Source organism: Venturia canescens, chromosome 1, assembly GCF_019457755.1.
Source record: "Venturia canescens isolate UGA chromosome 1, ASM1945775v1, whole genome shotgun sequence".
Lineage (NCBI taxonomy): Eukaryota > Metazoa > Arthropoda > Insecta > Hymenoptera > Ichneumonidae > Venturia > Venturia canescens.
In genome coordinates this window covers 6990998-7061946 of record NC_057421.1, presented here as the reverse complement: position 1 = coordinate 7061946, position 70949 = coordinate 6990998, and the positions used below count along the sequence as shown (strand labels likewise).

The following is a 70949-nucleotide window of genomic DNA, read 5'->3' as shown; positions in this document are numbered from 1 at the left end:
CCTACATCGCCCATTTTGGAGACTTTTACCAAAAACATTCCAATATTTCCGAGTAAATCCCGAATAAAAACTTTTAAACTGCGTATCTTGCTCTGACGAAGGTTTAAACTGTGCTTTTTTTTTCCTACGTACTTCACCGAGGAAACATTATAAAATTTATGTTGACTCGATGATGAGCTGCAAAGTACAATTATTAATGCCATTTTGCAATGGTCAGTGCTGTTTTCACGATCGAAATTAACAGTTGAACACAGTAAAATTTGAGGAGCTCGAACACGAGCATCGATGATCTGCCAAAGTGTTTAGAAATTTACTATCGAACATAGCATTTCTCGCTTCACAAAAAAACGACAACGTATGTTGGTGAGATTTAATAAATATTACGATATAGAACCCTGCTGCTATGGCACCACAGTAATTTGTACTGGAATTTTCTTTCCTTGTACAATTTTTCGTACGTAAACTAAAAACTTGGCAGCCGATTGGAGTAGCGAGAATGAAAAATTAAATTGATGGTTGAAAACGTTGAAAAAAAGTCAACGAAAATAGAAAAAATTGTAAAAAATATAAAGCATTGAAGGAAACATTTGATTTTTCGAGGAAAAAAAAATTACGATTGTTCCACGAGACCGAGGACGCCTGAAAACGAATTCGATCGTGAGCGCTCGTTAAATTTTCTTTTTTCAACGACCGCGCTCCCGTCCCCGGAAAAGTCTGAAAATAAATAGCCTGCTGTTTTGGTAGATTGAATTTGTAAATAGTATAAAAAGAAAAATAGCTCGTGCGTGCTCTCTCGTTCGTTCAACTACAGCGTCGTGGCAAAGTATGCAGATCACGAAGTAGAAATATACGAAGCAGAAATATTCCGAATCATTGGGGATGGGACGAGGGAAAAAAACGAATACGAATGTATCCACTCGCGCAATCTCCGAGTACATATTCTGTGGGGATGATATCCGGTCTTTCTCCGTCACCGGAAGTCGCCTTAGGAAAGGATACCAATAAGAGTCAACGGCGAGAAACCCGAAGCCGTTGGAAATGGCCTATCAGCGAAGGAGAAACGCGCAGCATGTTTCGAAGAAGCCGACCGCGCTCCCCCGCGGAGGAATAGACTCGCTGTAACAATGAACGAAGAATCGAAACTCAAGCGAAAAGCTCCGCGAGTGTGTTCGGCGTGAAGATAACCGATGAGATTGCACAAAAATGTAACACGGCGAACTTAACGCCCGGAAATTTGGGTTGAAACGTATCAAAAGACTGGCAACTTCGAAAACAAATCACCCGTGAATGTGACAAGAGCGTGAAACTTCCACTGCTGCTGTGCCACGCGTCATTGACCCGAGCGACGTGGCATTAATCGTGACAAGGAGAAACTCCGGAAGGCAAAGCTCGCTGCAGGACTCCCCAAGGAATCACCATTTGGGACGACATTTTTCTTCAATTCCTTGTCAAATAAACACCTTTCGAATGTAGCCGACTGAGCCGATGTACAAGGACGCAAATGATATTTATTTTGTGAGTGGAATCGTATCGATTGCGCCCTCCTGTGCGCCCACTTCTACAGAGTGTACCAAAATCCGTGGCTACAAATTCCAGTTTCCAATAAATCGAGGCATTTTTAAGAGACTCTCTCCTCAGGAGCTCGCCCATTTTTCTCCCGCTCTCTCTCTCTCTCTCGCCCTGCTAATTTGATGGACACGTCCTTAATGCTGTATCGAGAAGGAAGATCGCGGAGGACTTTTGTCCCCGAAACACGACGAGCTGAGAGTCGTGAAAATATGAAAAGTAACCTTTCGAGCACTTCGTGCACGAAGATGGGGCTCGAGGTCCCAGGGACGTCTGCAATAACCCCGAATCGCCGAGCAGCTCTTCTCGTCGCGACCCTCGCACAGAGCATGTAATGGACGACACAGAGTTCGCGTCACTCCTGGCACTCTGCCAGAGCCAGCTAACCACCCCCGACAAGCTGCCCTCTCGCGTCTCCGTGTCCAAGAGCTTTCCCTCGTGCCCCCTGGATCGTGAAACGAACCGGAGTAACGTAAAAAAGGGACGATCAAACAGCCGACCGCGGATTCAATTCCACAGACAAGAACACAGATAGAGAAGAACGATTTTTTAAAAAATTGTTCAAAACAATGTTTTGCGTTTATCATTCCACGAATACGCCAATCTACGGGGCCAATAAACTTCACCGTCATTCTCAATTATTTCGGCTTTTATCCCGCCTGGTAAACGACTGCTCCTCGCATCCATTTCAATTTTTCGAATATCCTATTTTTACGAACAAATAATCGGTCAAAATTACCTTACCGATTCCCAGCCCACCGTTCTGCTTTCCGTAACGGTACGTATACTCCCTGGGACTTACCTGAAAAACAAAAAAATTCAAAATCAAGCACGTGGGGTGGGGATAAAATGTTAGATTATAACTTCGAACAGCTACAATCTCGAGTTTATGAACTTCGAATGATAATATGGAGACTGATCAATTAGAGTAGAGCTTTGGATGTCGAAAATAAATGAAGTAGAAACTTCAAGGTTCGAAGCACGTTTACGTCGAAAATAACGAAGTAACAATCGCCCATAGAACGACAACTAAAGTATAAATTTTTCGAAAATTCGACTATCACTCTGCTTTCGGTTCATAAACTACTACAATCAGCAATACTGTGAATATTCACAATTACGAAAATATAATAACGAAAGACTTAACGAACGGTTAAAGTGGCGAAACGTTAGAAAGTCGACCGATCAAAATAAAGAAACGCAGCGGAGCTGAAAATACACGCGTCTCATTCACTTACACTCAGACTGGTGATCTCCAATTTCAAACATCGCCATTTTCGCCTTTTCGGGCCATCGCTATTCTGCATGTCCAAGTTTTATGGGCTCGAAAAATTCACTTTCGATTTTTTGCTACTCTATTTTCTGGTCGGTCTCCATTTTGATTTCGAAAATATGAACTTTTGACATTCGCGTATGGTCTGTTAAAATTGCATTCGAAATGAAAGCTATCGAAATATATATTTTCGAGTAAATACGAATCCGAAGAAGAAATATTCGATTAAACACGTAATCTGCTAAATAGTCGATCGCGGAGATAAGAATTTCGAATTACTTATTTTTCTCCAATCCGATATAACAGCTTTAAAAATTTCGAAATATTATCGACCGTTCTATAATTCGGTTATTTGCATATGAAACCCTATCCGAAATATTGATGCAATATCTTATTTTATAATAAATCCAAAATTCTCGATTCATTGTTACAAAACGAATCATACGAGTAGCTCCAAAATCGCATCTCCCTAAACTCTGTCTTCGTCACTCTTATCGGCCGAAAGAAAATCATCACAATATACCTCTGAAGAATGTAACATGCCGAACCCCTCAACGCAATTCTGTAGTTTTCGAACGAATGATAAACTATTGAGCAAAAGTGTCGCTAGCTCGAATATAAGAGTCGGTTGTTTGCGTGAGTAATAATTTGCTGACTGAAAGAGAGAGAACATACAACAACCAGTCAACAAACATATCGATACGAAGTAGTTTTCGAGGCTCGCCCGAGGATCGAAAGGGTCTTGAGAAACCTATGACGAAGGGAGCGAGTCTGCCGAGGGTTCGACGTTGTTACTATCTCTGTTCGTATGTACAGATACGAGGGAGGAAGCATTATGCACGAGAAATGTTCTCGCAGTTCCCCAATATCGGGCATTTCTGGCTCTCTCTCTCGCTCTGCAGAGTGGCTTCCGAAACAGCTGACACTCAAAACGTCTCAATCGAGAACATTTGCCTCGTCACATTATACCGATCGCGCCCTTTTCTTTGTTACAGCATTGAGACAACTACGAGTTCTCACTTTGCATGATCGAGTTGCGGTTACTTGTATACATGCGTGTACCTATCGAGATCGAAGCTAATGCGGTCTCTATAAACCACTTCTCTTCGACATGGCACGTTGCACTTGCTCCCCATTCGACTGGCAAGCTGCTGAGCGCTTGAAATGACTTTTTCGACGATCCTCCCTCCTTCATATTTTTCTCGTGATTTCCTTTCTTTCTTCTCGCTGTATCGTTGTACGGGACGAAGGAAAAAATGGTTTGATCCAAACAAAAAATCGTTCGTCTCAGCCGAAATATTTCGTTCGACGTGGACAACGAAATATCGCTGAGACGAGGCGCGAGATCATTTTTAACTCGTAGATATACCAGACTCGCTTCGGGGTCACACAATCACCACACTGCTGCAAACTTGCACTTCGACTTTTCAGCATTTTTTATTTTATCGATTAAAGTATGAAATGAATGTTGTAACGAGACTTTCTAGGGGTGACAATTCTTTAGTAATCGATTACAATGATTTAAAAAATTGAAAAATCGAGTTTTATTATAGAAAATGGACAAACTTGCATAAATGCTAAAAAATATCATCCAGATGAACTGGTTTGGTGAATTTTATTCATCGAAGCAATTAAAAAATGAGTCCAAATTGAATAACGTCAGTTTATGAAACAAAATTTTTCGGTTTCGTCGTCTTGGTTGCCTAATTTATACAAAAATTTCGTGTTTTAGTTCAACGAAGCCAATTATTCGCCATTCGACAAAAAAACAATCGTCGATTCTACGAATTTCAGGGCCAACAAAGTTGATTTAGTTTATTTACCAACATTTTTTCCTTACTGGAAATGGAGAAATGCGAGAGCTTCGATTCCTCGAAGCTCTTACACACTCTCGTTCGAATCCGTCACAAATGAATTTGCCGATTGGATAGATTCCGAGTATGGCTCATCGCGCGCGAAATATCAAGTGCCTTCTGTCATTTGCCTCGACGAACATTGCGCGAGGTCGATCCCGCTCTGTGGCTCTTTACAGAGCATCGAAAAACGAAGAATTTTCAATGGGGAGTCCGCGAAATGGACTCGTTGCTTAGAGTCGTTGGAGATTTGATTTCCTCGGGTACCTCGATGGTCTCGGTCTCGCCCTGAGCGCAAGTGTAACGAAATATTTGGGAAGCTCCTCGCACCAGCTCTCAAAGGGAACTTCGCGTGTCATTCCCCATTTCCCTCGCGCCCCCTTTTATCAGCGTAAAGTACAGATCACTCAACGAGCACTTGGGTTTCTCAGGGCACACACATCTCTCGCTCTTGATGCGAGGAAAAAATGAATGCGGAAAATCCCGTCGAGCTTTGCCACGAAAATATGCCAACGTCGCTCGAGCATTGAGTGCGCACGTGCATTTTTAAAATGCAAAAGGTTGTTGCAGCTCTATCGAAAGTGCGGTTCAACTCAAGGCTGCTAACTCGCGAGCAGTTCGACGAGCGTTCTATTTTTAAGTGTTCGAAAAGAATCCGTCGATCGCGAGCAATACCGCGGTGGAAAAGACGTTCGAAAAAAGCCATTTTTTGTCCGAGAGACCGAGCAATGTTCACCCGGATTGGCACTCCCCTGAGGTCGCGCACTCTCGAGGCTTTTCGCTGTGCGACCTGGATTACCGAAGGGAATCCCCGCGGATTAAGAGCACGGATAGGACCTCGACGCGACACGAGAAAACAACTTGCGGTAGCCTGCGAAAGAGAGTGAAAAAATCCACGTACGATACGACTCCACGTTGCAGTGTCTCAAAATTAGAGAAAAGGAGGACGAAAAGTTGATGTTGAAGGAAAATTGGGCGGAGAATTAACGCGTTGATAATTAATGCAAATCGCAGGGTAGGAAAGCTCGGCGAGTATGAGGCGAGTTCTCAGGGTCGCCCTTTTCTCTCACCTTCAAGATGCCTGGAGGAGTTCGCGGTGAAAAGTCAGTTCCGAGCGAAACGAAGAGTGTGAAAAACAGATTCCGATCACGTTTCGAGTGGCGAAGACGATAAGACGAATTTCCCCCTTTTTTCGCCAGCTCGCTCCGCATAGCTTCTTTTATTTCGTCTTGTTAGACACTTCGAAAAGTAAAAGTATAAAAATGTCCCCTCAAGGGTTCGAGAGTCTAGTCGCGTGAAAAGCCATATACAACAAAATAACCAGCAGCCGAGACTTTGCGCGCGTTCCCTGAGGGTTACATCCGAGCTGTCCTAATCCCGTGTCGATCCAACGAAATAAGAAAAAACCGTTGACAACATTTTTGTTTTCGATTGTAAGTGCGTGTCTCGGTAAGATATAAAACTAAAAACGAATCAAATCTCGAGACGAGGTAAACGATTTTGCGGCCGGGAGAGCCACGAATGGGGGATGAAAAATATAATGGAAAAGTCCTGAATGAAAGTCCTGAAAGCCGAGAAAAACCAGCAGATTGTCACGTGGCTAAAAAGGCTCTTCGACGAGTCTTTAAACGTGCAAATACACCGTTCAATCTTCGACCACAACCGACATTACAAATTCGTTAATAACACGAAACTTTGCGTGAGTTATTGCCAAAATGGGTTTATTAAACGGTAAGCTCCAGTGTAAATTTTACTTTTTATTCCCTTTGCTCTCGTTTACCGCCCGATTCAGTAATGATTAATCAGACTCGCTTCAGGTTTTTTTTCGTCGCCGCACGATCATCATCAACGACACATTCGTGTCTACAATGCGACTGTTACGCTTTTAAGCTCCCTCCCCCGTTTTTCTATCTCTGTTCATACACACGACACGCGATAGTCCGTCGATAAAAAAAGAACGAAAAAAACTTTACCCCCATTTTTATCGGAGCTGTTCGTTGGAAATATTGCGATACTTGATCAAATCTCTCCTATCGTAACTGCGTACGCGACTAAAGGGAGGTGAAAAAAATTGACGAAGAATATCCCCCACGTTCGTTCGTACCTCGAGCGAAATATACGTAAATGAAAGTATATATAAAAATCTTTATACATGTAAATGAGCATTGGGCAGCCACGAAAGTTCCGTAGTTTCTTCATTTTCGTTATTCCCTTTCTTTAATCTCGCTTTTTCTCGGTCTCTCCTCCTGCTTTTTCTCAACTGTTCGCTCTACGGGACTTTTTCCGTCGCGGCATTGCTGATAAACTCAAAGGTCACAGGGTCTTACCATTTATAGTCACGACATTAGATCATAGTCGGTGATACAAGTTACAACGACCGGCTTACATCCTCGATAAGTATTAAGACTAAAAATAGTATCCTCGTTGCCGTTAATATCAGCGCGATCCGGGAGGGGGCGCCCTTTAATGAATTACGAAGCGTTGAAGCTAACGATAAAATATTCGCGATAACAAATTTCCAGACGTCGTTTTTTAGGGGACGAGAAAAATAACTTTTGTTGAATAACCAACTGTGTACAATTCACATTTATTTAGTGAATAAACGTTTTTCTCGTAAAGCTCGCGCAATGTGGAAGAACGTGTAGACTAGGGGAACAAGTTTTTGGAACAACACGAAACGTGACATTACGGGGTGCCAATGAAATATGTTATCATCGCGAGATTAAACATTATTAAGGCCTTACGTACGTCCAGAATTTTCGGAACATCGATTTTTTTTATAGATTATTAATCTCTATAGTTTCAGGCGTATTTCTGTGAAAGTCGATTGTAAAAATGGCTTATAGATCGAAAGTTATTATATGTTTTATTATGTTTTTTTTTTTAACATTCGAAATTGTTTTCTCCACAGTCTGTCGAGTCGGATTTTTCATGTTGTGATTAAAAAATGTTATAAACATTATTAAAGAAATGACACGAAATGCACACTTTTTTTTAAACTCCCGTAAATTGCTGAATTTTTCGAATTTCATAAATCCGGCTCGACAGACTATAACTGCAACTTTATTTTGCAAAAATTTTTTTTACGTTCCGCAGATCTATCAACATTTCAAGAAGAAATGATACAGACCGTGGAGCGCAACTTTTCCTTCGCAGTGCTTCGGAAAACGTGATTTTTGTGTTGTAATTTTTGAAAAAAAAATGAAACAAATTTTTTTACAAAGTTTAAATACTAATAAACAATGCGTAAGAATGATTTTTATTCTTTTCTACTGCTATCTCTTCTAAAATCAGTTTTTCTTCTCTGCTGGACGCGTGCAAGGCGCTAAACGAACAAAATGGTTTCGGATCAAACTGCAGATTCATTATCTCCGAAAACATTGCAGTTAAATGCAGAAACTCTTTCCATAACATCAATTGCTATTGAATCAAGCATTTTTTTTCTCAGTGTTCTTTGCTCGCGCTGTAATGACTTGGTGCCAAACAACAGAAGCAATTTTATAAAGAAATGAAACGACAAGGAGCGACAAATTGTATTTCCCTACCCTGCACGTGTTTTTGTTCTTTTTCTTATAATTTTTTTCAAACGTCAATTATTAAATAGACTCCACGAAAATCGTCAGCATTGATAAAATGAATTACTTCGTTTTGTTGACGTGTGATTGTTCCAGCGTGAATTGAATTCAGCTGCAGCAGCGCCTCGTTGGTTCGACCAATAGCTAATTTTTAGCATCTATCAGGACGAGTGGAACGCTGATGTAGACTGAGAATCTCTCGGTCCCAAGCTTCTGACGGGTGTAAAAAATTATTAAAATTTTTTACGTTCCCATTGTTGCTGCGTCCGGCTTCCCGCACTCTGCGAATCTTCTTAAAAGTTGGCGAGCTTTTTGAGAGAATCGAAATTTCGGACGAAAGCAATTGCAGATTCTTCCATGCCAAAGTCTCCCCCGAGAACAGAAATCGGAAGAATCCTTTGACTCACTCGCGCGTCTACGAGCGAGGGTTTCGCCCAAGTTGTAGAAAAATTAGAAACTTTTCCTCGGAGCATTGTATCAGGCGATACATTAACGAGATTAAACAACGAGAGTGTGCAAGTCATGAAGTCTGTTGGAATGGTAAAACAGAAGAGAAACTTGTGTTATTCGATAACAAGTTGCCGCACGAGTATGTGCCCCGACGTCGGTTAGTTTGCCCGGTGAATTTTCAGATCGCGTATTCGTGTTGAGGCATCAAACGAAAATATTGATTCGCACGAGTCGAGGGCAGACCGTACACGTTTGTACGGGGTGTGAAGAGAACAAGCCTATCAATAACGAGGCGATTAAAAAGACCCTCGAAAACGATTTCGGTAGAACGCAACGTGAATAGTAACCGCTTCTTTTTCCACGTATTTTTTGCGCCTACTTTTGCGAAAGAATATGGCGCAGAGGGTGTAACGCGATGGGAATAAATGTCGGGGAAAGAGGGTCGACGTCATTGACATAGTTTTGCGACTCAAATCGCGCACTTTGTCTTCTTTCGTTTGACGCCAAAGGTTCTACACACGAATGATAAACAATCCATAGCCGTTCTCGAGTTTCTTGCCCCGTCGTACCTCTCGCTGCCTCAGTTCGCTCACCCTTTACGCCGCGTCTGCTTTCCTCGTACCCGCGCGTACTTTAACCTCGGAGCCTCATTTCTCGTCGTTCGAGACCGCGCCGCGACGAGAACTTTATCGATTACGCAGCCAAAAGCCAGGGAATCGAATCCCGGTGAGGCTCAAATTGGCGAGACTGAGCGAAGATAAATGGCAAGAAAAGATGCCGATTAGCTGAGCTGTTTCACGACTTGTTTTCATCCAACTTCCGGTCACGTACGACGCTCAACCCTTTTCATATCCTCCCCGCCGCCTCGCGTCTCGCTTTCTCCGCGTCGACAATTCCCTCGCCAAGAAATAAGAGAGCGATGACGACCTCAGCAGGTGAGACGAGAGAAATTACTGCCACGTGGAAATCCTCTTGACACGAGACTACCGGAGGCCTGAAAGGTCGGGGCCTCGACCAAGATGTGGAAAGGAACGGAAGCTTGGCGCACGGTCGCCGCAGAGTTGCGAGAACCCGGCGAGGCGAGCCGTTAAAAGATGGAGAAAAGGAGGCAAAGGGGCGGCCAAGAAAGGAAACGAAAAGGGAAGAAAAGGACGTCGCTGGACCCCGGCATTTTGGAGGACATCGAGCTTCCTCCGAGGGTAAGAAACTTGAGGGATTGTGAAGATGACCCGAATCACTTTCTGGCAACGATTCCGTCATCCAGCTCATTTCTCCCCTCGCCACCTCCCCCCCATTATATTCATTATGCGGGGAGATGAAGGAGCCTATGACCGGAGAGTCGAAAAGCCTGGATCGTTTCTAACTGCATTCAATTAACGAGGACATTGATAACGATTTTTTCTGCTCTTCAATCTTACTGGCATTGAGAGAGAGTCTTTTTCAGACCTCAAAAGAGCGACTGGAAGACACAAAAAAACGAGAATTAAAGACCTTTTGAAAGATCCTAATTGAGCTCGAGTTTAATGAACAATTTCGATGTTAAAAATACACTTTTCATTCGCGGTGCAAGCTCCGGAGGTAAAGTTAATTCATTGAAGAGAGTTAAAATAAAAGCGTGCGCGTCGTTCGAGCAATTTGATACGAGGGAGTCACTTCTGATTGTAAGAAATGGGTCGGCTTGCTTCTGTCTGGCTTCGTCTTTTCCCCACCCTTGTAACGTCCCTACAGATACGTTGTGTCTCCGTACAGACACGTGGGAGCTTGAAATGTATGTACAAGGATCTCACGTGGAGCAGGTGACACGTGAAATGTAGCAGGTGTCGTGGTGGAATCGGGTTCAACTACCTTCGGAATAAAAAAGCGAGACGAGATCGCGTCGCGAAAGAAACTTTTTTCGCAGCTTTTCCTTTGTTCTCTTTTTCCCCCTCTGTCTCTTATTTTCCTTTCTGCCGCTCTTTTTCAGTGTCTAACTCGTCGTTAACGCGCAAGGAGCCTGAAAATCCTCGTGTCAAAAATACTTTGGCACGCTATAAACTTTCGTGCTTTGGAAGCAACAACGAGAAAACTCGTGCACAAGCTTTCGGCTCAGACTCCAATTTATCTGCTCCGAAACAACGAACCCTCGTCGCATTAATTGGGGGTCGAACGCACGAGGTTAAGTGGGTCAAGGTCCGCCATCTTTTCACTCCGAACGTGACTCGGAAAGCTTTCACCGAGCTTTCCTTCACATTCGCTATTCGATCGCTAATTATCCGCGAAAGGTGAGGGGACGAGGATGCAAAAAGAGGAAAATTCGCTATCGCATTCCTTTGGGAGCCGATGATTCACTGCCGGAGTGCTAATTTCCTTCGGCGACGCCTCTGCCCATGCTATGCAGACACACTGAGACCGGGCAATCAAAGCGTCATCTTCAATCCACCCGGTCCACGCTCCACTGACTCTTCGAGACTTGAGAATGGAAAGCGAAACGGAAGATGGAACGGAGAGCAAGGGAAGCGGGAGATTCGCCAAAGCTTTGCTCAATCTCAATTATTATTGTTATCTGCTGCTCCATGCTTCCGCAAAATTCGATAGAACCACCATTTAAATGACCGCGGTAGCTCCAATTTAATCTCCGATCAATAATCTCCTCCAATTGGATTTTGAGTGTAGAAAACAACGTCGCGCGTAATGAAGCGCGAGTTTTTTTTGCCCATTTTCGGGGAGAAAAAATAATAAGAATTACCAAGCCGCCACAGTGTTGGGGTTCTATAGGGATCGTGCAGATTCGATAGAGGGCAGGTCGAAAGTACTCGGAGCGCCTCTAATGTCATAAATTATAAGGTTTTGGGGTAGCACTTTCAATACTTTGATTGAAATATAATCATAATAATTAAATATATAGGAGAGACCGAGGCAAAACGGGATACCTAAGGAAATATTGAACTTTTCAGAAGTTTGGGAAGCTCTGTCTATTTTTTATTCCCAAAAACTAAGAAATGTACTGAAATTCTGTTTAATTAAGAAAAAAAAAAAAAATTCCGAGGCAAACGGGGTACCCCTCAAAGACTCATGAAATTTTTTTTTACTATGATTTTAATTGAATGCACCTTGGGTGCATTTCGCACCTGTAACCGAGTGCTTCCGACTTACCACTGTAAGCGTTGAAAGCGATCTCGGCGCTTGCCCTCTGTAATTCAGTTTAAAATTAATGATATGAATAATAACGAAGATTGCCAATGTTTATTTTGTAAAAATTTGTATTCTTTATCCACTGAAAAAAAAAGACAAAAAATTTCTCTCATTTTTCGAGTATCCCGTTTTGCCCCGGTCTCCCCTATATAATAATACAATAATGATAAAAGATCCCCAAAAACTTTCACTTTTTCATCACAAGTGGCGGGGTAGTCTACTTGCACCATCCCTATATCGCCCATTTTGGAGGTTTTTACCAAAAACATTCCAATTTCCGAGTAAATCCCGAATAAAAACTTTTAAACTGCGTATCTTGCTCTGACGAAGGTTTAAACTGTGCTATTTTTTTCCTACGCACTTCACCGAGGAAACATTATAAAATTTATGGTGACTCGATGATGAGCTGCAAAGTAGAATTATTAATGCCATTTTGCTATGGTCAGTGCTGTTTTCACGATCGAAATTAACAGTTGAACACAGTAAAGTTTGAGGAGCTCGAACACGAGCATCGATGATCCTCCAAAGTGTTTAGAAATTTACTATCGTACATAGCAGAATTTTATTCGCGCTTGTAAGACAATATATCGGTGCACGTGTCTCCCGATACATTTGCTTTGGCATCAGACATCAATTTTCATCGAGTTCTCGCGTCACAAAAAATGACTACGTATGTTCGTAAGAATTAATAAATATTACGATATAGAACCCTGCTGCTATGGCATAGTAACTTTAACTGGAATTTTATCTCCGTGCCGACGAAAAGAATAAATATAGTTGGATGCAGCAATTGCAAAGAAGTGAATTTAGTTTGTTAAAAAATGATTTTTCTCAGTACGTTTTCATTGCTCGTGAGATATTTTCATCCGGTGTCACGATCGGGGTCCATTCCGGCCAGATTACATCATTTGTACCGGTAGGAAGTTACTTTTTTTCGTAGATCCTTCTCGTTAACAAGATTAAGCCCGTGAGCCAAAGCCTGGCATCTATTGCCGGCTAATATATCAAGCGTTCTCCAAATTCTGTGGATATATGTGTGTGCGGACCCATGATTAATCTGGAGTGCGGCGTAGAGCTCGGAGTTTAACAAATAGCTGATGGTACGTCGAGCAGTCGATGCCAGAATCGTACAGTTATAAATAAAGTCGTGAGAGCAATAGATTTGAAAAACTCAACCGATGAGGAGGCTGTAATTGACAGAAAAAATTGTCCGCTCCCTTCTTTCTATAAGCATTGAGCGATGAAAATAAATGAGCTTCAATCCGTCAACTTGACACTCGACAAAAAGGGTTTAGAAAAAAAACTTTTTCTTTGTCTATATCCGCATCTGTGATACGATTCACTGGTACCAGCAGCTCGAATAATGACAAATGATTTATGCGAGGATAATGGGAATGGCTATAATTGTGAGGAAAAACATCTGGACAGCCGACGCCCTGACCCTGCATTACAAATCGCCGATTGATTGACGCCCCACAATTTGATCACGTATTGAGTAATAATTTATTTGATCAGATAAATGCATTATTCACAGACTGCGATGAATGGACGCTCGATGCATGGCTGCATCGTCCCCCTCGAGTTTAGCAGCCTTGTGGTCGAGGTCATTAGTCGGATGGGTGACCGTCTCTCCGTGCAGCAGCTCACGCATCTGATCAAATCGAAACTTGATGGTTCGAGGGATGACTCGGGCTCGAGAAACCTTGAAAGGGCATTAGCGAGGACGATGGAAATAAATGAAATGAAAAACAGAAACTCCCGTTCGATTTGGCAAGTTTTTGTCTCCGATTGAAAAATGAAATTGGAAGGGGAATAATTTGTTTGGGTTCGTTGAAACTTGAGGATGCGTTCACAAATATTTGAAAAATAAATGCAGCAAGTGATTTTGGGCCGCAATAAAGCGGCGATTAAGGGCCTCCGTTAATTAATAATCCGTCTGCGACGTCCGCCCCACACCGGGGACAAAGTCGATGCGATGAAACTCGGTGATAACACGCTCGGAATATTACTCTGAGGGAGATAAAGTGTGAAATTTCACAAACCTCGCGCGCGCGGTCTCTGCCGAGCCGCTGTCGCGTCTCGTTCGCCTATATTTTCTCGTCGAGCTGGATAATAGTTAAAGAGCACCTTTTATCGTCTCCTTTGATCAGAATATTCAGATCAATTAACTCCCTCCTCATTTCTCCGTCCTAACTTTTCACGAGAATCAAATCTCTTGCACTGCTATTATTTACGAGTCGCCCAAATGAAGTTCGACTCCATTCTTAGAAATTTTATTCGAAGCTAGTCGTCAAATCGCTTCACCAGTATTTTCAGTAGATTTTCCTTTTTTTTACATCGTGCAATCGGACACTGGAAATTTGACTAAAATCGATTGCTCAGCACGTCCATATTGCTCGGACCAACATTTTTCGCACTTTTTTCCAAGCGTAATAGGGATGCACTGAAAACAACTTGAAATTTCGACGTTAGTTACCGTGTAGTTTAGCAGCAAATTGATCATTGAATATCGACTTTTCTCTGATATAGTTATCACTCCGGCATATGAAAGCCGTACACACATGCATCAAAAGTTATTGAATTTTTTCGTTAGTTATATCCAAGATTTCGCAAAAAAAAAATCGATCGTTGTATTTCGTGGATATTCAAGAATACATGAGTATTTTAGCTTTTAAACCTTACCATTGAAAATCGGCTGAAATATGAAAAAATATCTGATAAGAAATCATTCGGATTACACGACAAATGGATCAGTAACGTTTGACAACGCTGCGTTCAATACACGTTCGCACGTGACGTCAGTTCGACCTTTTTAGTCATATTTTGTCGTTCGTTAGCTTCGCCACGTTTTTTTTGTAAATTTTTACAAAACGACGACTTTTATCCCGGTAAACTTTTTGATCGTTCATTTTTTCATTTTCTTCCACTGCAATACCACTTTGGACAGTAAACTCACTTCATAACCTATATAAAATTTGTAAACAAAAGTGACAGCGTGACATCAACAGCAGCGGCAGCTAGTGCACCACGCTAGTCAAAATGAACTCTTGAAACGTTTTTTTAATAATAAAATTGTATAAAAATGTTGGTTCTTTACCAATTATATTTCTAAAATAATAAAATTATTGTTTTCAAGCAAGTTTCGTCTTTTGAAATTTTCGAAAAATATAGTTGCTGCAAAAATCACGTAGCAGTCACCCATCAGCCTTCGGTAAATTCAGGTCACTTTTCAAACAGTTCTTAGCCAAATTAACGCCACGACGTTCGTTTAATTTTACTTCAATTGTGAATTACGTGATGCTCGAAATAAAAACGAATTGAAAAAAAATCGAAAAAGTTTACCAGTCCAATAAGATTCTTTGAAAATTCTTCACTGGTATCAAATTTGTTTTACAAACAGAACGATATGCTAATCGCAGCAAAGTCGATTACTCGTGCAGAAATTGTGTCGAAACGATCATTTCTCTAGCATCGCACCCCTCAACGTTTTATTATACGGTTTGAATTATTGCATTTTTCTTTCGTGACGAATCGTTACGAAGCTATAGAGAAAGTTTGAACGACGCGTGTGTCCCAGAACGGAATTGAGTGAACAGAAATATGCAAATGGGGGAATTCATCATTTTTATTCCTCCCCTTTATATTCTCAAGCTGTAATACCATCTAAAATATCAAATTTCGACAAACTTCAAAGTGCACACGTTGCAGAGCTCGAATCCACGATCTATTTGAGTCCCTTCTACGCGTCTGATTCAGCAGGAAATACGAGAGTGCTTTACGAAATGCGTGAGATGACATTTTTCGAGTTTGACGAACTAGCGAAAGCAGATTGAAAAATGTGATCGCAGTGAAGTCACAAAACCACGAAAGTCTTAGACCAGTGACGATGCTTCGCTGAATACAATATTTGCATTTGCTTCACTCTCGAAACAGGGATGCAAACGAGGCGCAAAACTTAAAAAATTTTTTAAAAAATCGCAACGAATCCACACATTTGAATAATCGAAGATAGAATAGCATCGATCCAAATCGATTCGACCGAAAAATCCAATTAGCATGAAGATAAATGAAACATTCGACAGAGCGGATTCCCACGTATGAAAACCGCTGCAGAAGTCCCGTAGAGAGTGAAATCTCTCAGCTTTTCGGAAAGATTAATCAGCGCATGAGCCAAAGTGTGGTCTGAACAGATTCACTGACCGCGACGAATAGTTGAAAGCATAGGATCAACGAGAAGATTCAAAGACTGACCTGAGCCGCCGATTCTCGATCGAGCCTCGAAAACTGTCGTCTTTCTCAATCCCCAAATCGAGCCGCTTCTCCAAAAGTAGCACTGTCGATCGTCGAATTAGTATTCACTGCGCGTCAACCACGAGAATCGGACAAACCGAAAAGAAAACCCGAAATGCCGTGGTTCGCGAGGCCAGAAATCCCGAGACGATTGTAGCCTCGAAAGAAAAAGTGAAAAAATAAAAAACCGTCGAAACTCCCCAAAAGACTACCACGTGGTAGCTCGAATCTTCACTACAAAGATCGTCCGCAATAGTTGTCGCGAAATGTCACAGGAAAAATAGATGGAGGCAGAAAAAAGGCTTTGTCGAGATAAATATTGAGGAGAACCGAGGCCTATAGGAACGCCGGATGTTTTCGTTAAGACTGACTGCGGCCGACCGCGTGGTAGAGCACCTGACACAGGGTGGTACGTACCCCCACCCCAAACACGCGCAGTCAGCCGCGTCCACCCTCGCGTTTTCTGTTCCTCCTTTCTTTCCTTTCTGTCTGTCTCGATCCCTCTTCTATGGCTCTTTCGCCCCCTTTTATCCATCGTTTTGGCTGTGTGGAGTGCGAGCGAGCGAACGAAAGAAAAGAGGGCGAAGCTGTAAGAGCTTCGAAAGCACACACAGGGGCGTCGGGCACCCTCCGGCGATTTCGCCATGCCAACTCGACGTTGAGTCCGTACACGGCTCACCAACACGACGGCACGTTTACCCTCCACCTTTATGGCTAAAGTCAGACTATCGCGAGAAGCTTTTACCGAGGAGGTCTGTACGCACGAGAAACGCGACGACGACGGGAATTCACCTCCTCGACGACTTTCAACAGACTTTTTTATCATCGCGAAAAAACATTTGACGTACAAATTCAAACGATCCTGGCACTCGACGCATGATCCGATTACGAAATATACTTTTTCTGCTCTCCAAAAATCCCACTCGAGCCATCGGCTCACATTTAGGCCAAGCTACACAGATCTTTTCAGGCAAATAGTGTTATCAGCAAACCAGCTGCGCCATTGTTCGGAGAATAGTACTCATACGATGCGACCTTTTCACGAGAGTTTCTTAGTTATAGCTTTGTTGATAACAATTTAATGCAAAAAATCGCTCATTTTAGTTTTTTGCTTAGAAAATGGAAACTGCGAGAGTGATCGTGATGGTGTTAAGAAAAAAATTGTAGAGAATGAAAATACGAAGAATATGAGAGGTCGAGCGACTCGATCGGACCATTAGTTTAGGAGAAAATCGCCAAAAACTGAGGGAAATGCAGTTTTTTCGAAAATTCGTAACTCGGTTAGTTTTTTAATTGTAGCGTAGATCCTCCGATCAATATTTGTATTCAACGTAAACTTCATTTGTGCGAAAAGCAGGCACTCTCCGATGCATAGTTTTCGATCTGTGGCCATTTGAGTTTTAGCAGAGCTATGAATAAGAAACTCGAGTAAAAAACAGAGATTCTGTATCATATGAAACTATTCTCAAAACAACAGCTGGCTTTCTGATGACACTTTTAACACAAAATACTCACTCCAAATCTCTGTAGCTTGGCCTAATTGTGAAGTTCGATTTTCCTGTGAAACTACGATTCGAAATCCCCTGGAAATTTTTTTCTATTCTAAACGAATTTAAAGAAATGGAGGATTGTTGAATCAAGGGGGTTTTCATACACGAAGGACAAGCTGAGTTTTCATGTCTCTCGCGAGCTTTCGTTCGTAAGCAACTGCCAAGTTTTTTGAAGTCAAATCCTATCAAGAGATAGGACGATGATCGGCAAACGAGTTAAGTGAAGGAAGATTCATTTTGGTTGAGATAAATTGAACGAGTTACCTGTTTGAGATATAGAAAGTCCTCGAGAAGTAAGTGAGCTGGTTAGATTGCTCTTCGTGATAAAAACGATTTATCTTGGAAGCAGATAATAGCGAAGGGGGCCTGGAGAGAATGCAAGGCAAGATTTCTGCTTTATCATCGATATCACTGTATCATGAGGCACTGAGAAAGAGAGAAAAATAGAGAAGAGAGATGTGGAACGAGGAGGAGAAGGATGAAGGATTTCATCCAGTAACGATAACTCAAAAATCCATCGGAGCTGAGCTTTCCCGTTGGTGTTCACACTCTCGGGGTGCCAGAGCGAGTTCACAACAGAATAATAAAAAATTCACCCGACCACCGCTTCAGCAAGTTCCGATTATTCATTTTTTTCCCTCTTCGTACATTTTTCTCTTACCAGACCGATTTCGTCATCTTCAAACGGTCCCTCCGTTTCGTCAACGAGGATCAATGTTTATTCAAACCGTGCAGAAAGCATGAGCGAAGAAAAATGGCTCGAAACATGGAGGAGCAAATGAATGATGCTTGAGAATAAAGCGCTCGGTTATGGGGAAACGAATTTTGCATGCCTCAACCGGGGACATTCATCCTGCTAAATTTATTACGCTAAATGGAGTTTCTTCGCGGTGAATTAGACCGGATATTCCTGCGAGAGCATATTTCGTTGGAAAACAGGAAAATTCGAGTGAATTAACTAACGAGGCTTTTCTGACGATTATTCGTCATCGATTGAATTAGTTTATCGATTCATTGCGATAAAAAAATTATTGTTACAATCTACCGAAGCCTTCGGGAATGTTTTTGCAATAAAATTTCTCTGGATTAATTCTTGATTGGGGGTTGAAATACTACGGTAAATGGAAAAAATTTCTAACGATTTAATATTAGGAAAAAATGCCTAATGTACCAAGAGTTTGGCTCCGGCTAATTCAGCAGCTGAACGACGAAGCTCGAGCGTGCTCCGCTGGGAAATTAAAGAAATTAATCATCCCCGGTGCGTGTAGAAATTCAATGAACTTCGTGAGCGAAACTTCGATATTCGAAAAGCGTAAATTGAAATTCTACGCGAAAATTAAGCATCGCACTTTTATATTCTAATTGCAAGCTCAAACGCAATCGTATGTGGATTGTTCAATATTTTTCACTCGTATTTTCAAATGTTAAAGCGAGAAAAAATCTGCTCGAATGTGCGATGTGCACCTAGACGATTGTTTCCGTTCTATGAACCCTTAATGCTAGTTCTTTCATCGAGAAAACGTGGTAACATTACTGGAGGAAGGATGAAGGTGCACCTAATTATCAATGGATTAAGGCGGCCGCTCTGAAATATGCAGCACCGTTGTTTTCAACCTCTAATCTCCAGGAAAACTCCTCCCAGGAAGGAAAACTCGCTCCGAAGGTTTTAAAACCTTTTGAGTCTCAAGTTGCAAACAATTGCTCATCCAAGTAAAAGTCTTCCGCCGTCATTTCTAGTTCCATTTCCACGAAGTGAAAATGGCCAAACGTTGTCGGAAAATTCGAAATTGTGTACTTCCAGGCTTCAAATCTGTTCGGTACTTCATTTCGTTTATGATTTATCAGTTGTCCCTTCACAGGAGTCTGAAAACAAAAGCACAAAAAGCAATGATTATAAAAAAAATAGTAATTTCAAAAAAAACCAAAGTAAAGTAACGAAAAATGATTTGCCCGGAACTGGAAATGGTTCGCTCCGTAAATTTGCCGGTGCTGCATTTCCTCCCTCCACGTATACACGTAGGAGTATACAAAATGAGCGCATAGTGCAACGGGGCGAGGAGAGAGTGCAATTTCTCTCTTCCTCTGACTCTCAATGCCATACCTTCTGTCTCGGCATATTACAAGGCAAGTTTCTCGCGTGCTACGACATCGTGAATCACGTTCTCCCTCATTCTCGCGGACGTTCCAACGTTGAAACTCGCGCGCACACGCCACCAGCCCAGTTTACCATCTGAGAGCGCCGGCTTTATGTATGTGTCCGAATATTCACTCCCGTTATATCTATGGACGATTAGAAGTTGGGAGAGAGGGCAAATTTAAATGGACTAGCACGAACGCATCTCTTCAAGTTGCAGCTCTGGTCGTTTATTCAAAGTTGTTCTCCCATACGTTTGGTCTATCGGGGCTATTTATGCTCGGCTGAAATTTACACCAAAGAAAATCAATTTATTCCATCTCGTAGGCTTTCATTCATTTCTTCTTTCGACAAAATTCACATCGATCTCGATTTTTTTAAGTGGCCGTTGAATGGAGCGGGATCAGCGATTGGTAGACCAAGAAAAAGGAAATAATATTCAAGCGAATATCTTCGCGAGGAAAATTCTTTAGGGGTCGATTGAGGAATGTGAAGCCTCTATAGGAAGTCCGGAAATGAAGATATAACATATTACCTGTGAGAGCCAATGACGAGAGAGCAATTTCCTGTTTTTGGGGAGACCAATTCCGAGGGATTGTCCCGGACGTCCCGGAGTCGATTCATCGACGAGTAAATGACACGTGATAGGGTTCGATCACCGGTGAAACGTCGCCAGCTTTGCGCCCTCATTTTTGACAGCCGTCCATTTCTCTATGCCTTCGTTCTCTTCAACCCTCTTATCATCGTTATTATTATTGCTGTGCTCATTCGTTTACTTACTTAATGAATGAGCACAGCTATGATCAGCAGTAACATTTGCGATAACGAACGTTTTGGCAACTTCAAGTAAAAAACGCAAATGGCTTCCTACGAAAAATCGGCTCACGCGTTTTTTATAGTTTTGAAAGTTTTCAATTTTCATGTCAACGATAAAACATTGAATTCTCAATCGTAGAGAATAATCTCATTTCAAAGGAATTTGCACGATTTTATCGCAATTCCTCTTTCGTTTCTTCTCCCTCTATTTCTTGCGCACATCTCGTGCCTTTAAGCTCCAAAGGACAGACAATTTTCATGTTAAAAGTGTAACGGTATATTTGGAGTCTCGCTGCACTGGCGGTAGTGGATCGAGGTGTAGATCCGTGGCTCTCTTCTACGTCGTCCTTCGGGTGGATGAGAGGAGAGTGAAAAAAATTCACGTGGAAAGTGGTGCACAGAGTATTAGCCACAATTGCACGGTCGGTGATTCCCACAGCTAGCATCAACCATATTTCAAGCCTCTCGGCCTCTGCCCTCCATTTGAGCAGACTCGTGTATCGCTGCTCTCCTCTGTTGTCCGTCCCTAAACTTTATCAACGCCATTAATCTTGTGTGACTATACGCATCGTCCGAAATCATTCGCCACTGCGACCAAATTCTCATACATGGAAAATATAAAAGTTAATTCCGTTCTGCTGCACAAAAGCAGATTAAAACTGATGGAAAATCAATCTCGTCGAAAAGTTTTTATGGCTCATATTCATGAATTGGCTTCAGAAGTTTCACCATTGCGAGAAATGTTGAGTCTTTCAAAGGTTTCTGGAAACAAAAAAAAACTCTTTTCAAGAATTGGTAAAAAAATCTCTTTCCGCGGTGACAGATTATTTCACGAACGCTCGGACCCACGGAAGTACCCACGCAAACAAATCCAAACATTCATACGATCTTAAGATATTTTCCAAAGACTACAACTTTTTGAAAGTAAAAAAAAATCGCTCATCCCCAAAGAAGATTTGAACCAGTCTCGTCAAGACGTCGCATTTTGTATGTAGTACGTGCGGAGATGCATTGGAAGTAATTGCATCACGTCTCGGTAATCGTAGAGTGCGAATAACTTTCACGTGCCCGAGTACTACGAAAGAATATTTCTTGTCTCTCAATGGGATTTTCAAAGAATTGGTAAAAATGAAAGAAGAGAGTTGAAATGAAGTGCGTCAAGAAAATTATAAAGTTGTCTACAAACAAAAAAACAGGAGCGTCCGGATAAAAGTTTCTTGGAAGGCCTGCGAGTAAAAACTTTTACAAATCTTAATCCGTCCAACATCCTAACTGGAGAAGAGTAAACAGGGAACACTGAGAATCACGTTTTCATCTCATATAACATTTTGGTGGACGTTTCTGGTGGACGAACAAAATCACAGTAAAAATACTTCAATTCGTACCCCTTAAAATACTTTTCGATACCGAGGAAGGTTATAAAAAAAAAAAATTCAAAGATCAAAGGCTCAGGCTACCTTGACTCGGCGAGTCACAGCGGAGTATTTTCGTGCACACTTTTTTTAATCGAGATCTTGATGAGTGGTGTTTAAAATCTAGGAATACTGTTGGTGAGCTGTTTGCGGGCGGTCGAAAATTTTACTTCCCGTTACCTCCAGCCTCTTTCAAGACTCGCCAGCAAAACTGCTTTTAACATCTCGCATTCTCCTTCCGGTTCGACGTCCCGTGCTTGATTCCATTCCAGGATCGTATCGACTCGAAAAACATCATGGAACTTGACTTCCTCTCTCTTTCGATCCTCCATGCTGTGTCGAGCACGTCCCCTCACTGGAATAACGATTGAGAAGGAAATAAAATCGAGAATTCTTTATGCGGTGCGCCCAAGTAGTGATTTTAACAACGATCAGAGCATTTTTACATCCTCTGCAAACGCAAAAACTCGATTGATTTTTCGTCGTACAAATTTTTTCATCCTGCAAACAGAAAATGTAAGAGAAGATGTAAGCTCGAAAAAATTACACTTTCAAATTTTAAATACATCGCTACCATGTTTTTTGTAGTTTTTCATGTCCCCTCGAACACGTCATACATAGAATACTGCAGAAGATAAGGGGGTAGGCTTTGAGGCGACCCTCTTAACCTACCTTCCACCGTTGCAGGTTCTCTCCTTCGACAACTTCCCTCTCCCTGTGCCTCTCGATCTACCCATCCTGCTTTTGGATGCTGTCTCCTCTTTTTCCCTCTTATCCCATCTTCCTTCCGTTCGATCCCCGCCTTTCCTGCCAAAGCGGACTTTCCGGGTATACCCTTTGCGGTGGAGAAGCGTATCCGGGTTGGGTAAAAAAAAACGTCAAGAAACGAGAGGAAGAGAAAAACAGCGCGGCGGCAAAGTGAAAAGGAGCGAGACAAAGAGGGATGAATAGAAGTAAGAAAAGGGGGAGAGTTGAAAAGAGATGAAAAAAAGAAAGAAATTGAAAGAGGAACAAAAAGCTACAAGGAGAGGACAAGAGCAGAGAAGGAGAAGGGGAGAGGGACAGAGGCCAAACATTGCGCGCAGATTTACAATTCAAATCGCGATAGTCAAGACGCCTGGAGTTCGACCCTTAAAAGAGCCTATCTGCTCTCTTCCTCTCTCTCTCTCTCTTTCCCCATTAAAATCAGCTCCGCTAGAAAGCACCGGAAGCTCCGCCATCGTAGGCGGCTGTAAATTCGACGTTTTCGATGGCTCCAAATGCAAGGAACACCGCAGTTGTTTATTTCCCCTCGAATTATTCGTCGTCTGTGGATAATCGAATAATTTATGCGACGATTAAAATAACTTTATCATTCATATATACAATACAAACACATTAATTCTTCCCTGGATAGAAGAATTTTAATTGAAAATGTTTTAGTACCTCTCGATAATTCTGCTCCGCCGAAGCGCTTTTTCATTCTCAAGCTAAATTGTCGACGGTCTTGATGGAACTTCCTGTAACTCGGCTCCCAATATTTTCTCGAACGTCCTGTTCTGTAAAATAAACAAAAATAGCTGTCAAGTCTATTCGATAACTTGATGAATTTCTTTATCTTTGAACGATAAATAAATTTCAATTGACCGGGGAAAAGAAAGCATGAAATTGTACCAGAGTCTCCTGGTCTCCATTTTTTTTCAGGCGCCTTGAAGGACTCGAGGACCCCCACGAGCTGGTAATTAGCGTTCGGATAGCACATTTTGCGAATAATAACGACGTCGAAATTTACTTAGGAGAGCTGCTTCAAAGCACGTTTAAGGGCAAGCAAGCTCAGTAAGCATTAACCGTAGGAGGCGATGTAAAACGAGGTCGATTATCGCTGGTGAGCGTGCAAACCGACAATCTCAAAAGGGAGCTCCTTCTCTCCGTTCCCCCGCAAAGTCCACGTGTAATAATTATTATTATTCTAACAATAACAGTAACAATAATAGTAATGACAATAATATCGAACGTCGTCTACTCTCTCGTGGCTTCTGGCCATCGCCGCGAGAAAATCTTTCAGTGAATACATGTCCAAATGCACAGCTAAAACTAGACGAAGCCACAGTAAACTCGTTCCCTATTCGTCGTGACTTGTTGGCGGTGCCTCGAAGCCTTCTTATCGACCCCAGCGGAGTTTCTTTTTCGTCTGGCCAACGCTCCTACTCTATACAGTTATTTATCCCACGTTCCGGTGCTCTACAACCCAATCCATCCAAGTCTCGCTCTTTTTTAGCCCCTTCATTCTCCCTCTTTACCCTTCCCCTGCTTCCCATCCTTATTTCTCTTCTATTTCGTTATCTTTGCTCCTCCGCATTGAGAGACGTGTGAATTGGGCCTTGGCGAGAATTGATTCGGGAATTTCGTTAAGGGCTTCCGGTCAAGCTACCTACGATCGCCTCGTCAACCACGATACTTCTCTACCGCGCGAGCTCAGTGATGGACACAATACAAAATTAACCCTCGCCTCGCCCCCCCTCAAGCTCTCGAACCCATTTTTATTTTTATACACGCTCTTGAAAATGTTGTTCAAACTTTTTTTTTAGATTCCAATCACGTTTACTAAACTTTTTTTTATTGAACTTTTTGCATTCACGCTGGTACTTGTACCTTTTGTCGAAAAATCAGATTTTTCAATCATTCGAATCGAAAGAAATTTAATGATTTTAATGAAATATTTATCACGAATCTTCGAAGATTTGAAAGATTTTATGGAAAACTTGTTGTTCAATCCGCGATGTGCGTTGAGGGCGTTTCGTGCCTTCACACATTTTTCAAAAAACAGTGAAGGTAGAAATTTCGAATAATGCCTCTATCGATCACAACTGAGCTTCCGTTCCGAGGCTTTTACAGAGTCGTCGATCGAGTTTTGCTCTACGTTCGAGCGCGCAGCGATGTAACAACGTGCACATTTTACACAATGCATAACTAACCAAGAGGTTACACCAACATCCCCGAATTGGTGGAGAGTATGAATTTGGCAAACTGCTATCATGCACTCGCACGAGCCATTATCAACGATTCTTCATGTTCCAACGAAAAAATATGCTAAAATTCAGATTGTTCTATCTATTCATTCAATTATCTCAGTTCCTGTCCCTCTAATTGAGCATCACCACATTCCACGAGGGGGAGCAAGATCTCTATTCCAGAAAAAAGTCCTCCAACTGAATTACGAGTGGAAATATTTCATTGAAAATGCTTAAGACTCTTGTCTGCCCTCAGAGTGAAAAAAAAGAAAAACTTGGGGTTCACGCTGCAATTGGCTGATCACACATCGTTGGAATCTACGAACGGAGGATTTTTCTTTGTAATAGTGTGCGTCGAGTAGAAAGTCCCGCTAAATACGAAGGCTGGTGAGCAGGTGAAGGTTCGTCATCGATGGCAACCAAATAAGGCTAATCCAGGCAAACCGACAGTCGCACAAGCGAGAGCGATAAGCAATTTCGTGAAGACGAGTTCAGTAGTAAGAGTCTGGTTTGGTCAGACGCCAATATTGCGTCGCCTGTTTCGTGTTTGTATATCCATTTACGTACGTAGTACGTAGCTGTATCGCACATTTTCGTGTTCGATCCGAACTCGCATTTTCAAGTTGTTTTTATCACTGCTTCGGTACTTCGGCGAACTGCACGAATTCAGTCTCTCAGGTAAGCCTGAAAAATTTCAAAACTTTATTGAAGCTGTATATTCATTTTTTTTACTCACCTCAGCAGACACACGACTTTCAGTTTTTCACCATATTTCCCAGGGCCACAGCTCATTTTCAGGAAATCGTCACGATGCTCACCGTGTTTTCCAAATGTTCAATTCGGAGTTTTCGTGAATTCTCCATCCCTCCAGGCACACTCGCCCAGTCGATCCAAATCCTGCATTACAAAAAACATCGAATTAAGGTACTGATCGGAATTTCCGTACTTCGTGATGCAATAAAAATCTGAAAAAATTCAGCAACATTTAGAAAGTTATGAACTACAATTATCAATAATAATATTGCCCAAAATTTATTAATAAATTGTTTAAATGAATAATTTTTTAACAATTTTACAGTAAACCCTTGTTTTTTTTTACGAATCGAATGTGCGCATTTTTCTGAATGCTCATGATTTTTTTCAGAATTTTCGTGGATTTTTGAAATTCCCTTTTTTAAATTTTTTAAGTGGCTCTATTTGTAATTTTTTGATCCAGTAACCTTGAGACTTTTCAAAACTGATGGTAAATATGTCTTCTAAAACATATCCAAAATTCAAATTTTTAAAAATTTTTTTCAATATTTTTTAAAGAAATTTCAAAAATCGACGAAAATTCTGAAAAAATTCATGAGCATTCGGAAAAATACACACATTTGATACGTAAAAAAAAACAATAGGTCACCGCAAAATTATTGAATAGTTAATTGTTTAAACAATTTGTTATTAACTTTTGGGCAATATTATCATTGATAATTATTGTTCATAGCTTTCCAAATGTTGTTGAATTTTTTCAGATTTTTATTGCGTCACGAAGTACGGAAATTCCAATCAGATATAATTTTCGGTCGAGCTATCCATCCAGTTATACCTTAAATATTTTGACGAGCAAAATCAGCGTGAACCAAAATCAGTTTTCACTTGGCATGGCTGCTTCTCCTCGTCATTTCTCTGTATCAGTTTCCCATAAATTTGTTGGCATTTTGATAAAAAATTGGTGAAAAAATTACGAAAAACGAGATGAAAAATGATCGTTCAAACTATGTTCGCGGCGTTGCACAATTTTCGTATTTTCATTTTTACATAAATGTGAAAAAAAGCTTTAATATTTTGTTGAATTTCGAAATTTAAGAAATCACTTATTAAGGCAAGAGCCGGTAATCGAAAGAAGCCATTCGCGAAGAGCGTTTGCACAGAAAAAATTTACAACGAATTTAATAAAACGACAGGATTGAAACCGAATTAATTTTTGCCCAGTATCAACCAGATGCACGAAGATGTAATAATAACGCGCAAAAAATTGAGAAGTGAATTTCCCCATGGCGATCGAATCTCCGCGTCATTTTTCTCCCTTCACCGTCCCTTTTCAAAATTCGAGAATAAAAAAAAGCTCTAAAAGATGTAAGAGAATAAAATGCTCAATCGAACGAGTGAAAATTCAAAACGACAATAATAAATCGTTCCAACTCAATCGGGCGTTTGGACGCGAAAGAATCGTGCGAACATGAGAAGCGTGTATTAATGCCCAAGGGAAAATACATCGACGATTGAACAACGAAGACTCAACTTCCGCGTTGTATTACAAATTAACGCATGACAACCACTGGTTATAGAAAAAAAGTGTCATTCCCAGACACACAGAACCCTGTCAAACGTTAAGCCTCGACGGAAAATCGCTGACGTTAATTATTTACGAGCTACACAATAAAATGGACGTTATACGAGACATCGGTTACATTTATTTCCATCCACCTCGCGTCGGTACAAGGACACGAATACACTCTCGTTTTAACGAGAAAAAAAAAATCGAACCCCCTTAAAGTTTATTTATTTCAGTTTAGTTTACCTGCGCGACGAAAACAATGCTAGAAAATGGCCGAAAACTCGTACTGAGAATCGAACCGCTTGGCAGGACCCGCTTTCAGCACCGACAGTTTGCCCAATAGCTTTATCAGTCGTCGACACGTCGATTGCGTTTATTTTTATCCCCTTTTCGTTCCGACACACAAATTTACGTGATACGAAATGTCTTTGGACGAGCTACAACGACAATAAATTTCACAAAAATAACTGGTGAAATAGAAATCTGAGACGCAACTTGCTACGAGAATAATTACGTACGACAATCGAACATAACCAAAAAAAATCTGTATTTATTTATTCTCGTCGTTTTTGTTACGTTTGGAATCAACAGCGAAATCGTCAGTCGTTTTGTGTCGAATTACGGACGGAAGGTCAATCACTGAATGGACTGTTAAATTTTCGTTTGGCTCTACGTTCGTTTGTTCGGTAAACAAGGAGTTATATTTCAAAAAAGTGATTGTTTGGACCATTCAACAAAATTTTTGCTAACGAGCGAATAAAATGACAGTTTTTATAAAATTTCGTGAAATATCGAAGGGAGGTTACAGCTGGAACGCGGAAAGCTGAAAATCTCATTCTGAACAATGATTTTATATTTTCCCACTTTGAAAGGTATTTTAAATGCTTTAAAGTATTTTTACATTATTTAAACTCGTGATCTGGGACACATACGAATTCTCAATTTGATTCGAGAAAAAATATATTTGCAAAAAATGCATTGATTGAAAATTTGTAACAGATCAAATATTCGTTTAAAAATCCCTAGCCACAGTAAGGGAATTCTCCGTTTTGACAGGCTCGAACGAAAAAAAAACAAAAAGTTCCCTCCCACGACGATGCACGCGTTATGGCGAACCAGCGAATGAATGAATTATGTGGCGCGACGAAAGGACCCAAAAGCCATGCATTAAATCCCCGTCGAGTATCTCACTGTGACATGTTCAATCTGCAAGCCGCGTGGACGGGGGAAAAGCTGTGTCCCGGAGAACAGCTTGCGCGCTGGCGTTACCTCGTTCCAACTTCGTGTAAATCAACTCCGTCCGTATATGCCTATAGCGCCCTTTATCCCGGTGAATTATTACTATAAATATATCGTTTTGTCGTATATCACGAATTAACAATCCCGCGAATATACCCGATAAATTTCCTCTTTGTACTCCAATTCCTCTCAATCGATCGCGAGTCCATCAATTACGGTCGATTAATCAACAATCGACGAAATGGGAAACGCCGCGATTGTTGTGATTCTTCATTATTCAAAAAAGATACGAGCCATAATTTTCACGATTATTTCTGAAGCACGATTATTCGACTCTACTTGAGATGATACGATCGAAATTGCAACATTCAATATTCCAATTCACTCATTTCATTACGTTCGCGATATGAGAAAATATATTGAGCACACTGAGCAAGCGGAACACACGATCGAGTCACTTTCGATCGCCAATTAAAAGAACTGGACAAAGGTCTCCTTTTTCTCTCTCTCTCTCTCTCAAATCTCTTACCTCTGTCAAAACATGGCTCATTTCTGTCGGACGGACCTCAGGGCCTTGCCACCTTTTTCCTCCCGATCGTTGTATAGACGCGTGTGTCGCTGTTCACTTTTTTGGACTGTCGGGGCAACTGGCCTGCGAGTGTTCCCGCCATTTTCGGTCCGCGTGCATTGAACGTAAACAACAAGGAGACTTGACTAAAGCAATGTAGAGGGACCCAGCTTACGTGAATGCAAAACCAATTTATTGTATGAGACTCGATTTATAACTTCTGTGTTCAACCCACACATGACAAATTTTTACGTGGAATTCAGGACACTTGCTATTGGTATAACATTTTCCACCTGAAAAAAACTCTCTGAGAAAATCTGGGGCACAATTATTCAGTGTTGCGACACTTTTGTTTTCGTTGTTCCCGATATTTTTTAATGAACTCTCGTAATTTCAATTAAGCCAAACCTCACAAACGCTGCTGTCTATATTTTCAATGAATTCAATAATTGATTTACAATTATACGAACTACGAACTTAATCATCGTGAATATACTCGGGTCGAAAGAGCAAATATAAGAACACTGAAAAGCTGAAGTTCAACTACGTATCAAATTTCGAGAAACCAATTAAATTATCATAAATATAGTAGTCGTTATGAATAAAAATATTATCAGTTAATTGAAGAAACGGTTTGAAAGAGTTTCCGAACCTTAGTCGTCACTAAATGAGAAAAATTATTTTATATTTGCATAACTTTTTCAAATCACTCAAAGAAAATATTCTAAGATTGAATCATTGAATGACGGATTATATAATTTCTAGATACAATTTCACAATTTTCTGATACCAGACATTTTTCTCTTATCAGGCGTTAGTAAATTAAATATTATAGAAAACTCTTTATTAATCATCGGTACACTTCGCGTGAATATATAAATTTACCGACAGAGCAATGAAAGACGACGGCAGAGGTCTCTGTCAAGGACATAAAAATTTTATTATCGTCCTACCGAGCCAGAAGTCAGCAGACTCGTCATCTGGTCAAGCAGATTGACGTGACATTCGGAAGATTCGGAATAAAAACACAACAGTGACAATCGGGCGCTCGTTCAGTGATTACGTCGATTAAATAAACTCACCTCGACGTGTTTTCAAGTGTTGTGATAATTTTCTAATCGATCAGTACCTCGATCAATAGATCCGACGATTATTGACTTATTTCAAAACCAAGAGAAAAAACAACCGGAACAAAAATGTAAAAAATTAATTTAAAACAGTTTTTACGTTTTTTATTTATTTATTTTAAACTAGAGTAAACAAAAAATATAATTCTCTTTTATCACGATTCAATATTCTTATGGATAAAAAAATTGAAATTCCTTCTCGAATTCAGATTGTGAATCTAAAACTTTTTTTCAAAAATATTTTTTCAAGTGTTTCTCGGTTAACATTTAATTTCATTACCAATTAATTTTCTTACTGTCGAAGTTTCATCAAGAGCTAAATAAAAGTGCATCGATGTATCATGACTCAATTAACTCGTGACTTTGCTGATATATTTATTCCGAATTAAAATCATCATTCGTGTTTTATTTCATGAACTGCCGAACAATTGTCTCTCGTAAAGACGAACGTCTGAGAACGTGCCTATCGACACGTTCGGAATTTTTTTCCCCCAAACACTCATATGTTGTTTACATTTTAACGAAGCCTCGTCTCGAGAATGCTACTTTCTTTATCGCTAGTGGAATAATGATAAGAATTTTTTTCAAGATTTGAATGAAAACTTTTCGAGCAACGTCTCTAGAATCGGGAATGATTTTTATTCATTGAAAATACTTGAAGTGGAAAAAATAATTCATCGAAGCTCGCATACAAAAATTACATTTACACGCCTCGAATAAAATACGAGAAAAAATGGCGCCGCACGTAAAAAATTGGACTAAAAATTATTCTGTCCTGACATTCGCAAATCATTAAGAAATATTCCGTCGAATACTTGAATATTCGAGGAAATTCAATATTTGCCAATCCACATACGCTCGTGACTGAAAGTTTGCGTAAATGTGTCAAATTTAACCAGCAAGTCGCGTGCACTTCGGATACCGTGGGCGTACTCACGGACTTGGAATATTGAAAATAGATCGAGTGACCGAAATTTCAATTTTCGAAAAGAAATTTATCATCAACAGTGTTGTCGTTCTACTGTCAATAACTGGCGAATTTTTATTATTTTTCATTTTCCTCCATAGGAAATCGTTACCACCGACTTACGTGGAAGGTTTCCACGATTTGGAAGCAGTGAAAGCGATGGAATATAGACCATTGGGTAAAACCGGTATGCTCGTAAGCAAATTATCTTTCGGTGGTGGACCGTTGGGCTGTCATTATGGGTAAACAAAAAAATTTTTATTCCATAAAATCATCGTCATTTTATTTTAATATTCAAAACAACATTCGTTTCACAACACGAATTTCTATTCTCATAATTAAACGAAATATTTTTGTTCTTTTTTTTTTCTATAACAAAACAGATCGTTCGACGAGGCGGAAGCTATCGAAACGATAAGATACGCGATCCGTCAGGGTGTGAATTACATCGATACCGCGCCGTGGTACGGGCAAGGTCGCTCGGAGGAAGTCATTGGCAAAGTAATCAACATAATGACATTTTCTTCAAGTTTCCTTTATTTTTAGAATTTTATTCGAACACAATTAAGGCAGGGTCGATGAACCTCAAGGAACTTAAGCGAGATTGCAAAATCGTGAAAATCGTTAAAACGACGTGCAGGCCTCGAATGACAGTAAAGAAAAATACTCGAAAATTTTGATTTCATATAATTTTAGGCTCTGCAAGGAATTCCGCGAGAAGCCTACTACGTTGCAACCAAAGTTGGAAGGTACGAGCTCGACTTTGAAAAAATGTTTGATTTCTCGATAGAGAAGACGCGGAGTAGTTTGAAAAAGAGTCTCGCCTTATTGCAGCTCGAGTACGTCGACGTTATACAAGTAAGAACGAAATTTGAAGCCTCGAAAGGTAACTAATTCATTTTAACACTTGATCATTATAATTTTCATTGATTTTTAAACAGGTCCACGACATCGAGTTTGCACCTTCTCTGGATATTATTATAACTCAAACGCTTCCTGAGTTGTCGAAACAAGTGAGAGATGGAAAAGCCAAATTTATCGGAATCACCGGATATCCGATATCAATATTGAAAGAATGCGTTGAAAAGAGCAATATCGCAATCAGTTGCGTTTTGACGTACTCGAGGTACACTCTCATCGACGAAACCCTCCTCGATTTCATCGATTTTTTCGAAGTAAGCATTTTCACAGATTCATTATTTTAATCAAATATTCATCAAAATTGCCTGCCATCGCATGGCTCAGCGGTCACCCCCATCCAAGTGTTGCCCTTGCTCGAGGCTGCTTAAGTTTGGTCACCAAAAGCGTGAATTGAGAGTAAACTCATAACTTCGTTATCAAAAGTTTACATTCCACTTTAGTCACTAGACTGCAAGTGTGTTGCCTTTTTTATTCCCGTTTAATTTACGTTCCATCGATTGGTTTTCGATAGCGTTGTTACGATATCAAGAATCGTCATTGACAGAGCTATTGTAAACTAAAATTCAAGGATCAATGTGAATGAAAATATTTCGAGTAATACATTCGAATATTTAAGACAGGAAATGCTGGTAAACTCTCAATTTTATTGACCATTCCGTTATCGAAATATTTTCTCTTAAACCCTGCGATACATCATGTTTTTGTTGATCTTTCAAAAACGAGGAGACACAAAATGATGAAAAACTAGAATTCTACGTAGACATAGTACGATTACAGTCAAAAAAATTATCGTGAAATTTTTGACTGTAGGACAGGTTATTGAAACTGATTTTTTCAATTAAGTTAAGTTTGGACTTTTAAATGGTCGAAATTGTATTTTAACGTCAAAGTAAAAATGTATCTGAGTAACGTCTTTTATATAATTTGTTACAGAATCATAACATTGGTATTGTCAACGCTGCTGGAGTTTGCATGGGAATGTTGACGAACAATGGACCACCTGAATGGCACCCAGCACCGAATGAAGTGCGAGAACAGTGTGCCAACGCGAGGCAATGTTGCAAGGTATACTGCACTCCGATTTAGTGCGAATTCTTTCGAGAAAAAAAATCAAAAATCTATCATTTTCTCGAATCTGCTTTCGTTCAAGGACCACGACCAAAATTTGGCGCGATTAGCCGTATGGCACTCGATGCAGTGTCCAAAGATCGCGACGAATTTAATTGGAATGCAAAATCTAAGGGACTTGAAGACTAATCTTGATATTATGATAAACGGAATTACTGACAAAGAAAAAGAAGCGCTTCGTGAACTGCGAGAAAAGTAAGTAAAATAATCACAAGACTTATGACATAACTGTTGATTCGAGTGCATAATATTAAATACCTAATTTTTCGCTATGTTTGCATCTTCGATTTTTATGAATTTCATATTTTTCAATCGTCATATACCTCGTGATTGTCGATTAAACATTTATCAGTTTTCCTTTCACAACGTTTGCACGTCCGGTTAACGAAAAAATTTAATAGAAAAAATTTTATATTTTCGTGAATATATTTTCATGAATAGTGAAAAAAAACCAATTTTTCCAACAATTATCATGAGAGAACATTTTTCTATTTTCCGGACAGTTCTCGGTATCAAAGAATCTTAAAATGTCTTCTCTGATATGAACGACGAAATATCTTATTCCGACCGATCTTATAAAACGACCGATCTCAACTTACACTGACGGACCAATCAAAAGACAAGTGAACTTCACCACGAGAATAATTTTTCAAAAAAAAACAATGTACATATGTCTACGGTGAGTCCGGGTTATTGCATGAAAAATTGCATCTTACTGGGTTTTTGTTTTGGTAGCGAGAAAAAAAAACTAAGTAGATTGATTTTGATGATCGAAATTTTTCGTCGGCATTTTTAATTGACATGAAGCTGGGATTGATTTCTAGGTTCGAAATCATTCTGATTAGCTTTACAAAATTTTATCATCGATTTGTTCTCCTCTAGGTACTTTTCAAAGGTCAAAGGCAGCCATTGGGAAGGTCGTGAAATCGAGACTTATCGTAAAGCTATGAATCAACGATTCTAAAAATGTATATAAACAAAATATATACTTATGTATTTTTTTATCATTTTACATTTAACGATATGTTATTGTTACTCAGACTGAAACGGTCGACTGTTCAATAGAATAGAAAATCACAAGTTGTTGATATCAGTGAGCATCTTACGTTGTATTATTATGAAAAAATATAGTTAAAGTTTTCTTGTTTTCCTTATTTTAATACTGAAGGCCTCTGATCAATTATCCTCTAGAATTATTACTAACGTTATTGTGGTGAACTATGTACTATTTTCCGGTTCACAATATTTCCGGCTCATGAATAGTATATTTTGTAACAAAACTATAACAAAATAAAAAGAAAAATACTTCTATCATCTTAAAAGAATGGAATGGAAATAATGTGTCTAGGATCATCGATGGCAAATAAATAGCTAATTAGTCAATCAGCTTTTCATTAGAATAGGGCATTGTCTGGTTCCTTACACGAATGAGAATTCTCTTGGGTAGTCTTGTTGTAAAGTTATAGGAAAAAAGCATTGCAATTTGTATGTTCCAATGCAGCAAAAACGGTTGATGTTACTTTTTGGATTTCTTATTTTCCAAATTATTCAGACTCATTTCCACAGTTATTGTCAGTCAATAAGTGCAATGATTAAAAAAAAATTCAACCGAATAGTGTAGCTTGAATGTTGGAAGAAATGGAAAAATTTGCTGCGCATAAACAATGGCATCTCCAACATTGTTTTCAAAAGATTTTTCCTGAGTCGATTGTCGTACTTATACAAAAAAATTTTATCTTACTCAAGAAATTTGTTAACTTTTATCTAAGCTTGAACACAGGTAAGGGTGCTTCGCAGTAGTCGTTTCCTGGTTTTATCTGATAAGTCAGTTCGTACATGAGCACAGAGAAGACTGGACCGAATACAGGCTTGTGGTACATTTGTTTGAGCTCGAAACCTTTCTTCAGACACAATTCACGTCCGGCTTCTGTGTACTCTGAAGCAACAATATTGGCGCAGCTGTAACCTTCGTCCATGGCAAATTGAACTGCTATGTTGAGAAGAAAAGAAGCTATGCCTTTCCTCCTGTAACGTTCGTCTACGCAGAGTCTCTTGATCCAAGCACCTTTATCAATGCTGTGACTCTTGGAAAGAGCTATGGAGCCAACTATTCTCTTCGACTGTGACGATACGTCTATGTTGGACTCCCGAAATTGTTTCTCACTCATTATCGTGTAGTGAACTTCCTTCGGACTTCTCATTGTCATATAAGGCTCAAATGCTTCGGCCACCCAGAAACACGAGAATGCGTTGGACATGTAAATCCTAAATTACATTCAGATGAGTAATCAATAATAAATATTTTAAAAGCATTTCTGTTTATCATTTTACTCTACGACACAAAAAGTAGTTTAAAGGTTTATATTTTCAATACTCTTTCGTGTTGTTTTAGTTCCATTTATTTGAAAGAAAAAACTCATTAATTTCTATTTAATCTAAATCAATGAATATGCGAGCTTTGATAACTTGTGGAAGAAGAAAAAGTATTCTCAAAGAAAAATTCTTTGATAATAAATTTGGAACTGTAAATAGTTTGGAATTTTTAACAGCGTCTTGATTCTTAACCCAAAACTCTTACACAGGTTGATTAGTTAGTTATTAGTAACTTTATCATGAATCATTCTCCCCCATCCCTGCATACAGGGCAAACTGTAAGACAAAAACATGTCGGACTTACCCTGTTCTAAGGGTTTATCTCACGAAAAAACTTTAGTTGAAGTTTATGGTTAAACAATGTGATTGGAAAACACTTTGTTGAGTATAATTTTCAATAACACCAATTTTTTCTATTATTCACAAGATCATGGATATTTCTTCATACTAATTAAATTTTTCAATAGAAAAGCAATGGAAGTAATTTGGCGGCATATATTTTTGGAGTATGTCAAAAAGTAAAAACTATGAAGCATGAAAATGTTAATTGACACAAAGCTTACCTTGAAATATTGGAAACCTCTTGACTGATTTCAGCCGATTTGGTGACGAAAAATAAATACGTTGAGACGTAGGTTATAAAAATTACCATCGGTATAACCAATAGACAAATAGTAAATGGCATTCCGAAGAAAATGAACATAATCGCTGCTCCGAGTATCATAAATTGAAATATAACTTCTTTAAAAATATTCGCAAAAAATGCTGTGTGTACAGATGACATAACGCCTTCTTTGATCATTTCCCTACAACTCATCTCGTCACCGGGTTTATATCCTCGAACAACGATTATGTGACTCATTGTGCAGCCGTTTCTATATCATTAGTTACGCGAAACGAAAAAATTAAACTGTGACAAAAAACGGATTATTTTGCCATTTCGATGCGCACAATTTATAGGTTAAAAACTGAAGCTAGATATACGCGCTATCCGTAGACTGTAGACTGGGACTGGAGATTGGAGATGGCAGGGAAGTATATGAGGTGCGTTCCACTTATCGCCCGTAACGCCCAGACGACGGCTACTGGGATAGGATATTGGGGCATTTTGGGCGTTTTGGGCGATAAGTGGAACACACCTATGGTGTCTCCATGCTCTTAAAACGTCATTCGATTCAAACAGTTTTTTTCCTTTTACGTCATTTTGATTTTGAATGCAATTATTATATTGTTGATCGGACAAAAACCGTATTTGATTACTTTAATCATTATTTTTTTCCGAAAAATTAATTATTTTCAATAATTTACAGTCAAAATATCATCAGAAAAATTGCCCATTCAGACACGAGAGAGCGCGCTCATCGACGGTAGTGCTGCTCTCTCTCACGCACGGTCCCTAAAAAGACAAATAAATATGAAAAAATGAAACGACAAATAATAATGACAATATCAATATCATAGCTGCATATCGATTCCATAATTTATGATAGCATATTTTTTTAACAATAAATTTATCAGTTCATTTGAAATCTTACCCGTATAAGGGTGGAGCATATGTAGTGAAGGTACCGATCAATGGTAAATAGCATTTTAGGACTGAACCCCGAGCAAAAATGTCAATTATTTGGCTACCAGATATTTGCGCATTTTTTATTAACCGAAACGGTTACAGATCTACAAAAAAGTCTTGAGAAAAAACCTTTTTCTTCATACCTCGGTCGAAAGTACGCACTTTCGGCCCCGATTTCAGGGCCGAAAGTTCAACATTCCTGCATTGGTAAAAAAAAAAACACGCTCGCTGTGACAGCGGGAGCAAAAATTTTTCTCTGCACACCTTAGTCGAAAGATAACATTTCTGCGCTGTCAAAACTGCATGCGCTTCATTTGTCTCGGCGGGAGCAAAAACTTTTTTCTGCATTCCGAAAGGTTTGACGTAATTATTTTTTTTACTTTTGACGTTTGACGTTTGAACAGATATTGCTTACGTGTTTTTTGAAAGGTTGTGTCTAGTCATCTGCAAACCGTACGAATAAGATTATGTTATTCATTCGGAAATATGTTATGGAAATGCCATATTATTTCCAAGCACTATTATCAAAACAGTACAAATCCGAACGAATAACATACATTTATCCTTCCAGATAAAATCAATGTGAAAGCCAAAAATAAAGTGACCAGGCTGATAAAATGAATATAGTCGTTCGGAATAATGATTTATTTTCAGCTTCATAGGAATGCAAATATTCATATTAATTATCTTTGCTAATATCTTGTTTTTTTGATGCCTGCCCCCCCGACCAGCAGCACTCGCTTCGCTCGTGCAGCAAATGTCGGGGGCAGGCATCAAAACATCTTCTATCGATAGTTGCGTATTTCGGAAGAAACGTACTTTCGACCGGCTATGAAGAAAAATAGTATACACCATACGGGCAGAAGTTTGATAGCCCTGAACTGCGCGTCAAATGCCCTCGGCTTCGCCTCGGGCATTGTGACGCGCAGTGCAGGAATATCAAACTTTCTGCCCTTGTGGTGTAATATACTATTTTCAAGAGTCATGCGCAGGCTTATTGGCTCTCTTGATTAACTTCGTTCATTGAATAGAGAAACAGGGATCAAAGCATCGGGATATAAGAAAATAAAAAATGCAGCATATCCATCTTGAACTTTGAAAAAAAATATATTCTTTAAAATTGTTTAGCACGAGAATAAATTTTTTGTCTATTAGCCTTATTCAAAGGATCCTATTTTCCTAACTATTCGAGGATCCACTTGTTTTGCGCTTTCGACATTATGTAATATTGGAAAATACAGTTTGGTTTGTTACACTTAATATTTGTCAGAGTACGAAGCAATAGCTTACAAAAGGTAGAAAAATTCTATTTACATTTTTATGGTAGTACGAAAATACTGGACTAACAATTTTAACTTTGTATTATAAAGTCGTCCCAAAAATTACGTTACGTAATAAAAACGAGAAAAAAAAATAGGAAGAATATAATTCCCCTCGCTAGTGGAACCAGTTGCGTCTCACGTTGGACGATTGTTTCGGGTGTTCCCAGATAGCCGGTACGTTTTCCTTCATCGCTCTGTATAAACCGGAATAACATAATTTGTCACACATTTTTCTAACCGGAAACATTTACAAATTCAACTTCTCTGCGGTATTTATAGTGCACCCGATGACTCAAACAGCCGTACACATGCGTCACAGAAAGCAGCAGCTACTACAGTAAAGAAATGAGCATTAGTGTGCGATTTTGAGAAAAAGAAAAACAACAGAATTTATATTTTGTTCGATCTTCATGTGATGATCCTCACAATTCGAAATTAACAACGTTTTTATTGTTGCTTCTTGACTTCTTCAACCTCGATCTAGATTCGATCGTGAACAAATATTTGATTCAAAAAATAAGAAAATTGAAGTAATGGATCAAATTCCGGCACGTCACAACGACGTGACTCCATTGGTAACAACATTTTTGTCAAATTTAGTAATCGAACGGATACGGATTGTTGGACAATGCAATGACTGAATTTTCAATCGATTTTGCCTCGTACAAAAAACAACGAGGAATTTGAAGCCGAAAACAATGAATACGATAATAAATTAATATATAAATAACGGACTAACGAAGCGCTACAGCAATGCGCGTGCGAGCATTTGTCTTATGCAAAAAAAATCGAATTTGTGAGACAAGAAAAGAGACTGTAAACCGGTAGAAAATCAGCACCCGGTGGCGTTAATTGAAATAAAATTGCAAGTAAACATGCAAAGCTATTATGGAATTGATTCGAACTTCAAAATTTGGTAACCATCCTCATTCGAGTCTACGAAACCCAGGCTTTGTTCATTTGTGGGAATATGTATGTATATCTCACTCTCTGCTCGGATGAGAGGGATCAGGTATCGATATTGCGTTGAACGTCGAAGAATTGGCGGTTCCTCTTTCCAATTCTAGAATCCGTTGTTTCAACTCCGCATTGGATTTTTCCAACTCTATATTTTTCTTCGCTCGACTCTTGCACAAATTCATCAGCAACGTTCGCTCCTTTTCGAGTTTCGTGTTTTTCGTGTGCATCTGATGACAACGGTCATGAAAAAAAAATTGTTCTCTTCAATCATAAAAAGCATGGATTTTTCGATCAATCATTATTTCAGCAAATAACCATCCGCATACGATACGAAACGGATGTTGGAGCGACAAATCAGAGCAACTCTGTTGCAGGGTTTACGCTAAAAAAAGTTTTTGTGTCTTTAGGGGTAAATGGTATGGAGGTCAAATAATAATTACTTCGACGATTCCGCTGCTCATGCCGCTCATTTGTATTGGTCCGCTCTCAGGCAGACACTGCGATGCTTGGTCGCGTTTATTCTGTTTCCATCGTTTGCATCGCTCGCATTCTTTTTCAATTTCTCGAGCTCTCGTTTCCTGGAGATTCCTGACTTCCGCTTTGAGTGTTTTGTTCTGTAATAGAATAATAGACGTGAGTGATAATCGACGTGCAAAAGGATAGTTATTCTGTCACGATGTCGATGTTTTTAATGTTTATAGGATTGGTCAGATAAAATGGTGAATTATGGCGAATACCTTTTTCATGAGTGAAGCAACAATCTCTTCCAGATCTTTGCACTTTCTCATATGCGGAAATATTTCACTTTGAATTTGAATTTCTAGGGTTGCTATTTTAGCATTTTTGAGGGCTAAATCTTTTTCGAGTTCGGAGCAGCGTTGTCTTTGAATGTCGCAAGTGCAGTTATCGTTGTCTTCGTTTTCGGATTTTTGGAGAGATCGATTCGTGTTGAAAAACTCGGTTCGTGATCTCCTCCGAGCGTTGATTACGCGAGCTGCTTCCACCAGCGTGGGACTCGAACTTCTGTCATTATCGCCACACGTGAGGGAGTCGCCGCGATCGAGTTGTGGCAATTTAGTTCGTAGCTCAGAATTTTCGTGAGCCGAATTTTTATACGTCATACCATTTTCGCAGCGAAGCTTGTTCCTCTGAATTTTCAAATCTTGGATTTCTTCGATGTAATCCTTTTCCTTTCTCTCGAAATCAAGATTCTTTGTTGTCAATTCCTTTATTTCGGATTTGTAAGATTCTAAGGTGTTTTGAGTATTGTACAACTGGTCGTCGAGCTTTCCGTTTTCTTTCCTCAGCTCGTTGATTTCCGAAACGATGTCGTCCATCTCAGCGTCGAGTTCACTGTTTTTAGTCTTCAATTCCTCGTTCTCTTGTGCGAGATTTTCAATCCTTTTTTCCATTTGAATGAAACGGTTCTTCTTGTCCATGAGTTCCATTTCTGTGCGACTTTTTTCTTGCAGTAGAGCTTCGTATTTTTCTCGCCATTCGATAGTGTCGGCGACGTTGGATCGATGCGACGATAACACGCTCTGCAGCTCTTCGTTTTGAGCGTTGGTGGTTTCGTACTGGACTCGCAAATCGACCAGCTCCTTGGTCAAACGCGTTTTAATGTCTTGCAATTCGTTTATACGATTACCGGCACCGTCCAAATTTCGTTCGAGCGTACGATTGCGATCTCGCAATTCTTCCATCTCTTCCTCAGCCCGAATTTTGCTGGTGCTGTTTCTCATCGACTTGGCCAATTTCGCGTTCGATGTTTCGAGCTCGTCGCACTTTGCGCGCAATTCCACGAGTTCCATTTGCAATGTAGTGTTACGATTCGTCAGCTCGGCCAGTTGTTTTCGATAACCAACGGATTCGATTTCCTCCGCGTCCAAACGATCTTTCAACGACGAAATAGTCTTCTCACTTTCCGCTGTCATACACTCGATTTGGCTTTTGTACTTTTCTAATTTCATTTGTCGTTCGGTCGCCTGTTCCTTCAGCTGCTCGTACTCGGGCGTTATTGTCTCCAGTCTGGTTTTGTACTCGGACAGCTTGTCACACTTGGTTTTCAACAAGTTCGTTATTTCTGCGATTTTCTCATCCTTCGTCGCGTTATCGCGGCTCGACTGACTGTAAGATTCCCTCATCAGGTCCAACTCGCTCTGTATTCTCGCGATCGTCGAGTTACACTTGGCCAATTCGTTAGTCCGCATATCGACGATATTTTTCAATTGTCTCTCATTCGCTTCCAAACCCTCCAAATTATTCGATAAATCGATGTTTCGCGTTTTAAGGTGTTCGAGGTTACTCGTCAGCTCGTCCAATTTTTCCTTGTATTGTTTCTCGGCCTGTCGAAGCTTCGAACTTAATTCGAGCTCACGGGTGTTGACGTTTTCCCGAATGAAACGTTCTTTATCCTGGCTCGCATTTGCGGCTGAATTCTGTCGGGATTCCGGCGTTTTCTTCGGCTTCATTTCCATCGTATCGAAATCAGCTTCCAACACCTTCATCTTCTCTTTCAGCATCTGATTCTCGTGATTAGTTTCCAACAGGAGATTTTCCAAGCTGCTTATTTTCCGGGCAAGTTCTGCATTCTTCAACTCTTGACGAGTCAAATCTTGCTGGTTCTTTTCGATCTCAGCTTCAAGCTCTTTCGCCCACACAGATGCTCGCTTTTGACCATCGATGCTCTGCCTCTGACGTTCCTCGAGCTTTCTTTTCTCTCTCTCGAAGTTGTCGCTCAATGCTTTCACCACTTCTTGTTCTTTGGTCATGATGGTCGTTACGAAAAAGCCGAATAATTCGCTCGTCGATTTTTCCTCCAAGTTCAAACCTTCCGTAGACGGTTTCAGAGCCCTAATTTCTTTTCTGATTGATTTTTTCGCAGACTCGAGCTCCTCGAGATGTTTTTCGTACGGGAAATTCGACGGGGTTTTCTCTTTTTTCTTAAATATCGATGAATCAGTGTCGTCGCTGTCATTTGACCTGCTCGTTTCGACGACTCTGCCAGGAACGAGTTTTTCCGCTTTTATTGATCGTAACTCTTCGCTCAATAAAGAATTTTTCTCGTCCAGTTTGCTCACGGTGTCACGCAAGCTCGTAAGGCTTTGTTCGATCTCACTTTTTTCTGTCATCAAGCTTTCGACTTTTTCTTCCAAAGCAATTTTTTCTTGACTCTCGATAATCCTCTCAGCTGCCAATAAATCTTGCTTGAAAGTTTCGTTCTCTGCTCTCAATGACCGGACTTCATTCTCTAGATGTGATTTAGCTTCTTCGAGTTCTGTCTTTGCCGTTTCCAAATTATCGATTTGTGAGTTGAGACGAGAAACTTCGTCCTCCAAGCATTCGACTTTTGCCTCGGCCGCTGAAACTTTCTCATTTTTCAACGATTCCTCAAAGCTCTCTTTTTCAATTTTCAACGAATTTATCTCGGTCTCCAACGCCAAATTCGTCAGCTCCAATTTCTTTTTCGAAGCACTGCAGTTTTCGATTTCGGTGGTGAGGAAAGCAACTTTATCTTCCAGCTCAGCAATCGTCGAATTTTTCGTCGCGATAAGTTCAGTCGTTGAAAGGTGATCCTTTTCTTTCTGAGCTTTGAACGTTTCAATCTCAGATTCCAGCGATGATTTGACTTGTTCCAGTTGACCTTTGACAACATCAGACTCATCGACCTGAGAAATGAGATCAGTAATTTTCTTTTCCAAGTCTTGGATTTTCGAATCTTTTTCCGCAATCGATTCAGCCATCGAATGCTTTTCTTCGTCTTGAGCAGTTTTTAAAGTTTTAATTTCCATTTCCAATGACGATTTAACTTCTTCCAGTTGACTTTCGACGACATTAGAATTATCGATTTGTGAAATAAGATCAGCAACTCTGTTTTCCAACTCTTCGATTTTCGAATCTTTTTCCGCAATCAACGCAGTCATCGAATGCATTTCTTCGTCCTGGGCGATTTTCAAGGTTTTAATTTCCGTTTCCAGTGACGATTTGGCTTCTTCCAGTTGACTTTTGACGACATCGAGGTTTTCGAACTGTGAAGTAAGACGAGCAATTTTATTTTCCAGTTCTTCGATCGTCGAATCTTTCTCCACGATCAGCTGCGTCATCGAAAGTATTTCTTCGTCTTTTTCGGCTTTCAAAATTCCCATTTCTGTTTCCAGCGACGATTTAGAGTTTTGAAGTTGACTTTGAACTACATCGAAGTTTTCGATTTCTGAGGTCAAACGATCCACTTTGTTTTGTAGCTCTGCCACCGTTGAATCTTCCTGCGCGATCAGTTGACTCGTCGCAAGTTCTTCTTCAGCTATTCCGGTTTCCAACGTTTGAATTTCTTTTTCCAGAGACAATTTCGATTCTTCCAGTTGACTTTTGACGGCGTTGACGTTTTCGAGTTCCGAGATGAGTCGGGAAACTTCGTTGGTCAGTGCTTCAATCGTTTCGTCTTTTTTTCTAGTTTCTTCAATTGCCAGCAATTTTTCTTCGTCCTTTTCAGTTTTCAACTTTTGAATTTCCTCCTCCAGCAAAGATTTAGAGTTGTCTAATTCATATTTGACGACACTTAAGCTTTCGAGGTCCGAAATAAGACGCGAGACATCGTTTTTCAGCGTTTCAATGGTTTCATCCTTTTTGACAATTTGTTCAGCAATCGAAAGATTTCCTTCGTTTTTTTCGGCTTTCAATCTTTGGATTTCTGTTTCCAGATTCAATTTCGCTTCTTCCATTTGTTCAATCACCATTTCATGATTCTTTATTTCTGAGCTCATACGAGCAACTTCTTCTGTCAGCGAGTCAACTTTTTCTTTTGGCACCATTGAAATCTCGATTTCCATGAGTTTATCTTGGAGAAGTTGTTTTTCGGTCCTCAGAGTTTGCACTTCAGTGTCCAGTGAGGATTTGGTATTTTTCAGTTCCTCACTGGCTGCTTCGTGGGTGGCGATTTCCGAATTGAGCCGAGCAACTTCGATTTCCATCGCTTGAATTTTTTCTTGCGCTATGGATAATGCTTTGCTTTCTTCAATGAGTTTTTCTTCAAGATTCACTTTTTCTGATGTTAACTTTTCGATTTGAGTAATCAGTAATGATTTTTCACGTTCCAATTGTGCTTTCATACTTTCGTAGGTGGAAATGTCGGAAGTAAGACTCGTAACTTTGTTTTCTAACAATTCGCATTTTTCTGAGGCCATGGAAAAGCTCTTTGTTTCCATCAATTTTTTCTCTAGCATTTGATTATCACTTTTCAAATTTTCGATTTCAGTTTGCATACTCTCAATATTATCGAATTTTTGTAACGTGGCCGTGATGCTGGCGATTCTTTTCTTGAAAGTTCGTAGTTCGTCCTGCAACTTTTTTATTTCAGTTTGAGCCTTTTCGAACTTAGAGTCGTTGCGTCGCGTTCTCGGTGACTCGACATTCGTGACTGGTGATGATTCTCGCGTCAAAGTGTCCTGAAGTTTGTCGATTTCGTTGCACTTTTGTAGGCAAAGATTCGTCATCGTTCCGAGTTCAGCTTTCAGTGAATCGACCTGGCTGCGCAACGACTGTACCCGTTCTTCGACGACGGAAACGTTGGAACTAGCGTCAAGGTTGACACTAGTATCGAAGCTCGAATCACAAACGCTCAGATCCATGTCTTCGCTCGCTTTGGTTCGAAGGATTTCCGTACCGACAAAGTCGCGATCGAACTTTCTCTGTAAATCTTCGAGGGTTCGAGTAAGCGATTTAACTTCGCTTTCGAGCATTTTACGGGTCTGTCGGAGTTCGAGGGAATGCGCGCATTGTTTGCACGAGGTGATTTTGAGGTTTCTTAATTTTTCGTTGATCAAAGTTAGTTTAATGACCTGTTCGTGGAGCATTTGCGCCTTCAATTTCCACTGCTCGATACTTTCTTCTTTGGACATTTCCATCTGATCGAGATTTTCCACGGGGAGTGCAGACATTTGCAAAAGATCGTCAATAGCCTCGTTGGTTCTCGAGGCTTTGTCAGGCGTTAGATCGTTGGCTGGAAGTGACAATCGCAAAAGATCATCGATCGTCGCGCCGTTCGTTGTGATCATCAATCGCTCAGGATCACTCGTTACTTCGTTACTCGGCAAACTTGTGCGAGTCATTGAAAAGTTGAGGAGATTTTGAGTCAGATTCTGTTGTGATGGTGAGGATAATTTGTTGCACAAAAGCTCATAGTCTTTTTTCAAGCTATCGTACTCCTCTATTTTATCCATTAGATTGTTCGAAATTTCGATATTTTCGTTTTCTAAACTTTTGTTGCGTTCCACAAGACCGATCATCGACTGACGATATTCACATTCGTGCTCGCCTGCGATCTTATTCTGGGCTTTCAGGAGGTCCAGATCTTCTGTCAAACTCATTAGGCTCGTGGACAACTCGATGTTTTCAGATGTCAGTGATATGATCGTTTGTTTATATTCTTCCATCAAATTTAACGTTTTCTCATCGGTTGCAGAAGATTGATTTTTGTTGAGCTCCTTCATACTTTTTTCCATTGCTATCTTCTCCTGAGTCATCGTCGCAATACTTGAATTTAACTCTGCGATGGTGGACTGAAATTGTGAATAAAAAAATAGTCAGTTTTGAAGAATTAACGTGCCATATCGAATTGAATTTCTAAAAATAGTTTTAGTCGAATTATTCGTAAAGAACCAACTTGATCGTTTGATTGTAACAATTGAATTTTCTTAAACATATGAATGGGTGTGAATTGAATCCCATGTTATGTCCGAAAAAAATGAATATTCGTTTTTGATATTTTTATATTGTTTTTCATATATTTGAGAACAACTCTTTTCGCTCATGATGTTTCTAACCCTTAAAAATGATCAGAATTTATCTAGACTTACTTGAAAACTCTTCTCAGCTTCTTTGGCGAATTCTTTCTCATGAGTAAGTTTGCTGGTCAAATCGGTATTTTCGGTCGTCAGAATTTGAATGGTTTCTTGCAATTTTTCAATGCCCGATTTCAATTCCCGGATGTCATTTTTCACGTCGTCAGCTTCACGAATTTTTTGTCTCAACGTAGCTTCGAGCTTCGCATTTTCTTCTTCCAGGGATAATTTGGTGTTGAAAAGGTCCTGTGTGATACGAATGAGTTCTTCGCTGCTTTTCTCGGCAATTTGTTTCACGAATTCGCTGTACGATGCGTTACAGTTATCTTTCGATTTCTTCGATTCGTCCATTTTATTGATAGTCGTGTCGTTGGACAAATTTATGTCAGTGATCAAAATACTTTCCATGTTTGCGGTATCGTTCGTCGCTGAGGAATCGCATTGGGAATCTGAAACTTCCATTTCGTCGAAATACGTATTATTGGCGAATATACTGCTCATTTCTTTATCGTTCGTGACGCCTTTCGAGAGCTCGATCTGTGTTGTGGTTTCCGAGGATTTGAGCTTATTAAGCTCGTGAACGAGCGATTCGTTTTCGTTTTTCAACGTTCTCACCGAATTCGTAGATTTAGCTAATTCCTTCTGAAGAATTTCATTCGATTTTTCGCTGTCAGCCAGTTGCTGTTTCAGCAATTCAACAGTCTTGTTGTGCTCGACCTGGAAGCAATACGTGATATATTCATGCTATTTCGATGATTCTATTTGAATTCTTCATGGTATTAATCATTCATTCTGTGCTTTGTTTAAAACGATATTACTCATCAGAGAATAAAATTCAAAAACTACTCATTAAATTCAACGAACCGATCAGGCCACGACGCATCTATTTCAATTATTATTCATAATATTATTAAAATTTATTTTTAACCATACGAATATGTCAAGCTAATTAAAATATTAATAAAGTTACTTGTTTTTTTTTCAACTTCATAAAAATCCGACTCTTCACTGAGATAGTTCTATTCTTTTATTTTTGACCAGACACGCTGCAAAAATGGGAATTTCGAACGGAAAAGAATATCGAATGAAAATAGAGAAACACCTTTTATCGTCGTTATTGAAAATTTTTCAATCATTTCTTCGTATGTTCAGGAAATTTCGCAAAATGAGTTACAATAATCATGGATTTAAGTGATATTGGTTCGATGATGAAATATGAATGGTTGCCTCACCATTGCGGCTTCAACTGCTTCATCTACAAACATCTGCCGCTCCAAAGTTGTGTACTCTCTAATACTGGAGTGATCGTCTTTCAGGGAAACGAATTGTTCTCTAAGAAAATCGATCCTTGACCTCAGCACTGCTTTTGGTGTGTCAGGCGACGTCGAATCCCTGAGAGTCAGAAAAAAAAGTCGTTTGAGCAAAATTCTATGGAGAATCTGCTTGAGAATAATAACAAGAAAATAAGATCACATTCTTGGTTTACTACACTTTGTTCATGGAAAGAGAAATAAAAATGAATGCACAGCAATGATAATTTCCAAGAATTGTTGGATTATGATCCAATAAGAAAACAGTCGATTAATTGGAAAATCAATTTTTTTTGCATGCGATAACTTTTTTAATTCACTTCATCATAACTCATCGATGTTTGCCATCTTTTGAAGATAACCAACATTTTCACAATGGCTCAAAAATGATGAACACATTGTTTTTGGAATGATGCTCACGTCTTTTTCTTCTCGGGTGATACTTCAGAGCTAGATCGTTCCTCTTCCATTACTGCTACATCGTCCAAGAACTTTACATTCCGTTGCAGTGGCCGTTTCGTAATAGTGAAATCATCGTCACCTCCGGAACTGACATCGGAAAAACGATTTCGTAATCTTTCGCTCTCGATCAATTCGAGTTCAAAATCGGTGAATGCAGTCTGGAAAGCTGTTGAGAATTTGGTTACAGGGTGACGCTCGGGTATTGTCAAGTCAGAAGTTTAGAAATTAGAAAGTGTACTTTGATTTGGTATGTCAATCGATTGAATGATGCTTTGGCGTTTCTTTCTCTGTTTCTTTTTTGCGTTTATATCAGGGGATTTATCCAACTCTTCGATGGTCGGAAGATCGGATAAGGTCAAAGGCGATAGTTTGGTTTGGAAAGCGCCAGGACCGCACCAGGTACGTCGACGCTTGGAACGGCATTTGAAAGATTGATCCTCAGGTGCACTGTTGCCCGAAACGATTCGCGTTTTCAACAGTTCGATACGTTCCTCCAACAATTGATAAGCTCGATCTTTTTCCATCAATTTTGACTCCTTCTCCATGAGCATCGATTCCATTTCCTCGAAATTGGCACCTTTTACTCTCTACACAAAATAATACAAAAGTGATTTCGCTACAGAATACGCATTTTTTTCAGTATTGATATTGCGTTAATGTTGTGATAAAATTGCGCAAGTTTCCCCTTCATGAATGGAAATCGCTTCGATATCTTCAAATTTTATATAACGGAATAAATGAGTCAGTACTCACCTCCAATTCGTCCTCGAGTTTGGCCAACTGTTTTTTATATCGTTTCAATAGAGCCGCGTCCGAAAGGCAACGATTGACTTCTGGTTTATTGTGAATTTTTTTCGCTCTCGAGGCGAATCTATAGACCAATACAACATTTTTTTAATATCCAATTTTTCATTCGATTTCAGTTATTCAATTACATAATCGACAGTTGTGCTGAACTGAGATAAAATTCGGAAAAAAAATTGAAAATCCGCGAACGAAATTGTTATATTTCCCCCAAATATGGTACGTGTTGTCTCAACAAAATGAAAACAATCGGCGTAAATGTTTTATCAATCTCATTTAAGATCAACGTTGTTTCAAGGCACAAATATTTTAACAAGTCAGCAAAAACTGAAAATTATCAGTTGTGTTCAAAACTCTCTTGTCCGTCATTGTTTATCTGACACAAACGTGACAGATGTTTTATCAAGAAATTGTAAGTATTCATGAAAACTTCTAAATTTCAGAAGTAGAATTTGAATATTATTCATATTTCACTGAAAAAATAATTATACAGCCAAACTTATTCCAATATAAAATACGTTTTTTGATGAAAATTGTTGAACGAGTTTTGAAAAATGAAAGGTTTCAATAAAAGAGAGAATTTCGATCGACGATTTAATTCCTTATTTGTGCACACCACTTACGCCAATGTGGCCTGCGTTTCTTCTAAAGCAGCTGGCGTAACAGCGCAAATAATCGTCGTCATGGCATTGCCACCGAGAGATGCTTGCAGTATTCGCGTGAGTTTGCTGTCCCGAAAATTCACGAATTTTTGTGGGTTGTCTTGGCTTTCACTGAGGTACATAATGACGCGTGATAGCGTGGACAAAGATAAATTTATATGTCGTCCTTCAATCAAACGTTCGCCAGTTGCCCCCGTCTGTTTGATTCTCTCAGAGCCAGCCAAATCGACCAAATTCAATTGGGAAATGTGGACCGCTCCGTTGGAATTTGATTCATGACCCTCAATTGTCTGTTGACAAAAGTCGAACCCGTTTATTCTCATTTTTTCCTCTTGATAATTTCTGTGGTCGTTACAATTTACTGGACTTATCTTTATGATTTCTTTGAATCATTCTTTCACTTATAACTCTTAACTTTATTTTAATTTTGAATTCAACTGTTTGTATCTAAGAGATCCTCATATCATTAGTTCTTATCGCTATGTCATAGTCTCAAAAATGTAAACAAATTTTCAGTTTTGAATGTGTGACGATAAGCACTCAGAATACTTGATACATGAAAACTTTGAATGAAAAAAAATCAAGACTTGATCCAGTAACTTGTTGTTTACTATTCATGAACCAATGAACGATCAAACAATGAAATATAAAAGTAAACTCATTATCAAGCTGATAAATTGATATTTCAATATGTGAAAAAAATAAATGAATCCCAAACAAGGGCAAAACTCACAATTCTAAATATAGTATGGCTCCTGCTGCTTTTCTCATTCATATTGGTTTCTCCAATTTTTCGATTTTTAAGACCTTTCTTCATGACAGCTGTAACATTTTCCGGGCAATTGACAACCTCTTCTTTACATTTCACAGTGATCTGACCACTTTTGTCTTCGTTAATTTTCAGGTCAATGCGTTCTTTGTCCAGAAGATCATTGATTTTTTCATTGTATATTTCTATGTACGAAACTCTGTGAATGGAATGAGTAAATGAAGTACAGACTCATAAGGCAATTTATTGAAAACAAAACTGATAATGAAACGTAAAAGTTGATATTCAGTGATACAGGAGTTGTTTTATTTTTTTCAATCTTCTATTTTTTAAATCTTTTTTTTTTGAAAATTTTGTCACAAGTCAATTATGCTGGTATCAGTTTTACAGAAAGGTATTAACTTTACTGCTTTTCAATGCTCCGATCAAACGTCCTGTATCCGTTATAAGTGATTGGATAAAAAAAAATTTCTACCTCAGCAAAAATTCTCGATCATAAATATGTGCGATTCGATCGAAGATGTAATCGATGGACAATGGAATGACACCTGGAAAATTCTCTTCACCCATCATGGTATAAGTCTTGCCAGAACCAGTTTGCCCATAAGCAAAAATTGTTCCGTTGATGCCAGTCATAGCAGCCTCAACAATAGGCTTGGCAATAACATCGAAGACATCATAGTTTGTTCGGCAAGTATCAAATATGTGATCTAACAAAAAAGAGATGAACAAGAAACCATTATTCTAATTGTTCGAATTGAGAGCTTGAGACGGGAGAATTAATAAAAACTTGCAAAAGAGCGTTGTTTTCAATATTTCATTTAGAATTAAACGCTGTCAGGTATACTTCATTAAATTACCCTCAGGTACTTCTGAAAAATTCTACAAACATGCAGATCGTGCAACTTTTTTTAGACCTCATGGAGCAATTAAGAAAAAGACGCAAGACTATGAAGATGATTTACGTTATAACCTCTATGTCAATGTTCAATGTTTTTTGACACTTTCGCAAAGTTTAGTGTCAGAAAATTTCCGATAATTGGGGCTAATGACGAGAAAAACATGTGATTGCATGTAAAATATAGTCTCCGCCTCTCGTTTACTTTGTGTATAAACTTTCAAGGTCAATAACTTGAAAGAAAATTATTCACGTTAACGAAATTCATGCATGGCCTGAGTCTGCATCAAAGTTTAACCGGCACTTCTAATGAACGTGAATTTCATGGAAAGAATCGTTTTTCCTCGTGTTTGATCTTATGAAATAGCGAAAACTTTTTTTTATTTCGACATCAAACTTACCAAAGAAAAAAGGTTCTCCACGTTTCTTGAGCTCGGGGTCGAGAGGAGCTATTGAATTATCCTGGACTGCCCATTGCATCAAAAGATTTTCTTCCTTTTCGCGCTTTATTAGCGGTCTCACTTTGATCGCGACTTTAATGCTATCCATTTTTTAATTCCAATCAAAGTTTTTCTCTTTATACACAATTACGCGATATTGCACGACGCGAATAAAAATATTTCTTTTCTCCTATACACATTTGGATGGTCGGCGCGTGCAATGCGAATTAATTATTTCCTCACTGTTTTCGTGTACAAGCACCGGGCGTCTACCGTCGTTCTTCGACGAATTTTTTTCCAACTGACATTGTAATCAACCACTACCACCGACACCACCGTACCATCGCCGTAATAAGCCGACAAACAAATATAACCGTTTGAATTTAAATACAACCACTCGATTGGTCAAAACTTTTGGATTGAGTATCAGAGACATCCGCTTATGCGCTGGTGTCGTCTACCCGGTAGCGGCGCCATGTGGCGTAATTACACAACTATTTATCGACCTCCATTTTTATATTAGTTTGAAGATAAATTCTCATCTCAATATAATGAAACGAAAATATTAAAGAATAAACAGCGTTTATTGCCAAATTAATTTTCTATGCCAAACTTTTTGTATGAATTCCCTCGCTTTTTATCCAGTTTTTCTTCCAAATCAGACATTTCAATTCACGTTCTTCTTGAGTTACAAAAAAAATTACAAGAAAACTTCCAAATGCTGGACTCAGCACTGTCGTGTATTCGAACAAAAGTTTTTATTAATTTTGGGCAGCAGAGTAGTTTCAAAGATGTACTTCTTTCGAAGTTTCAAAACTCTGATGATGTTTCAGAAGGAAAGCAGTGAGAAAAGCCAATTGAGCTCAAAATAAGTGACAAACAATGTCTGTTGGTTACTTTCATCAATTTCCATCGGGGTGCAAAGTAATTTTCATAAGTCAGTTCTAAGTTAAGTGAAAAAACGAAATAAAACGATGCGTCTCTGTAACAAGATAATATTGCAAGTGAAATTGCAAATGCGATCGTCGACTGAGGAAAAGGATGTTCGCGAACCAGGCGAGTTAACGGAACCCAAGAAATTCGCAATATTTTTTCATTTCTTTTTATTGCATGCACGCACTCATTTACACGTTTGTACGTATGTAAATAAATACATGTAACCATTACATTGTAATCGTTGTTGCGTATACACGTGTATGATAATAATAATAATAAAATAATAATATAAAGTAGGATCAAAATTGGAATCACTCGAGTGTTCAAGTTCGTCAGGAAAGACAAATAAATTATTAAATTAATGATTCGCGTGTATAGAAAAAAAACATGCGAAAATACGACGCTCGTCTCATATGAAATGAATTGAACTAAATTGAGACATTTTTGTTTATAAATAAATAATAATAAATAGTACGACTGAGAGCTACGATAGGAATGAAAATAATTGTCAAATCGTCCGAATGAACTATTGAAATAACCTAAATAAATAAAACTCGAATTTTTTCGATACAAAATATGCTCTCTGCTGCTGGGCGGAACGCGAGGGTATCTCGCGTCGAAGTATGCAGACAAAAAAGTGTGCGGACATCAATCGTGCGCCGTTAGCAATTCAAAGTAACCTTGAAAGGTCAAATTAGTATTTTCTATTACTTTCTAATAATCGAATTGTTTTCTTTTTTTTCCTTTTCGCATCGATTTTGCGAACTTGATTTTTGTCTGCAACTATATTGCAGTTTCTTTCACACAATTAATCGCGTCGATAATTGAAAATTTGTCTAGCTAAACTAAATAAATAATAAATAACTTAAATGATAAGTGTGTCGGTGCGTTTCAACGAAAGTAAACGTCGAAGGCAAAAATACTAATAGCCCAAAATAAATAATTTTATCAAACGAACGGTGAGACGAAAATTTCTTCTAAAATTCGAGTAATTCGATCATCGAGGTGTATGGAGGAATGCTGGTTGAAAAATGATTGGCGAACGAGCGAGAATGAGCAATTAGCGAGGGAAGTTGATTGAGAAATGAGTGAAATTATGAAAAAATTTGATCGTTGCACCATTGAAAAGATTCTCGCAGTGATGGAACTCGAAGTTTCAAAAACTCGAAGTTTCGTAATTTTTTTACCTTCTTTAGAAAATCAATCCTTTCGTTCACTCATGGAAAAACCTAGGTTAGGTGCATTCAGCCGAAAAAATATCAATTGACACAGTTTTTAATATTTCTTAGACTTGAACAATGAATTTTCTTAAGGAAATCGAGCGATCGATCATTCGTCAAGTTGCGTAGAGTGCGATAAGTACATTTTAGGTTAGGAATTCAAGTTCGGACTGCGGCATGACCGCTAATACTGTTCTGGCGTGGAGGGTTCAAATCATAATGCCCCTTTTCCTTTGTTTTTTCTGCTTCTCCCTCTTCGTCCTCTTCTTTTAACAATCTTCGTCTCGTTCTTCGTTTCCCCCGGTTCCTTTCGCGTAGTTTTTATACGTTTTTTGAGATTTTTTTCTTAATGCTGAATGATTATCTTCGTACTTTCTATTTATTCGTCACGACCGAACGTTTCCTCGATTATATCAGCTGATCCGTTAGCTCGAGGCTCCCTTCATCTTCCGCATCGTTCTGTAAACACACAAACAACAAAGTCACTAGATTACTTGTCTTTTTCAACGATTTTTTCCCTACGTTTAATCATCCGATATTTTTTATTTTTTCAGGAAAGCGCGCGTTGTCGGTTCCTTCAAAATTTTCTCGGCTTTTTTGCCGCTGGAAACGTCACGCGGAAAAATTCGGCGCAGGATTTCGAGGAACGCGAACGACCCGGCAACGAATTTTTGTCGGAATGCTTGAAAAAGCGAATCCGCCGAGCCAGCTGAATTTCGCCCGTCGAAAGGAGCCTCCCGGAACGATGAAAATTCAACGCTCCCACCGAAAAACTCGATATTTCGAGAGAATTTCGCCTTCATGCTGCTTCGAACGAATTTAATGGAATCAGGCTGACGGCCTGGAATCGATGAGCCGTTAAATCGGACATGAAAGCTCGTGCGTCGGGATCGACGAATGTAAATATAAGTGACAGCGATATGGATTTGTGTACACACTGGCAAGCGGCGGAGGAGGCTCCAATCGAGAACCTCGTTTTATAGTAACTCGGCAATTAGATGTAGTAAAACGTGTGCGTTTGAGAAGTTGCACAATCGATGAAGCGTGTTGCGATAAAGTCATTCATCCGTTTCGAGATATTCGAACATTTAGTACGTCGTGAATGGCACGTACGAAGAAAAAAGGGGGAAGCGGAGAAGGAGAAAAATGAACTGAGATTGCGTCTGAGGAATCGGCCGAGGATGGAGCGATACGAGCATAAAGTGAGTGTACATTTGAGGCGAGCTCCTCAAGTTCATGACCCTAATCTTAAAAATTTACTTTTAATATCGTACAGCAAGAGCGTTAAGCGCTAATAATCGGACTTGTGTCTCGATTAGTTCCAACACGAGAGTTTTAATAGATCAGCGATATCCGATAAACCGAGCGCTTAAGGCCTTACGCTTCGACGACAGTTGGAGCAAAAATTCAAGAAAAAAATCAACCACGACAACTGTGAGTAAATAAAAGCTCAGTTTTTTGGTACTTTCGTCTCGAAATTTTGTCGGCAAGCGTAGTTTTGCCTCGTTAATTATCGCTTAAATTTTTTTCCAGGTATAACGAAAAATGTGGAACGAACGAGGGGCAATTTGAGGGAAGCCCAGAGAATTGGCTGCGCCCGAGCCCCGGGAACGAGTTGGCGCCTAACTCGATACAGTAAAGTTCGAAACATTGCGTCACGATCGCATCGACCAAATGAAACGAATGTAAAGTAATGCACTTTGGCACGTGCCGGATAAATGTGTGCTCGTCGATGAGAAATGCGCATTTACAGAGACATTCGCGAGTACAACGAGCGATCGATGGAAAAGTTAATTATCGATGAGACTTTTTAAAGAGTGGCACAATTACGCGCGATAAATGCGAGGCTCGGCGAGGAGAAAAAACCGATTTGACGGCTCGCCGTCGGCCAGCATATCGGGGCAAGAATATCCTCGAAATAGAAATTTGAGGAAAATCGAATGGAAGGAGGAAACGAATGGCGCGTGGATCGACGGCTGCTATCGATTAAATAAATAAATAAAAAACTCGAAGGAGATGATAAAACGGGACTTACCCAAAAGTAAGCAAGTTTCTCAGCGCTTTCTTCCGAGCTGATCGATTCCGATTGGCGTTCGACTGCCTCCAGGAGACGTTGGAGCTTCTCGAGTCCACTGTCTTCGCTGGACCTTCGTTTTCGGCCGCTGCGCACAAAAGGGCGGAGAATAAATTCATGAGGATTTGGCACGCCAAGTTTTTTATGAAGCTCCTAATCGGAGGGAAAGGAAATTGTAGAAGAGCTTCGACGAGTCTCCGGAATCGATGGACTTTCGTCGATTCACGATGCGAGAGACGGCAAATCTCATTTTTTCTCCTTATTTTTATTGCCCCTCGCCGCGCGCGAGTCTCCAGCAGAGTCCACAACTCGCGTTGACGCAAACGACGCGCTCGCAACGTGTGCTCTTCGCGCGCTTTCTAACACCTTCGTTATTTTTCAATTCTCGAAGCTTCCGCTCGCTCCCCAGAATTGCAAATTCGCCCCCTAACTCCAGAATCCCCTCGAGACTAATTTATCCAATTTTCTATTCACGCAGCGGAACCGTGACCGCGGACGCGACCGAAGAAAGTGCTCGACGCCTTCGACAGCGAAAGTCCGGACGGAAGCTCCGGCCGACGGGAAGGAGAGTTCGCTCGGTTCCTTACTGGCGTTATCGTCGCTCGGGGTGGCCTCCAACTGTACTTTTCCTCGCTCGCCTGACCTAACCCAAGAGACCGAGACGCGGAGGGTAATCGGAGCCGAATAGATACGTACGAGAGCGATCCACGAGCGCAGACGTCCGGCAAGACGAAATTGATTGTCCAACGGACCGGCATGACGCTGAAGTTTCCAACGTTGGAGTCCAATGATCGAAAAAAACTCTCCAATAATTCCAGTAATTCTCCTATTTTGTTCCCTGCCAAATTTGCGATTCGTAGTTTTTCAAGCTGCACCAACGATTCGCGAAATAAAAAATTGGTGAATTACAAACGTTTTTTTCGTTCATTTCGTTGGACTCCAACGTTGGAAACTTCAGCATCGTCGGACCGGCGATTCTGCTGGTCGAACCGAAAAGACGCAAGTTTCGCCCTCCGTTCGGTGCCCTTCGGTTCACCTTCGGAGGAATAATTTTCGAACGATTTATTCCCGTTCCGTAGAGAAATTTCGCTCGTGCTTTAGGCTCGATGGCACAAGTGATTTTTTCAATGCTCCTCGTCGCGTTTATTTGACCGTGGAGAATTGCTGATTAGATTTCACCGGCGTCCGGGCTCCCACACCGCCGTTTTTTTCAACGTTTTAATATACGCGAATGAAAAGTCGTTGAGGACTCTTAATAAATGCCCCGAAGGCGTTCGAGTTTTGAGATAACGCGCTTCGGGAGCCACCGAATGGAAATTTACTCGTCGATTTTGTATACGCTCTTTAACGCCCTTACGCGCATCCCCCCCGTCGAGAATCGCCCGTGAAATACGCTTCTTATTCAGCACAAATTTATACACCGCGCTGATAGTCGCGCGGAAATTTTTTTACTCGCTTTCCCTCCGGTCTGCTCTGCGGCGAGCGCGCGAGAAGAAGAGAACAACCGAAAGGAACGGTAACGCTCGGGTTCTCATGTTCCTCCGCCTGCGCAACGAACCACCCCCTCGCTCCGTGTGTTTTTATATTCAAAGAATGCTCGATGCAGATCAGCCACGATCCTGGCACCGCGGTAATGCAATTTTTGACGTTTATGTAAACGATCCGACGATTCGAATCGTCTCAACTCCCCTTTTCCCACTTCGCGGGACCCTCAATTTATTAACTTTTCGTTCTGTCGCTTCTTGAGAAAACAAACTGGAAATAATGCTCTCGGGTTTTCCATTTTTTACCGCCCCGTCGAGTGCCTTCGTTTCGTCCTATTTGAGCGACGTTTTTCCCGTACTTTTTCCCTCTTTTTAAAGGAGCTTCAGATTTTGGAAAAACGGGAAAAATATTCGGACTCAAAAGTGATTTTTATTCTCGTTTCTTTTGCCTAGTTTTGACTCAACTTCTCGTGTGTTACCGCACTCGGTGCAAGCATTCGTGTCGCGTGCTTTCCCACACGAGCGAGGGGGCGAAACGTTTCGTGGGGAGATGAAAGTACAGATTGGAGAAATGAGCGAAAACTTACATTCTCGCGGGATCGACGCGACCGAATCCGACCGGAACGGTCACCAGCTTGCCTCGCATTCGCGCGAGTGCCAACAGCGTCTCGAGCTCGGCGACACGTTGATCCGAAACGCGTTTCTGTCTGCTGCTGAAAAAATAACAAAAAACGTGTATGAAAATAATGCCAAATTTTCCATCCATTTTATCATAAAATTAATATTATTTCCTTCGATTAATCGCGCAGGAATTACAGTACAAAAGTTGGCCTCAAAGTCAAATGAATTTGTTGGGGAGGACGGAAAAACATTTTATTTTTCCATATTTTCAAGGCATTTCAAGCTCCAGTTGTTTTTTACTTCAATTTTCTATTCCAAAGTCCAATTAAATGATGAAAATGTTGAGGAAAAACGAAATTTATATCCACCTTCGAAAATTAATAAGGTTTTTCCTTTTGGTTTTATGTTCCAGTGAATCGCAGCAATTCTGATGTCAAATTTTGCGATGAAATCCACACAAAAGTTAAGGAGATTGGCGTGGATCGGAGTCCGATTGACCGAGAGCAGAGCGACACGAATTTTTGTGAATTTGCATCGTCGCAACATTTCAAGAGAAAATCGAAGCCCAAAAAACCGAAAAATGGTTGGAAGGTCGACGACCGGAAAAGTCGACAGAAATAACTCGACTTGGGAAACAATTCGACTGAAGAAACTTCATACCCCGTTAAGAGTCTTTCTGCAGTAAACCTGCCGCGACAATTTTCAAGATAAATACGCAGAGGTGAAATTTTGCTTTAATTAAGGGCCCTCTCTCGCAATTGTCGAGCAGATAACGCCGTTCAAACACCGCGAAATTTTCCAAGTAGTAAAGCAAGTGCGCTCATTCGTTCTGGATTGTTATTGCACTGTTGAAAAAAACGAACAATTGTTCTGCTGGCGTCAAACGTAACGACTCATTCGCAGTTCGATGAATTTTTGGTGCTTCGAATGAGAGTGAGAGAAACTTGCTGGTTAACGCGTTTTTTAAACGAACATTTGTAACTTTAATTGACGCGATTAACGAAGAAATATAGTTCACTCATTTTTTTCCACTCGAATAAATTTTATTCCAGAATGAACTTCCAACTTTTGAAAAATCTCGAAACAATGTTTTTTCCATGATTGACGTGTAAAAGGAAACCGCGATCGCGCTCGCGAACGAGACGGCGCAAGTGTGCTCGGGCCTCGACAATCCGTCTTAGCGACAATCTCACCAGATTGCATCAGCATTGCTGCGTAAGTAATATTCGGCATGCTGACTCTCTCTCGCTCGCTCTTTCTCTTTTCCTTCCGTGCGGATGCATTTTTTCAATTATTCCAAAATGCCGTTTTTAAACGAAATCCACCAACTTCATGTTATCTTATCGGCGCTTGTTAACCCATAAAAATGCGCGAGACGACAATTTTGGACACGCAATTTCAAGTACACAGTTTCAACTGAGGACCAGAAGAAAAATTCTTTGAACTCTCATACGGAGGTTTTTCGAGGGTGCTTTTTCAGAATCTGGCATCCGTTTTGTAAAACTAAATCAAAATTTTTATTATTTTTGCGTTTTTCATTAAAAATTCAAGAATTTTCGACGTTTTTTCCTTTCAAATCGATCTTCGTTGTTGTTGCTGCACTTGAATAACGACATTATCGCCAGCAGAAGTGTCCTCAGTGTCTGATCTTTCCAGAACACTGGTTATGAACTATTTTTTTCCTCTCAGTTTTCCCAAGATGGCGGTTTTTGCAAAACAGCATGATGTCTATTTTCACGATTTTTTTTCTCGCTAAGTGTCATTTTGACGGAAAAATGTTAAAGAACAAAAAGTGTTTAGAATCACCCAAAGAACACGCGTAATTTTTTGCAAACATTTCCTAGCTATTCTTAGAATGAGAACTTTGTTTTTTTTCGGTTAAAATTGCGTGTCCAAATGGTCGATTTGCCCCTTGATGAAAGATTCCTTCAAAATTGTACGCAAGCGCTGATGCACTTGCAATCACTTATTTCTCTTCATATTTCAATAAATTTCATGAAATTCGTGCGAAAATGATTGGAAAATAGTTTAAAATGAATTATTTTGGTTCTCGGGATCCCATTTTTGTACGATTTACTCAAACTTTCTGTAAAATCTGATTCCAGGAACGCTTGGGCCGAGGTTAAAAAATGCTGACTGGGACACAGTGCGAGTACGAAAGAATATATGGAAATCTCGCGTTTTATGAAAACCTGGAGTGCAGTATCCGATTTTGAGAGGTTCAACGTGTCGAGCTTATCGCAAAATGGCATTGAAAGATCTTCGAAGCTCGTCGATCGGTATTTGGGTCAGTGGGGGTCCAATTACTCCATTGTTAAATTGCGGTGGAAAAAAGAAAGAAAAACATTGAAGGCCGAAGCGATAAGGGTCTGATAGCGTGCGTGAAAGGCCGACACGAAAAGCGGCTTATTAGCAAACGATTAAAATCGTATCGGTTTTCGATTCTGATCGAATTTGGGTGGCAGCGGATGAAATTTCAGTGACGAATTATCCATAAATTGCTGAATTGAGCGGTCGCGGTCCTGCCACGTGGCAACCTCGGCTCCGCTCGTGGAAAAAGGTGCGTCGAGGCGCTCGAGAAAAATTGCAAGCTGCAGCAACTTTTGAGAAACGTTCTAATAAAATCGCAATAAAAATTTATCGCTGCCTCGGCGCTTCCTCGCCTCGAGGGAGGAGCGTGCGGAAAAAAATTGCGAATAATCTTTGATTTACAGTTCAAAAGTTTGCGCCCCGCAGAGTTTCGTTAAATTTTCCATTCAGTGTTCACCTTCGCTGCACTTTATCTCGGCCCCCGAAGCCGGAACGTCGAGAATCGCTTTTTCTGGCCAGCGGCCCATTTTCAAGGGACGTCAAATCGGAATAATTGCAACAATAGTGACGTGGACGAAAACTCAATGAAATCCTTGCGAAATTCAATCGAATCAACTCTCATTATCGAGCCCCATTATTTTTTCGCTCTTTTGCACGCATCCAGAAATATAATTGGACGAACTTCATTATCCCAGTAATTAAATGTGATTGAGCTGAAAAAATGTTTGCTCGCTCCTCGCACGTGCCCAATTCGATCACGCAAGAATCACACAGGTGTCTCAGTCGCACTGCACACTGATAATGCTGGTGACTCGAAACGCGTCAGCGTTCGTGTGCGATTACACGAGTATCGATTTCATCAAGTTCAGCAAATGAGAAGTTTTCAATTGGGCTATTGGCACTCGAACTGTTAATTTCTCGATGCTCGAGGATGATTTTTTCGTGCAGTTTAAATAGTTCACGAGATGCTTAAAAATTCTCTTTTTTTCCAGACCAAGCTCGAATTCGAAGATGCGCCAAAATATCGTGTGGATTTACGAGCCTTCGCGAAGCTTTATTCGAGATGAAAAATTCTAGTGGAAATTAGGAACTAATGAAACTGTACCTGACGAGCCCGGACGGTCTGGCGTGGGTGGAGTGCGGCATGACAGCCGCGACGAGGACGATCACGGTGATTATCGATAGTAAATCCATCGCGGTGGTTGGTCTCTTCATCGTCGTGTACAAACAAGAGTCGAAGTCGAGGCTTATCGATAGTGGAGTTTAAAAACAGAGGGAGGAACTCGGATTTTTTAAATCCGCGCACTGACCAGGCGGCGAAATGAAAAAGGGAAAAGATAACTGGGAATTTTTATTTTCAAACTTGCGCGTTTATCGTCACTTCGACTCAATGCCAATTGACGATCGAATAATCACTGAATGGAAAATTGATTTTTGGAGGTAACGAAAATTTTTCCGACCTATCGAGCGATCGCTTTGTTCTCAAACACCTTTTACGCTTATTCGCGTTTTTATTTATTTATCTATAAATTCAATAGCTCAATTCTCACACTCTTTACCGTTTTGTCTCTTGGTGAACTGTAGCATGCTGCTGGACGCTTCCAGCATATATACTCGTTCGCCCGTTCGTGCCCCCACTCATGGTATATCCTCCCTCACTTTTATCTCTCGTGCGCTCCGACTCGAATAGACACGCACACACGCACATGCCTCTTCGACGGCGGCTCGCTCTGGATCTTTCCGAGATAAGCCCCGGAAGCCCCCGGAGAAACACCCTTCGCAAAAAGCTTCCGACTATTCGCCGGCAGCCAACGATCGACGTCCTCCTCCTCCTCTTCGCAGAGGTCCTTTCTTTTTCATTTTTCGATCGACGGATCCTTCGTTTCGATTCTTCTTGGAAGGTTCCAACTTGCCAGGACTCGATTTCGGGGTTCCTCGTCATTTTTTGTCCAACCAAAAACATCGTTTCGTCTCATTTCATGGATGAAGGAACGATCGATTTTTCCGTTTGAATTTTTGGCAGAGCCGTCGACGCTAAAATATTTTGAAGATTTGAACGTTTGTTGGGATTATAAAAATTGTTGTTTTTTTTTTTTATTTCATTTTCTGTCGATTCTTTTTCGATCGTTTTTGGGCTCAACGTGTGGTTGGCGATGATTCTCACTTTTGTGTTTGTCAACATGACAATTCACTTTTTCCTATCTGACGATTCATTTATTTCGGGTTCAGATGAAGATCGTTGCTGCAAAGTATTAGTGAATGACATTTTTTTTGGCTTTTATCTAATCTAATGATCCTCCGATCTAATTCTCCTGAGAACTCTTCGATCTCGCGAAATATTAACTTTTCAGACGGTCAACGCATTTTTAAGAGAGAAAACGTCGTTTGAACATTTTCACTGCTTTTTTAATGCTTTGCCGTTCGATCGAAGCAACGATTTTGTGCTCGCTTACGATCAGCTGAAACTCCATTTCCCAATGATTTTCACTTACGATTCGTTTACCGTGATTGGAATAAATTTCAATATTTTTAAGATAGGGAAAAAATGGTCAGCCTGAAATCTGAAAAAAATTCATCCAATCCATACTTGGCGAACAATTTATCGGCGTCGTTTACAGCCAAACTTTTTCGATCTTTGCAAAACTCGATTTCCCAGATCCCAAGTTCTTTCATTCCCCGATTCAAATTTTTCATCATTCCCATGAACTAGATTCTTGGCCGAATGATTTTATTTTTTCATAATTGAGGTGGGGGAGCGACGATTTGTTTCCCAGTCGCCAGGATCGAGAGCCATTCGGGAGGGTTGGAAAATGTACAAAAATACAAATTGAAAAATAAGCATGCGATTTCACAGTCGGATGTTGAATCCTAAAAAATCTGTTTTATTGCACGATTGTCCGTAACGACACAGAGATTTAGCAGAACGATTTCAGTGCACATTAATAATCGTCGTTGTCTGGTGTTACAGGCTACATTTCTAAGAAGCCCACTCTGGACGAGTCTCGTGTGGAGAAAGTGACAGATCGCGTTCGCACCGTTTGAGCAGAGTAGCGATCCATCGGACGATATTTGTGGAACGACACGTAAACGTGTCCGAGGAGTTAGTTGACCAGCAGAGCTGATTGAGCTTCGTTGTGAGCGATGCCGGATGTCGCCATTGGGATTGGTCAATTTTTCCTTTCACCAAATAAATCGAACGTGATTCTCCCTCGATTTCGTCTCTCCTCACGACAATTATTCGCGATTTTGGACGATCGTTTCAAAGAAATTTCTCACTAATTTGTTCATTGGCCGAGGATTTATGGACCCGAAACGTCGAAAAAATCGTTGGCTCGAGCACCAATGGAGAGTCAAATGAGCCAGAAACAGCTCAAGAAAAAAATTCTCCACGAAATCGTGGACAAAATGTTTCTCGCATAAAGAGAACCGTCGAGTTGGTTCTTTTTTTCCGAAACTGCGAAAATCGTTGCTCAGTATTGAGTAACATTTTCGCCCGCCCCGCTCCCTTCTCTCGCTCCCGATAACGAGCCATCTCCCGTTAATATCTCGTCGCGAGCGCGCGCCTCTCCTCGTATTATATGAGACTTTCACGCAAGTGACGTGAGGCACCACACACGAAGCGAAGTCAGTTATTCCATGAAACGAGCATGACGTTTCTAAATCATGCGTGCTCTCTGTGCTTCTTCATATCTGACGTGTGCCATTTTTTGTTTGTTTCCCTACACTCTCAAGCCCCAGCGACTACTCGTTTGTTTGTTTAAGATTTGTTCCTTTCCCTGCAATCTTCGTGATGTCATGGTAACTACCCATCGATTACACCTTTCAACAAGACTCATAAAAAGGACGTCGTGGAATATTTAAAGTCATAGAAATTACGGTAAATATTCGGAAGTGGGGCTCCTGCTGTAATCGGACTGAAATTTTTTTTTACCTTCTTTATGCATAAAGAACATGAGAAAAAGCAATATATTCAGGTGGCGCAAGATATTATTGGCCAAAAAAAAACATTTTCCATTATACATTCGTTTACGAATATTTACCGAAATTACAAGTCCAAATATTAGCGAATTTTACACTTATCTTAAGCCAGTAGTCTCGCCACTGAGTTTTTCCATTGATTTATTTTTCGTTTCAGGCTCCTATTTGAAATACTGGAAGTACAATGACCCGCTAAATTCGAAGAGGATCGAAGATCCGGGCCTGAGCGATTTGAACAGGAAAATCGTGCGGTTTAACGTGGGCTCGGACCAGCCAAAGGCGGAGTGTTTCACATGTTACGCAAAGATTCCCAAAGTCTTTTATAGGGGAGACCGGGGCAAAACGGGATACCTAAGGAAATATTGAACTTTTCAGAAGTTTGGGAAGCTCTGTCTATTTTTTACTCCCAAAAACTAAGAAATGTACTGGAATTTTGTTCAATTATCAAAAAAAAAAAAAGATCCGAGGCGAAACGGGGTACTCCTCAAAAACTCATGAAATTTTTTTTACTATGATTTTAATTCAATGCACCTTGGGTGTATTTTACACCCGTAACCGAGTGCTTCCGACTTATCGCTGTAAGCGTTGAAAGCGATCTCAGCGCGTACAACGCTCTAACGTACGTCGAACGCATCTTCTGTAATTCAATTCAAAATGAATGATATGAATAATATCGAAGATTGCTAATGTTTATTTTGTAAAAATTTATATTCTTTGTCCACTGAATCATGGATTCAGTGCCAAAATTGCGCTGAGTGGACACATGATTATTCGTGTGCAGGTGTAACCACACATGATGGTCCGCAAACATGTATCTGCGATTACTGTCGTAGACAGTAATCTGCGAGGCAGTAATCGCAGATTTACAAATACTTTTTGTATATCTGTGCAAAAACGTTTTCATTTTAAAAGTGATGTAAAAAAAAAGAATTTGAAAAAAACGAATTTTTTGGAAAAAAAAAAATCAAAATCCAAAAAAAACGAGGTATTTTGGAAAAAATATGTTTCATGCTCTTTTCGGACTAGGATAAAAATTAAAAAAAAAAAGACAAAAAAATTTCTCTCATTTCTCGGGTATCCCGTTTTGCCCCGGTATGCCCTATTAGAGTTTTTCGAAAAATGACAAAAGTCTTCACTCGTTAGTTTCGGATTTGTGGGGTGAGTCGACGCCACGTTTCTCCAATGCTGCGTCTGCACGAGTTTCGATCGAACAGGGGACCGAGGCTCTGTCTGACGCAACAATTGTCACGATGTGGTTATTCCTTCAGTTTTACCAAAACTTTCGGATTTCCACGTGGAAGTTGGCTCTCGAACGTGAGGCAGTCACGAGACTCCGGCCTGAAGGCTTTTCCCATCGTATTTTGGGACATCTGCAACGAATGCAATGTTTTTAGGAACGAAGAGCACTCGCAGGATCGTTTTCAATGACATCGATCGCTGGTCGATCGTCGGGATGGTCGAGGACTCGATCTCGTTCAAACGGTCCTAAGAATCTTCGAACGATTTTCCTGTTTTTCAGCTTAACGTCAAATTGTTAAGGGCACGCTGCCCCAGCGACGTTGAACGGCCGAAGCACGCGAGCCTCCGACACCGCGTGTCTTACATCAGCGAGTAAAGATGACGACGCAGCTTCGTGTCTCGCGCGAGCCGGTCTTTCGTTACGACTCTCGTCTCTCGTCACTCTGGGTCTGGACTTTGGAACGAATACGTCATGCGGAGGTTTCGCGAGGGTCCCGGCGAGTCCTCCGCCACGTCGTCGTCGCACTCGATTTTTCCCCTCCTCACGTCGCTCCTCCTCTCGCGTGCTGATCCTTCAGTCAATAAACTGTTGCAAGAAGAGGGGAAACGTGTGAACCATGAGTGTGCGGAATTTCCGAGGCTGTTCCAATCCCATCGTTACCACTCAACTATCGCGACCTTCGAGTGACGTCACGCTCATTCAGAACTTTTTTCGTCAAGCTCTTCGCACCTTTTCGCGCTCCACTTTCCTCAACGAGGTTCCCTTAAGGGGGTTGGATCACGAAATAAAAATAATAAAAATTGGCTGAAATAAATATTATGTTCACGGATAATAACAAAAGACTGGTCCAAAATTTCAGATCTTTTGACCTCGCAGTTTTTCAGTTATGAATTGTTGAAATTTCGCTGTTCTTGTGGCAATACGATCACTCATATTTCAAGAGAATGGAATGAACAAATAACCAGATACTCGTGCCAAATTTAACACAGGAAGAATGCACTTTTGGAAATGATTTGATGCCAGATTTATCTTCCCCCCACCGCACTGATGTCAAGGAATTAATTGAAACTCTCGATAAAATTCGAAACTTGATGCTTACATTTCCATATCGTAAAAAATGTGGCGACCCCGCTCGGGAATTTGAGTGTGTTCAGTGCGTGCATGTGAGAGCAAAGCAGGTGTGAGCACGAAACTCGGCTGAAGCTGACGTGAGCCGAATTAATAGGATGTATATAAGGTCAATTCCGCAGTACATTTATTTATTTTTTAAGGTTATGTCTTATGTTAAAATGTCAACGGCGAATCATTTCTCTTTGCATTTTATAATTTTTAATAAAAAAACTATGTCATTTTGAATCATAATTTACGATTTTTAATAAAATTAATATCCAATTTGATAACTGTGGTCAAGCACAAGCGAGCCAATCAAATTACATGTTCAATATGGCGAACGTACTAACTACAGAACGCCGCTGAAACGTAAAAAGTTAACCCCAAATATCTCCACAACGACATCGGAAACAGTGGGTTTTTTTTTGCGTGAAAAAATCGATAAAACTTTGAAGTTTGTAAAAATTTTTTTGCGGCCGTGCGTTGACAACGATTCACACACTTTTTTATCATTTTAGTTCGATTTTGTCGACTTCCGGTACAAATGACACGGAGTTAAATACGACTTTAATTTTTAAATATTTCTTTTTAACCATTGGCTAAGTACCTTTTTCTTTTTTTCAATCGATGCAGCGTGATCAACTCTATTAAATATTACAAATTCATGAAAAATTTGACGTGTCGATATTTTTTACATACATCCTTAACTCGAATTACCAAAATCTCATAATTTCTCGCGTTCTACTCAAGATGCAGAGGACACACAGCTGATACGTACAGTGCAGGCAACATGGGAAAAAGAATTTTGATGTTGCCACGTTTGAAAAAGTCATACAAATGAATGAAAATATGTTTACGATTGATTTTTTAAAATAATTTGCAATATAATTCATTTTTTTATGACTAAATTATTGCAAAATATGTACATCGATGTGCTATGCAGAAAATTGGCGTTTACAACTCAAAAAATTTTGATCTCAGCAGTTGGTAATAAGCTTGGACCAGCGTGTATATAAAGCATGCCCGACAAACTCGTGATTCACCCTCCTTAAAGTTTCGCTTTTTGGGCGGGCTCTCTGTGAATCTCGAAAAAATTGAACCCCCGAAACCTTGGGAGTGTCGATTGCAATCATCGGAGTTATCAGAAAAATGTTGACGGACTGACCTACGAAATTGATCGATCATTCAACCGGTGATTCGTTTCCAATGAGTGCCTCTGGAAACTAAAAAGTGAATCCAGGAACATTTGTTTTTCTCTCTCTCTCTTTCTCCTTTTCGTTCTCTTGGTTTTTTCCATTGAACATTCGAATTTCTTTTCCCCAAAGTCGCGTTTCCGGAAGTTCGTTGACCGCCCACGGAATTCTCAATAAAGAGGAGAAAAACATGTTGAACGCGTCGAATTATTCGACGTGATAAGAAAATATGAACCACCTTCGAAACGAAACGTCCTTCGATCGATTTTAAAAGCGGCTCTTGAATTCCTCAGCCCGGAAAATCAAAGTCCAATGACCGCTTGCGAATTCCTTAATTAAAAAAGTATGAAAAAAAAAAAACACTAGACAACCTTGGGGTATGCGATATGATAAGAGGACGCGTGCAAAAACGATCCTTCGCTACATTCTCGTTCTCGGAAGGTCTGACACTGTAAAGTTGAACATTTTTTAAAACCATTCCGAATTGGTTCATTCCTCGAAACATATTTTCAACTTCCACGATTCGCAAATTTTTATCAGATTTTTCAGCACGATGGAAACCAATAAAAACTCCTGCGAGTCGAAATATTTCATAAAATTTGCGAGAATGAGGAAATTGAGAAATTTTCATCAATAAAAAATCATTCGGAGCAGGTCACACTTTCCGTACAAAAAAATCATCCATTAAAAGTCGAAACTAAAGTTTTCCACGGAAAATGAGAATTTCGACCATTCGTTCGACGCTGTGAGTCCTTAAAATTGACTAAAACTTTTCCTGCCAAGCCATACGTCGACGTCATTACAATCGCGAATGGTTTTTGAATGGTTAATTTTGCTTCCAGATTCGAGTCGAAACGTGGGACAAGATTTTTCACTCTTGTCAATGACGGAGATCGAAAAGTTGATTTCAATACGAATTTGTTTCAACGCTGGCCCGGCCGAGACGACATTTTATATCGAAAAATCTCAGTTTCGTTCCAACGGAGGATCAAATTTTGAAAATTATTCAAGGATTCAATAAAAGAAGAAGCGTCGAGTGATTTTCGTGTTCTGTGAATTCACGCATGTTCGTACGAGTCGGGAACTCGAATGTGTGGCGAATATGTGCGACTTGCACGATACTAAGCAGGGCGAGTCACGAGCGAGCGACATTCGCGCTGCTGACCTACGCCAATATTCGGAGATGCGTATGAGACGAGCGATGCGGGTGTCGATCTGGCCAAGCGCTCCACATCTAAAATTAAACAAGCCTCAGAGCTGGTGGGGCCATTGGCCATTAAGCTGTCAAAGTACAAAACTGTTGAGTGAAAAGAAATGTATCGATCGTTGATTCGTGAGGAAATAAAATTGGAAGATATCGAAATAAATGTGTGCAAATTATACAAAGAGATGAAAAGATTTTACATCTCCTTTGGGAGAAGCCGCTATTTTTCAGGGAGGGGAAGAGTGGCTCGTGACAATTTTGTTCGTGCGCGGCAGAGTAGCTTCGATTCTATTGAGATGTAAAAGTTTTCACTCAAAATCACGCGATATCAAACGTGTTATGATTTTCGTTTGATTACATTTTGAAGCACTGGTGACAAGAATGAATTCATTTGGAAAACTCAATAATCTGATTTATTTGCTATTTTTCTTATTTATTTTTTTTTTCATATTGTTTAAATTAGAATGCAAAATTGTTTTTTATATTTTATTTTTTAATTGATATTGAATTTTAGATTTTTTATGGGTTCGAACTCGGTTGAATTTGCATGCATTTTTTTGCGAGTATTTTTTCCATCAATTTTTTTCAAGCTAGCATTATTTTTATTTTGTTTAAGTTCGCTTTCGAAAGTGGTCGCTCATCTGCAGCATTCTTTCGTGAGGATTAAAAGTTATTAGTCGACGTAATACAATATTGGTCACGCGAATAAAATGATAAAATCGAGAAATGAGATTGAGGAAGAAGATTATTACTACGTGAGCGGGCGCCGTCAGCTCCCGATGATGGATCGAAGTGATTACATTATCTATAATCGTTAAGAATTTGAGCAAAGCGTGAATCAATTTACGTCATATTCGGTAGACCTAACTAAAATTGGAATCGAATGATTAGGCATTTTCGGAGATGAGATTTTTCGAAGATATTTATTGGTGAACATTTTTTTCACTGGATTGCTGCTCTTTTTTGCCAGCTGAATTAACGACGCTATTTTATTTTCTGTTACAATAGGAGAAATGGAGATTTTTCTTCTCCCCCAACAGTGATGGAAGATAAAAGAATGATAAATGTCATCATCGGTGCAGAGATTTTTTGTCCATCGCAGTACAGTGAGGAGCTGCAATTTCTCACATCATTCCATGAAAAATGAATTTTCGTAAAAATGAAAATAAAATTCAATTTGAATGTGTCGAATTTCACTGAATTTTGGTATTCTCCAAAATCACGGGAACTCGGTTTCAAAAAATGTGGTAAACGAACGAAATTTGTTTGAGTCGCTCCACACTTTGCTCAATCAAGAAGAGAAGAAAGTACATGTGTGCTCTCGCATTACAGTCGTACTAATGTGCTCACCGTATCGAGTTAATCTACTGCATCTAGAAGTTTGATAAATCGGACAAATCTTTCGATAAAAGCAAAGATCGCTCGGCTACTGAGTTTATTAAACGGTACAGTCGTCCATTTCTGTTCCGCAATGAATTTTATTCGCGATTAAACGAATTCCTGAGGGTTTGTCAAAGTTGCACGAAGGAGGTTCGAAGAAAAGTTGGGAGTGCTGAAAAATGAGGTTTCACGTTTTTTTTTGGTGCCCCACTCCGAGGAGACCAAAATTAGTGGTTCAACGAGCCTGAAAATGAAATTTTTGTTGAAACATTGAATGAATTTCCTGCTCGAATAAAATCTCTCGAGTTTGACTCATGCAGACTGCGAACACTCACGCAAGAACAATTTGGAAACATTTTCCTGTTTCGTATTTCCGTCGATAATCTGGAATCGACAACCCATTGAATCGGTCTCTCTGAGAGAACTTTTTTAGGAAAATTTTC

The 70949-nt window shown here is 39.9% G+C and overlaps 4 protein-coding genes and 1 long non-coding RNA gene across 10 annotated transcripts; 2 read left to right on the top strand and 3 right to left on the bottom strand.

Moving 5' to 3' along the window:
* Positions 1 to 30166: 30166 nt before the first annotated feature.
* On the top strand, positions 30167 to 34510 carry LOC122411328 (L-galactose dehydrogenase-like). Of its 2 annotated transcripts, XR_006261148.1 has the most exons (9): positions 30167 to 30405; positions 31403 to 31543; positions 31685 to 31802; positions 31998 to 32159; positions 32243 to 32476; positions 33156 to 33287; positions 33373 to 33545; positions 33854 to 34029; positions 34233 to 34510. XR_006261148.1 is itself a non-coding variant. In XM_043420073.1 (8 exons), coding segments are annotated over exons 1-8 (1044 nt in total). In that variant the 5' UTR covers positions 30167 to 30403; the 3' UTR covers positions 34315 to 34510. The 2 variants fall into 2 exon arrangements, 1 of the variants encoding a protein (XP_043276008.1); XM_043420073.1 differs by lacking the exon at positions 33854 to 34029.
* LOC122411337 (N-acetyltransferase family 8 member 3-like) lies at positions 31557 to 36844 on the bottom strand. The gene is made up of 2 exons (XM_043420081.1): positions 36287 to 36844; positions 31557 to 35615 (listed from the first exon to the last, which is right to left on the bottom strand). Exons 1-2 carry the CDS (start codon positions 36583 to 36585, stop codon positions 35111 to 35113), a joined length of 804 nt encoding a protein of 267 aa, XP_043276016.1. The 5' UTR covers positions 36586 to 36844; the 3' UTR covers positions 31557 to 35110.
* Positions 36845 to 38375: 1531 nt separating this feature from the next.
* Positions 38376 to 52042, bottom strand: cmet (CENP-meta). Its single transcript, XM_043420613.1, has 13 exons — positions 51718 to 52042; positions 50894 to 51128; positions 50383 to 50617; positions 49611 to 49939; positions 48937 to 49054; positions 48422 to 48770; positions 48142 to 48349; positions 47644 to 47803; positions 46427 to 47128; positions 40313 to 46129; positions 40016 to 40189; positions 39603 to 39802; positions 38376 to 38809 (listed from the first exon to the last, which is right to left on the bottom strand). Exons 1-13 carry the CDS (start codon positions 51863 to 51865, stop codon positions 38731 to 38733), a joined length of 8754 nt encoding a protein of 2917 aa, XP_043276548.1. The 5' UTR covers positions 51866 to 52042; the 3' UTR covers positions 38376 to 38730.
* A 793-nt stretch (positions 52043 to 52835) lies between these two features.
* On the bottom strand, positions 52836 to 62052 carry LOC122414095 (uncharacterized). Of its 3 annotated transcripts, none has more exons than XM_043424979.1 (4): positions 61961 to 62052; positions 58058 to 58180; positions 55948 to 56074; positions 52836 to 54371 (listed from the first exon to the last, which is right to left on the bottom strand). In XM_043424979.1, the coding sequence occupies exons 1-4, from the start codon at positions 62041 to 62043 to the stop codon at positions 54321 to 54323; spliced, it is 384 nt and encodes a 127-aa protein (XP_043280914.1). In that variant the 5' UTR covers positions 62044 to 62052; the 3' UTR covers positions 52836 to 54320. The 3 variants fall into 3 exon arrangements, with proteins under 3 accessions (XP_043280914.1, XP_043280898.1, XP_043280907.1); XM_043424963.1 differs by having other exon boundaries at positions 58058 to 58183; positions 61507 to 61969; XM_043424972.1 differs by having other exon boundaries at positions 61507 to 61969.
* LOC122414113 (uncharacterized) lies at positions 55452 to 65070 on the top strand. Of its 3 annotated transcripts, none has more exons than XR_006261705.1 (7): positions 55452 to 56656; positions 58504 to 58812; positions 59144 to 59306; positions 60197 to 60378; positions 61394 to 61572; positions 63370 to 64278; positions 64537 to 65070. It is a non-coding gene; the product is annotated as an uncharacterized lncRNA (long non-coding RNA). The 3 variants fall into 3 exon arrangements; XR_006261703.1 differs by having other exon boundaries at positions 55452 to 58205; XR_006261704.1 differs by having other exon boundaries at positions 55452 to 58205; positions 60197 to 61310.
* The last annotated feature ends 5879 nt before the right edge of the window (positions 65071 to 70949 follow it).

What these genes read in the sequence shown, in the direction of transcription:
- LOC122411328 (XM_043420073.1), top strand. An exon ending in CCGTTGGGCTGTCATTATGG is followed by an intron (nt 31,544 to 31,684) that starts GTAAACAAAAAA and finishes ATAACAAAACAG; the next exon opens with ATCGTTCGACGAGGCGGAAG. An exon ending in ATTTCATCGATTTTTTCGAA is followed by an intron (nt 32,477 to 33,155) that starts GTAAGCATTTTC and finishes AATTTGTTACAG; the next exon opens with AATCATAACATTGGTATTGT.
- LOC122411337 (XM_043420081.1), bottom strand. Translation starts at nt 36,585, where the DNA reads ATGAGTCACATAATCGTTGTTCGAGGATATAAACCCGGTGACGAGATG. An exon ending in GAGGTTTCCAATATTTCAAG is followed by an intron (nt 35,616 to 36,286) that starts GTAAGCTTTGTG and finishes AATGTAATTTAG; the next exon opens with GATTTACATGTCCAACGCAT.
- cmet (XM_043420613.1), bottom strand. Translation starts at nt 51,865, where the DNA reads ATGGATAGCATTAAAGTCGCGATCAAAGTGAGACCGCTAATAAAGCGC. An exon ending in TGGAGAACCTTTTTTCTTTG is followed by an intron (nt 51,129 to 51,717) that starts GTAAGTTTGATG and finishes CTTTTTTGTTAG; the next exon opens with ATCACATATTTGATACTTGC. An exon ending in GAAACGCAGGCCACATTGGC is followed by an intron (nt 49,055 to 49,610) that starts GTAAGTGGTGTG and finishes ATTGGTCTATAG; the next exon opens with ATTCGCCTCGAGAGCGAAAA.
- LOC122414095 (XM_043424963.1), bottom strand. Translation starts at nt 61,616, where the DNA reads ATGAAGAGACCAACCACCGCGATGGATTTACTATCGATAATCACCGTG. An exon ending in AGACCGTCCGGGCTCGTCAG is followed by an intron (nt 58,184 to 61,506) that starts GTACAGTTTCAT and finishes TTATTTTTTCAG; the next exon opens with CAGCAGACAGAAACGCGTTT. An exon ending in AGAAACTTGCTTACTTTTGG is followed by an intron (nt 54,372 to 55,947) that starts GTAAGTCCCGTT and finishes GTGTGTTTACAG; the next exon opens with AACGATGCGGAAGATGAAGG.